At 41.0% G+C, this 72,089-nt stretch overlaps 1 protein-coding gene across 1 annotated transcript; it reads left to right on the top strand.

Moving 5' to 3' along the window:
* The first annotated feature begins 4,604 nt into the window (after positions 1 to 4,604).
* On the top strand, positions 4,605 to 58,484 carry cps1 (carbamoyl-phosphate synthase 1, mitochondrial). The gene is made up of 38 exons (XM_079664628.1): positions 4,605 to 4,925; positions 6,109 to 6,218; positions 6,472 to 6,616; positions 7,623 to 7,712; positions 7,799 to 7,855; positions 7,945 to 8,037; positions 8,194 to 8,283; positions 8,629 to 8,757; positions 9,194 to 9,300; positions 9,619 to 9,760; positions 9,980 to 10,057; positions 10,732 to 10,830; positions 11,085 to 11,180; positions 11,989 to 12,178; positions 12,461 to 12,618; positions 12,702 to 12,830; positions 14,033 to 14,177; positions 14,370 to 14,580; positions 16,463 to 16,661; positions 16,818 to 16,994; positions 18,753 to 18,871; positions 28,919 to 29,060; positions 29,708 to 29,773; positions 29,943 to 30,006; positions 30,125 to 30,306; positions 33,665 to 33,859; positions 36,486 to 36,553; positions 39,178 to 39,253; positions 42,384 to 42,461; positions 44,863 to 44,970; positions 45,187 to 45,276; positions 45,618 to 45,788; positions 50,876 to 50,950; positions 51,066 to 51,164; positions 55,326 to 55,385; positions 55,531 to 55,643; positions 57,167 to 57,296; positions 57,412 to 58,484. The coding sequence occupies exons 1-38, from the start codon at positions 4,800 to 4,802 to the stop codon at positions 57,523 to 57,525; spliced, it is 4,521 nt and encodes a 1,506-aa protein (XP_079520754.1). The 5' UTR covers positions 4,605 to 4,799; the 3' UTR covers positions 57,526 to 58,484.
* Positions 58,485 to 72,089: the final 13,605 nt, after the last annotated feature.

The following is a 72,089-nucleotide window of genomic DNA, read 5'->3' on the forward strand; positions in this document are numbered from 1 at the left end:
CAGTATTCCAGGCGTTGGTAAATGACGTGCTCCGAGACATGTTGGACCCACACGTGTTTGTTTACTTGGATGACATCCTGATCTTTTCCAAGACTCTGAAAGAACACGTGCATCACGTCCAGGCGGTTCTCAGGAGATCGCTGGAGAACTCGCTGTTTGTTAAAACGGAGAAGTGCGAGTTTCACACGTCCTCTGTCTCTTTTCTGGGATACATCGTGGGACAGGGGAGCATCGAGATGGATCCTTCCAAGGTTGATGCAGTCACTTCCTGGCCGGTTCCAGAATCCCGGAAGCGGCTACAACAGTTCCTCGGGTTCGCCAATTTCTACCGGAGGTTCATTCGTGGATACAGTACCTTGGCCGCTCCTCTCACAGCCCTGACCTCCTCTAAGGTTATGTTCCAGTGGTCCTCCTCGGTTGAGGAGGCGTTACAGAACCTTAAGGCCAGGTTCACCTCTGCCCCCATCCTCCGAGTACCCGATCCTGGAAGACAGTTTGTTTTGGAGGTGGATGCTTCTGATATAGGGGTGGGAGCCATCCTGTCCCAGCGAGCAATGAACAGCCAAAAACTTCAGCCCTGTGCTTTCTTTTCAAGGCGTTTGACTCCAGAGGAAAGAAATGATGATGTGGGAAACCGGGAGAATGCTAGCAGTGAAGTTGGTTCTGGAGGAGTGGCGTCACTGGCTCGAGGGGAGCAGTCAACCTTTCCTGGTGTGGACCGACCACAAGAATTTGGAGTACATCCGGTCGGCCCGCAGACTGAATTCCCGACAGGCTAGATGGGCCCTTTTCTTCACTCGGTTCAATTTCTCCCTCTCCTACCGCCCTGGTTCTCGGAACATTAAGGCTGACGCTCTTTCTCGCCAGTTTGGAGAGGGAGGTAACATTCCCAGGGGCTTGGACACCATCCTTCCGACTCCTCAGCTCGTCGCCACCCTCATCTGGAAGGTGGAGGAGAGGGTCAAGGCCGCCCAGCAGGACCAGCCGGGACCTAGTGCCTGTCCTCCGAACCGCCTGTTCATTCCGCGGACGTTGAGGTCTGATGTTATCCAGTGGGCTCATAACTCCAGACTCACCTGCCATCCTGGGATCCAACGTACATGGGAGGTAGTCCAGCAAAGGTTCTGGTGGGCAACATTTAAGGAGGACACCAGGGAATTTGTTAATGCCTGCCCTGTTTGCAATCAAAACAAGTCTTCTCACCAAGCTCCTGCTGGTCTCCTACGACCTCTGCCTATCCCTCATTGCCCCTGGTCTCACATTTCTCTGGACTTTGTTAGTGGTCTGCCACCATCCAACGGACACACTGCCATCTTGACGGTGGTAGACCGATTCAGTAAGATGGCTCATTTTGTGCCGATACCCAAGCTCCCCTCAGCTAAAGAGACGGCGGAGCTTGTCCTGCTCCATGTGTTCCGGCTCCATGGGCTGCCTTTTGATGTGGTTTCGGATCGTGGTCCTCAATTTACCTCTGTGTTCTGGAGGGAATTCTGCATGCTCCTTGGGACCAAGGAGGGACCGAGAGAGTGCCTTGGTTCCTGCGGTCCCTCCCCCACCACCCCCCCGGATTATTGACGGCGGGCCTACGTACACTCTCCGACAAAATCTTCGTTCCCGTCGCAGAGGAAGAGGAGTCCAGTACCTGGTGGACTGGGAGGGTTACGGCCCTGAGGAGAGGACTTGGGTTCCAGGTCGTCATGTGTTGGACCCCCGGCTCATCAGGGAGTTCCATCGGCGTAATCCCGAGCAACCGTCTAAAACTGTCACGTCGACGGGCAGAGACACAGGGAGAGTCTCTCCTCTTACCGTCAGCTCATCAGAGGAGGACAGCGAGGGGCCGGCTTCTGATGAGGACGCAGATTCCCACAGGTTGGCAGGAGAGGGAGGCCGAAATAACTTTTTCAGATGAGTATTAGTCCCACCTTCCACCCTCCTCTGTAGATTAGCATTTAGGGACGTCAGGAGCCGTCCATTAAGGGGGGGGTTCTGTCATAGTCTGCTCCATCATTCACCAGTAGTTTTCCATTCACCTGTTTTCCACACCCACTCGTTAGCTCACTCTCTTTCTCTTCTGCACCCATTAGCTTCTGCCAGTATTTAAACCTGCACCTTACACACACTCTTTGCCAGATTGTACTTTGCCTCATGCTTGTCTTTTCCGCGTCTGATACTAGATTTACTACCCGGTTCCGACCCTGCCTGTCCCCGATCTGCCTGCTCTGCCTGTTCCCTGATCCTGCCTGTCCCTCGATTATCCTGTCTGGCCTGTTATCTGACCCTGCCTGTATCTACACTAACCGCCTTGCTTACTCCCTGACTCTCTGCCTGTCCCTGACTCACTTTCTGCCGGCTATCCTCCGGTGCGTTAAACTGCTCGGTTGGTATTCCTCAGATCCAGTGGAATCGCCAATAACGTTTATTACCAATTCTCAATGGTTTCTCGAGTGCTGCATTTGGGTTCTCCTTAAGATTGTGACCAAGCGGCAAACTCTGGGGAAGAGCCGGGACGCTAATACGGAAGTGCCTCGAACTGCAGTTCATCTAGTGGCCAGTAGGAGCAGTCTGCAGAAGGGAGCAATTTCCATAGACCCCCATGTTAAAATGCCCAACTTTACAGCAGAAATAAACATGTTTATTACATCATGGTTCAAAAAAACATATTCTCTGTATAGTTAGATCCCCCCTTCATGAATATGGATTGTGGGGGTGAATTATTCCGTGAATTGTTGTTACGTAAACAGAGGAGTTTTAGGTTGCCATAAGGCTGTTGACGGTCTTATTATAGGCTACATCAATTGGTTGATTTTGTGGCACATTTGTAACGCTGTGCCAACATGGGCAAGCACCAGGCAAACTTGAGGAGCGCACACAGGGCGATGGAGAGAAAGGGAGAGAGAGAGACTGAGCGAGGCAGAAAGCGTGTGCACTGTGCAGCGGTCTGCTTGCGCACAGAGCAGTTTGTGAGAGAGCCGGCTTGAGTCAATTTCTCTTAAAAATATAATTGATTGCCAGCCTCCCTTGTCCCTGGCTGGCTTGCTAGCTCGTTGGTAACGTTGATTTCTTCTAATGTGCCTGCATCTGGCGCTGAGTTGCCATATTCCTTTCGTGAACCACTTCCTGATATCCATTGTTGCAGATAAATATAAATGATAATAGCCAAACTAACCTAGCAAGAGTAAACTGACAGGCTGCTGTGCCGCATCTCACTCAAAAACCCACACGACTCAACCCAGCGAAAAACCTGTCTCGCGCGCAGCCTTTCATTCAGAATTTCATAGCAAATACAAATAAAAAAATGACATTAAACCAATCTTTCAGCATAGTTTAAAACTAAAATAAATATTAGGACAAAGCCCTACAAATAACAACAATAAACATAATAATAAAACAATTAAAATGTTGTATTAATTCAGCCCTGATTAAAACAGCGGGCCCAAATCCTGGATGGGCGGGCCCGGCCCCATGGGACCCGCCCATGACGCCGGGTCTGCATACATATACATTTTAGTTTATGATTCAGCCTTGGGTAATACTTTTATAGTCTATGGCTATGACGCCCATAATGCAAAACGGGAGCAAATGTTAATAGGGGACCCAATTATCCCAGTGGTGGCCGCAGGGGGCTAGCTCCAGCCGGCGTCCCGGAGCTAGCCCACTGGGGCTCCGTTAGGTCAGGGCGGTGGAGTCCGTCTTTTCTTAACGTGTGAATGACAAGCATTAAGAATAACAAAATATAGCTAATTCTCTTGCAGATTGTCTCATTTGATTATGAATGTAACGTTTATATAGGGGAACTTATATAGGGGAACTACACTGTTAGCAGTAACTTGGTATGCATGTATTTCATGTTAGCTTAGCTTCTTAGCCTGAGCTAGCTCTGTTTACTTCCAGTTCGGAGGCAGCGGGTCCCGCCTCGGCTCCGCCTCTTTGCCCTTATTTGGAGCAGGCAAGCCGTTAGTGGCCGACTCCGCCTACTAAGGGTTTCTCGGCAACTCTGCAGAATCCTATGGGTGACGTCACGGACACTACGTTCATTTATATACAGTCTATGATTGTGACAGATAGAGCCTCACATACACACAACTTTTTGTTAGCAGGTGCATTCATTCTCATTCAGCTTGCAATTTTTGTGGTTCCTTTTCAATGACCTGAAATGAACCAAATGTAATCAATATGTCCCCTTGTGTAGGCCTTTTAGAAGTAGTTTTTCTTTTATGAAATCACTGTAAAAACATAATAATATACAGCAGTTTAAAATTAATGTGAATGAAACATATTTGTCAGAAAAGCTATTTGAAATTTTAGCTAGCCATATAGTGGTGCTCAAGCTAAATGCAAAATAACTTGAACCAGATATGTGTTAACTAATGCAGTTAAAAAGTATCTTTAAATATTTCAGATGTTAAAATGTTGGCCAACCAGAAGAAGTTTAACTTATTGGCCTTGTAGCATACATCCATGATCCTACTATCAGTGTGTTTCGGAATTTCAACAGATGTGAATGCTGGGTTCATCCATGTTTGAGAGAAAGTAGGGCGTTTTCCTGGAGACCAATCTAAACGCTGAGCGCTTCAAGCGGTGAGAAAAACAACTGTTCATCAACCAATCATGATAAACTTCAAGCTCGCAGTTGAACCTACACGAGGAAAATCCAAATCCCATTGAGCTAGTGTCTCCTAGAGTCAATTTACAATTCGTTGTAGACGTTGTTAGACAGTTTAAATAGTAAGTCATTTTTATATCGGAAAACTTTTCATTCACGACCGTGCCACTGTGCCTAAAGAGTAACGTAGGCTAACATGACAACTATCCTGTTAGCTCATAGCGTTGTTAAATCTCTGAGACAAGGATGCATTGTTGGCAGAAGAGTGGGAAACACTTCGGGATGGCTGAGACTTCAAACAGCTAAACTTTTTAGTGTGAAGGTAAGACTACGTGTGAGTTAAAGTGGTTGTTGTCAGGTGTAAATGCACGATACTAACTTTGGAAGTGCCTTCAATGTAGTGCGGACACGGTGTTCCTCTGGGCTTCAGGCCACATTCCGCTGACACATTTATTGTTTGTGATTCATTGGCGTTAAAACATACATTTTTAAAACATGTAAGAACTTGTTACATATTTTTCTTTTTAAATCAAGGACTACTTCTATTTTCGTCATACCTTCAACAGAAGAGAAAGCATTTCTTTTGACATTATTTTAACTTGGTATAGTTAACCAGCTCCATTCATCATAGTGCTCTTGCATTTAGAAACGAAGCTTTCTGAGCGACAGCAGCAGTAAATAGTTGAACAAGTATGAACTGTGTTGAAATAAATTGTTTCCAGTGGACGGTCAATACGCCGAATCCACAGGTGGGTTCATCTTAATAAAATACACAAGTGAAATACTTGCCTGAAGTATGTGCTAGTGCAGTTGACAAATACTGCAGTAAATTGCCCTATTTTGAATGCAGTTTGGTGCGGCGACACACTTAAAGTATTAACTCACAAAAAGTAAATAGTAAACCACAAAAGCATAATAGTCTTCATTATTATTTAACCTGATTTCCAGATTAGTTTTTCTTAGATAATGTGTATCATGCTGTAGCTGCTGGAATGCATCATGTGTGTTGCATCACTTTGCAGGTGCACCCGGATTGCAACTACCACACAATATTACTGAATAAGGCAAATTATACATCTATGGTGCTTTTGGAAATAGGAGTCTTTAGTAATACTATAAGAGACGGTGCCTACCTCGAGGTCATATTGGGACATGCATGAACACACACACACACACACACACACACACACACACACACACACACACACACACACACACACACACACACACACACACACACACACACACACACACACACACACACACACACACACACAGAGAGAGAACAGATTTGTCTGTCTCAGCATTCACAGCACAATTCACATTGTCCTGCAGTTTCAACATGAGTCTCACTTCATCCAGCCACCACTACTTAATTCATAAGCCTACAACACATCTATTTCAAACTTTTGCCTTTGGTCTCTCCAAACTCTTCATATAAAGGGAATGCATTATTCTTGGGGGAGATTTATCTTGCCATCTGCCTGCTCTCTTTTAAATCCCAGGCCCAGACAGCCCACCTGGTCTTGGAGGATGGCACCAGGATGAAAGGATTTTCCTTTGGGCATGATACCTCTGTAGCCGGGGAACTCGTCTTCAATACTGGCCTAGTGGGGTAAGAAGGAGATATGCTGACATAAGTCGATCTACATTAGATTCAAGAAAGATCTGTTTTAAATCAACAAAATAAATCAGATGGTAAATACTAAAATATGAACCTGGCTTTGAGCTTCACAACTTTGCATCCAGTTGTTACATTTTCCTCAAATTTCTTTACACAATGAAGTTACACTGCATTTTTTCACTTTATAGAGGATAATGAGACGATAGATGTGCGTTAAAATCACAATATCGTATCCTTTCTTTAGGTATCCTGAGGCCCTGACTGACCCCAGCTACAGAGGTCAGATCCTGACCCTCACCTACCCTATAGTGGGAAACTATGGGGTACCCAACAGCCAGGAACTGGACGAGCTTGGCCTGAGGAAACATTTGGAGTCAGAGCGCATCCAGGTATGAAACTCAGTGGGGGTTTGGGGGTGTCAGGATTGGTGGAGGCCTCGGTGCTGCAATTACCAACTCCTGCTTTGATCCTGTCAGTCTGTTGGAGAGTGCTCCACCTTGGTCCAGATTGACATTTTAACATGAATTGCTATTGCCATTTATAACCACATCCATCATACTCCCAACGACCTTTGTGATATTTGTTCCTTTTTTCTTTTCTTTTTTAAACTTCACCGCTGGGTTGACACTACATTCATCAACAACTATTAGCTGGATTCCCAATAAATCTGGTGCAGATATTCATTTCCCCCTAAGGGTGAATCATAATTAATTTGGTGACATATTGTGCATTTTCAGGTTCACCCTTTTATTCTGGGTTTCTTCTAAAACAAATCTTCTTATATTGTCTGAAGTAGGTATGTCATGATGCCAAACATGTCGTAGATGATACCGATAACAATGTAATCCCACGATTATTGATATCAATTCAAGCCAATATTAAAAAAACAAAACATATCACTGACTCCCATGTCCTTCAGCATGCATTTATTTACTCTATTATTTGCCTTATAGTTTTTGTTCGGGAATTAAATTGGTCATAATGTATACTAACCCTCCCAGCCATATCGATGTATGTTGAGAGTAATAGTAGAATATACATTTGATTTGAGCCTCCTATAATATTAAACCTTGTAACTTTTGGGGTAGGCTATCGGAATCGGAAATGTATTTGATCTGACTGGCCTTTTTAACTATATTCTGACATGTTATAGCCAAAAAAATGCATCACATAATAGTTAGTGGCATTTCTACACATAACAGCACAACAACAGTGCAGTATTTTACTGTTTAATAATTGAAAGACAACATGAACCATGCTCGAAGTATTCTTGACACCATTCACCTGCAAGAGCTGCAGTATTACACAAAACCTAGAAGTGATATTAAGCAATTATCGACAACAGCGGCTTTTTAGTTTGACCTTTTTTTTAAGGTTGTGCTTTGGCGTTTCTAGGTATCTGGTCTTCTTGTTCAAGACTACAGTTACGAGTACAGCCACTGGAACTCTGTCAAGTCTTTGGGACAATGGCTGCAAGAAGAGAAGGTATGGATTCAAAGTTTCCGATGTAATCTCAGAGAGGCAAGTCTGCTGCTGGTACATTTTAAAATGTGACTTTCCTCCCGTTGAAGGTCCCTGCACTGTTTGGAATAGACACCCGAATGCTGACCAAGATAATCAGAGATAAGGTACTGTAAATGTCCAGGTGTGAACTGCTTTTACAATTGATGAAGCAGTTGTTTGATGAACTGGTATTGTGCTTGTGATTTCTCCTCAGGGCACAGCTTTGGCGAAAATAGAATTTGATGGGCAGCCTGTGGAGATATCTGACCCCAACCAGAGGAACCTGGTAGCAGAAGTCTCAACCAAGGTAACAGCTGCTATAACAAAAAATATCCCAAAACACCTTTTCTTCCCATTGCACAATATGCCACGTACAATATGACCACTCAGATCATATTCTCTCTGTGGACAATTGCTGCTGATTAGTGATAACTTTTCTTTCCGGTGTCTTTTTACCCACTAGGAAACAAAGATCTTTGGAAAAGGAAACCCAATTAAAGTGGTGGCGGTTGATTGCGGTATTAAACATAACATCATTCGCCTGTTGGTCAAGGTAAGAGAAAAAAAAGCGGTGTAAAAAATAAATCCCTTTTCTTGTTGAGTGTGCATCCTTCTTAGTTTACAGACTTGGAGATGACGTTTTTATGACGTTGCCCCAAATGACCCTGTCTGCAGAAATATAAAAATCAAGTCAAGACGCGTCACATTTTCAACCTGACCTGACCTAGAAAATATGAGATGGTAATGTTAGATCTGACAAACTGTTCACAACCCGAGGCAGGAATTCTCAGCTGGTGCCAAATTAGTATACAACTATTAAGTTATTTAGGGTGAACTTACAGTACAATATCATGCCTTTATATCACAGAGTGTATGTTCTGTATGTCTGTGTGTGCAGAGGGGTGCAGAGGTCCACCTCGTCCCGTGGGATCAGGACTTGATGAGTCTGGACTACGACGGGCTTTTCATTTCCAATGGACCAGGAAATCCGTCGCTGGCCAACACACTCATTGACAACGTCCGCAAGGTACAACATAATGCTCTTTTAATATTTAAATGTTTTGTGTTTTATTCGAAGATTGCCCACAAAGTGTTGCTCTTTACAGTTTCACTTCTTTGTCAATTAAAAAGAGGCTTTAAGGAGGATGGAGATTGTTTGTAAAATGACATTCTAATTGTAACATAGTCTTTTAGACTTTGTCAAGTATTTGTCATATTTAGTGGATGTATGGAGATTTTAACTAGTCCATTTTTTACATTATTTTCCCTATTTTAATTTACGGTAATTAAAGTTTAGAGTCATATAATTAGGGGAACTTAATTCTCTCTTGAAGTTATAATATTGGCTTGAAAGTACAAAGCGGTCCACAAGATTATTTTCATCACATACTGTAGATTAAATATATATATCATGATCTGCATTTTCAATAAATGTAATTTGAATGTTCTTTTGCGCTGTGCAGGTGCTGGAGAGCGATCGTCCACAGCCAGTGTTCGGGATCTGTATGGGCAACCAGATCACAGCTCTGGCTGCCGGAGCTCAGTCATACAAGCTTCCAATGGGCAACAGGTAAAACTTGCAATGCATAAGCATAATTATAGCAAAGTGTACACTCACTTAGATAATCCTCAAACAAACAAAAGATAATTTTATATTTGGCCAAATCATATTGGGTGTTTCCATATTAAGCTTAACAAATGTATCTAATACACGCTCCTCTTATAACATCTGCAAAGTGGAAGCATTTGAAAACTGGCAGAGCATCATACATTGGTGTTCCTTCCACCAGTTGAATAGTGTGACATCATTGGTATGACTGTGTGTCCTCTCACTTGCATATAAACAGAAATAAAATATTGTGTTTTCTGCTTGTCTGCGTTCTCCCAGAGGCCAGAACCAGCCGGTGCTGAATGTGAGGACGGGTCAGGCCTTCATCACGGCGCAGAACCACGGCTACGGCATAGACAGCCACTCGCTGCCCCCAGGGTGGAGCCCGCTTTTTGTCAACGCCAATGATGGCACCAATGAGGTAGATTCCCCTCTGTGATAAACAACATGGCACTTTGAAAAAAAATGTCTAAAGAATTTGTATATAAAAACACAAATTTCTCTATAATACCAAAATGTCAAGCGACAATCACACCTGAAGTTATCAAAATAACACAATTTTACCAAAAATAAACTTGAATCCCTCTGTATTAAATGCATACTTTTTTGCTAATTTTCTCTTATATCAAATATTTTCCAGGGCATTATGCACAACACTAAGCCTGTTTTCACGGCCCAGTTTCATCCCGAGGCAAAAGGCGGTCCCACCGACACAGAGGTAAATAAAGACTTTGATAGTTATTCATAAAGTTCCTGTTATACAAAATGTTTCTTATCTGGCTGCTTCTCAAGTATAAGTTGACGTCTTCCATTGAAACAGGAATTGTGTGATTGTCAAAAGCAACTATCAGGTGGCTGGTGAAAATCATTTGTTTGTATGCATGGTATATTAATGGGACAAAATGCTTAATCAATCATATATAATAAATGTGCAGTTCCTACATCACCGGCAATGAAAGGTGTAATCATCTGTGGTGACTGATGTTCGACTGCCCCAGAGCCACAGGTGCCAATCCCTTTCTCCACAGTAAGGCGTGGGTGGCTCTGCACTCCTTTTCTACAACATGACAGGGGGGGGGCTGTAGTTGAATCCTGGGCCAAGCATGTTGTAACCTCTGTCATGTCAGGGCAGGATAATGAGACCTGTCCTCTCTACCAACATGCAGCTGAAGCTCTGCTGGAGAATCCTGGGTAACAATTCATATGAAGACCACATCTCAGGGGGGTTATTGAAGCATTCATTATGAATTAAAATGCTTCATGATGACTACACGCACTATAATAACATTCTTAAAATGAGTCGTAGTCAATAGTAGTATTAATTAGACTTACAAAAAGTGAATTACAAATTTAGAAAACTGGTTATATTGCCATTATTTCTTGTTTCTACAGTTCCTCTTTGATTCCTTCATCTCCCTGATCAAGAAAGGAAAAGATGCCACTGTAATGTCTGTCATGCCTGCGAAACCTTACACACCGCCCAGAGCTACGGTAAGGTTATGCACGCACAGGGATTAGGAACAGCATGTTCTTTTAGCTGTTGTTGTTTTAAGGTAATTAGTGAATGAGTCAAATAGTTAGAACGGTTATAAAGACAAGAATAACAAATAACAAATAGGAATCTGTATCTGGTGTGTGCTTTAGATACAGAAAAAAGGTTATGATATGACCTTAGAAGGATCCACCCAGGAACCTGAATGCCTGGTTTATATTTTGATAATGACTCTTCATGTTTGTACTTGCAGGTGTCAAAGGTGCTGATACTGGGCTCTGGTGGTCTGTCTATCGGTCAGGCTGGAGAGTTTGACTACTCTGGGTCTCAGGCCATCAAGGCCATGAAGGTAAGAGAGAAGTGTTGGGCTAAGCTGTGGCTAAACATATACATTATATTATTTACTGTTTACAAAACATTTGCTTCAAATGACAGTTCACAGCTCTCTGAGGCAATTACTGGGTAAAACATGTATAAGCATTTCAAAATAAAGCTATATGTGAAAATAAATGGGGTTAGTGCATTCATGTGACGCAGAGGGATGAGTTTGTCTGCTGAGCCAAGACTGAACATTTGTAGACGTTTACAAAACTTAAGAAAGTGTTCCTTTCCAGTCCTTGTAGAATTAATTGGCCATTTTGACAAGTCACAGTATGAAAAGCACACATTTTTAACAATAATATCAGGGAGGCTGAATTATTCTCTGCTGCTTCAGTTCTAATGTCCTGATATTGGGCAGGTGGGCTCAGAACAGTCATTGTTAATGTTATTAGTAACGCCTGAGGCTTCTTCATACTGACTAGTTAAAAGGTCAAAAAGTTGTATTACAACCCAAAGACCTGGCTGTAAAACCACAGTTGCACATTAAAAACTGGAAGTGTACACGGAGACCTACGCTAAGACCGCTTCTAAAATAGTTTATTGTCTTTAATTTCCTCTGTGCTCATGTTATTGACCTTATTCTTATTTAGTGACCCTTCTCTGGTTGCATTCCTTTTGTGAAACACTTACATCGTAAAGAAAAGTGCTGTATAAATACATTTGTTATCATTATTAAAAGATAAAAAATGATGTGTATTTCCCCGCTTATCAAATTGGCAAACATTCCATAGGCAATTCAAGTCATGAATGTTATAAACGTGACAATGTCGTTGCAGGAGGAAAACCTGAAGACGGTGCTCATGAACCCAAACATAGCCTCGGTCCAGACCAACGAAGTGGGCATCAAGCAGGCCGACTCAGTCTACTTCCTGCCCGTCACGCCACAGTTTGTAACTGAAGTCATCAAGGCCGAGCGTCCAGACGGCATCCTGCTCTCCATGGGGGGGCAGACTGCACTCAACTGTGGTGAGATGTGTGCAGCTGTTTGTGTCAATGTATCGGATTGCTGATCTGTGGTCCTGTTTCCCTGTGGGGCTTCAAGTAGTGGGACATAGTGACTGTCAGGGATAGGGTTTACATTCCTACTTTGCAAGGCACTTACAGGGTTAGAAATATAACTCTCAACAAGGATATGTGCACGTCTGTTGTTGGGATAGCATATAGAAACTGCCATATGCATGGTTTGGTGGGAATCTTTCCAACGACCACTGATTTATTTGTCTTGGTTGCCTGTGTGTTTGTGTTCAGGAGTTGAATTATTCCAGAGTGGTGTCCTGGAGAAGTACGGTGTGAAGGTCCTAGGAACCCCGGTGGAGTCCATCATGGCCACAGAGGACAGGCAGCTTTTCTCAGACAAACTGAAGGAGATTAATGAAAAGATTGCCCCCAGTTTCGCCGTGGAGTCGGTAAGTATCATCTTCTTTCCGTGAACTTTGAGACAAAGGATATATACATATTTAGTTTTCAAGTGTTTGTGTGCATCTTTCAGGTATCTGAAGCCTTGAAAGCAGCGGAGAAGATTGGCTACCCGGTGATGCTGCGATCGGCCTATGCCCTTGGGGGTCTGGGCTCTGGTCTGTGTGCCAACAAAGAGATGCTTGAGGAAACTGCCAACAAGGTCAGAATAAATGCCGCAGGGTAGGGACGGTGGAAGCATCTGTACCAAATTATGTTTGTTATTCTTTGTTATGCTTTCTTTTATCATGCAGATCAAATCAGCAATGAAGCATTCTACCTAAACGTTATAAAGTGTTATAACTTCATCCATGTTTGAAGCATTCACTTGTACAATGATAGAAGCTTTGAAATAGCTTAGTTATGTCTTTTTGGTGCTCTGCCAGGAAGGGAATAGTTTGCAGTTGCTTAGCAACATTCTTTTAGGCTCGTCCAGCACCACACTGTGTCTGACGGCAGTTATAATCTGTGATCACAGGCTGCCAAATGAACGGTGTGTGACAGACTGCTTTCAAATGTTGCATATTCTTCTAAGCCGTCCAGTAAGTGCTGATGATTTGCTGTTTTTCTCGTCTTGCATTCAAAATAGTTCATTTTTTGTTTCATTTGGATGTTTCAATGTGAGTCTTTGCTGGTTATGCTCAGCGGATGTTCCACAGTTTGGTATCAAGTGCAGAACAAATATATAATTCACAAGGTCCAATATTTGACAAAGAAAAAAAATGAAAACCCAAGGTAAACACTTATTCCTCTAACCCTATGTTCTCAGTGTTATCAAAAGAGTATCTACCCACTGGCACATGGCCTTTATGCAGGGTATCACATTTTGTTGCAAATATATTTGAATGATTTGAATCCCTAACTAATTAAAAACACAGTCTATGTAACGTTGAGGTTTTAGGGTTTGACGAGAAAGATGCTAATGATGGAGGCTGTAATTCATGCATAAATGCATCATATTGTTAAGTTATTGGTCTCTTGGTTGTTTTTACATACACAGCCATCTGTTTGTCTGTGCTTCTATGAAAATGTTCTCCCTTCCTTTGATGTCTGGTTTGTATTAAGGTCCATGGAGCTGTTATGCCACACATGGTGTCCTTCACTGGAAAATAAATTAAGTGCAAACAAATTGCACTGGTATGTTAAACCATTAAATCAAAAAGTGCAGGTTGATTATTATTCTTAATTATTTCCACTAAATAATGTCTGTTTTTAATGTTATTCTATTTGTAAAACCAATATGAATTGTGTTGTGTTTGAGAACATTCAGAAAGTATCTCACAATATGTAAATCTCTTTACCAGCTTCGTAAAGTTGTCACACATCATCTTATCTGATTTATAATCTGTGCGTATTGTGCTGTAGGCTCTGGCCATGAGCAGTCAGATCCTGGTGGAGAAGTCTCTGAGGGGCTGGAAGGAGGTGGAGTATGAGGTGGTGAGAGACGTGGCTGATAACTGCGTCACCGTCTGCAACATGGAGAACTTCGACCCGCTGGGCATCCACACAGGTGCTAAAAACTTCACTACATACTGATGTGTTCGTGTTCAGAGTATTGTGCTCTGTGTTGTATAATTAGTTGCAGTATTCTGTTCTCACTTTTGCTGTGTTTGATCGTGTTCTGTTTGCTATTCTGTTGTCCAAAAAAAGCACTCTGTCTTTGGAGGCTACTTGAGGATAAATGTGTCTTCTTCTTCTTCAGGTGACTCCATAGTAGTGGCACCGAGCCAGACACTATCCAACGAGGAGTACCACATGCTCCGTGAAACGGCCATTAAAGTCGTCCGTCACCTTGGTATTATCGGCGAGTGCAACATCCAGTACGCCCTCCACCCCTCCTCTCTGGAATACTGCATCATCGAGGTCAACGCCCGGCTCTCCAGGAGCTCTGCTTTGGCATCCAAAGCCACCGGGTGAGAGAATACATGAATACATATTTCACACTGCTGGTACGCTGGTGTTACAATATGTTGGACAATATTAAAATATATATATAGCTTACATTTAAATTAATTAAGTAATTAATTAAATTCTTAACAATCTAAAATATCTTTAAGTGAACACACATAATGCTTATTATTTGATGAATAATCTTCACATAATAGTGTAGGAGTTCTGCAACATTGGATAGCTCCATCCATCGATCCATCTTCTCCCGCTTATCCGTGGTCGGGTCGCGGGGGTAGCAGTTCCAGCAGAGAGCCCCAAACTTTCTTTTCCCTGGCCACATCAACCAGCTCTGACTGGGGGATCCCAAGGCGCTCCCAGGCCAGCGAAGAGATATAATCCCTCCACCTGGTCCTAGGTCTACCCCTTGGTCTCTTCCCAGCTGGACGTGCCTGGAACACCTCCCTAGGGAGACGCCCAGGTGGTATCCTAACTAGGTGCCCAAAACACCTCAACTGGCTCCTTTCGACGCGAAGGAGGAGCGGTTCAACTCCGAGTCCCTCCCGGATGACCAAACTTCTCACCTTATCCCTAAGGGAGACACCAGCCACCCTGCGGAGAAAACCCATCTCGGCCGCTTGTACCCGCGATCTCGTTCTTTCGGTCATGACCCATCCTTCATGACCATAGGTGAGGGTAGGAACGAAAATGGCGCGGTAGACAGAGAGCTTTGCCTTCTGGCTCAGCTCCCTTTTCGTCACAACGGTGTGGTAAAGCGACTGCAGTACCGCTCCCGCTGCTCCGATTCTCCGACCCATCTCACGCTCCATTGTTCCCTCACTCGAGAACAAGACCCAGAGATACTTGAACTCCTTCACTTGGGGTAAGGACTCATTCCCTACTTGGAGTGGACAGTCCATCGGTTTCCTGCTGAGAACCATGGCCTCAGATTTGGAGGTGCTGATCCTCATCCCAGCCGCTTCACACTCGGTTGCGAACCGATCCAGTGAGTGCTGAAGGTCGCAGACCGATGAAGCCATCAGAACCACATCATCTGCAAAAAGCAGTGGTGCAATCCTTAGTCCACCGAACTGCAGACCCCCTCCCCCACGACTACGCCTCGAAATCCGATCCATGTATATTACAAACAGGATTGGTGACAAAGCGCAGCCCTGGCGGAGGCCAACCCTCACCTGAAATGGGTCCGACTTACTGCCGAGGACCCGGACACAGCTCTCGCTTTGGGAGTACAGAGATTGGATGGCCCTGAGTAGAGACCCCCTCACCCCATACTCCCGCAGCACCTCCCACAGTAACTCCCCGGGAACCCGGTCATACGCCTTCTCCAAGTCTACAAAACACATGTAAACTGGATAAGCGTACTCCCAGGCCCCCTCCAGGATCCTTGCAAGAGTAAAAAGCTGATCCGTCGTTCCACGACCAGGACGGAATCATTGCATAGCTGAATGTTAAAAATAATCCGAGGATCATACTATGACTTTTTTTATGAAAAAACAAACCTTTATGCTATTTAATTGACATGCTCTACTATAAAAATGTTAAGGACATACTTTTTCATTATTCTTTTTTTTGTTTTTATGAAGTACTGTACTATTACTATATCCTTTTTTATTACTTTTCAATGACACACCTATTATCGACATGCTGCAACTCACTGGTGGGCTTTCACACTGCCATCTAGTGGGCAGCGAAAGTACTGCCACATAATTAGATAAAACATACATGAATGTGTTAATCTACAAAACGATGTATTACTTAAAGTAAAATTGTATTAAATATACATCTTGTTGTTCATTTATAAAGCCAGTTATGTATCCATATTTTCTAAAGAATTCACAAAACTAAAACGTAAAATCAAAATGCTTAACTTCAATGCCTGTTTCTCAGGTATCCCTTGGCATTTGTTGCTGCTAAGCTGGCTTTGGGTATCCCTCTACCGGAGATCAAGAACGCTGTATCGCAGACCACCACGGCGTGTTTTGAACCCAGTCTGGACTACATCGTCACCAAGATCCCCCGCTGGGACCTGGACCGCTTTCAGGGCATGTCTCATGAAATAGGCAGCGCCATGAAGAGTGTCGGAGAGGTGAGGCAGGATCCATGGATAAACACTCACTCACCAACTTTCTTCTTCTTTAAACTCACAAACCAATTTTATTGCCTGCCATGAAGGTCCTTTTTTTGGTTCAGTGTGTTTGTCAGCAAGACTTTTCTGTCAAGTTTCTCCATTTGCTGGATTCAGGTGATGGCGGTTGGCCGGACTTTTGAGGAGAGTATGCAGAAGGCCCTGAGGATGTGTCATCCATCAGTGGATGGCTTTGTGCCCCGACTCCCACACAAGAAAGCCTGGGCCGACAACCAGGACCTGCAGCAGGAACTGTCTGTGCCCTCCATCACCCGCATCTTCTCCCTCGCCAAGGTACACTTGTCTTTCACTTGTCTGTTAATAATGAATGACACCAAGTTTCTCATTCAAATGAAGTGTTCCAGAGAAATAATCATGAAAAAAACATGAAATGCAGAGAAAAATGTGTCCCTGAATGCGTAACTGTGAATGCATAATTGTATGCTTGTCTTTTATTTGAACCGTAACAAATGCACAGAAATGACATATTTCAACTGGAAAACACATACATTATAAAAAGTGATTTATTATTTAACTTATGGGGTGGGCGTTTGAAACGTTTACATTTTGCTTGTACAATGCAGTGACCTTTTCCCTTGCTTCCCCTCATAGAATTAGATCAAGGTTTAAACCTAAGGTTCATAAGCACATGGAGATACGGGGTCAAGCTCCTTAATTTAAACAGACGTCCAGCACTTCAACACGCTCTATAATCTGCTGAAAGAAGAGCTGACGAGGTCGTCTCAGTGTCAAAACCTCCAACTGTGTGAGCTTTGGTGTTCTAACAATGAAGATATACTTTCCACCTTTTTAATATGGATTGAGATCACTGAGGATGGCGACAGCATTAGGGATTAATGATCCACATCTTATCTCTGGCAATCAAATATCTTATGGTGGTCAGCACAGTCTCTCAGCTAACCTCTGTGTTTCCCACTGGATTAGTTTTGAAACCCACATTTCTTTGGTCACAACCACTCCAGACGATACTTAATACTGCGGTTTGGAAAGCATAATAAAAACCACAGCAAGTGCCATAAGCACTTGACAGTCCTTCACAGCTAGACAGCAGTACGCTTTGATAAGTAGCAAAGAAAGAAAATGCATTAGATGTAATTCTCTTATATATTGTTGGATATTATGTTCTCAGGTTTTGCACCTTGTTTTGTCTGCATTGTTAGCACTCAAAAACTCCAAACATATCCCTGTTTAGTTTTTCCTACATGTATATCTGTTTGGAAATGTTTGTTTCTGATATCACAAAATACATAAACACGCTCTTCTGAAAGATAAAATCACTTGGAGCTTGATTAAACACTCTTTATTCGCAGGGAAGGGTTCATTTCATTTTTAAGAAGAATCCTCCTGCTCCTAACCTGGAATGATTCCTCTGGTCAGCGATCTAATAAGAAAAGGATAAAACATATTTACAAGCTAATGTCAGGGTAGGACCTCTGTCATATTACAGGTTAATGTCACAGCCTGGCTTGATATGAGATTTTTCATAAAACCCCCAATATTGTCCAAGTAATATATTGTCCCTGTAATAGATGTTCTACTTGAAGGAGTCCTTGAAAAAGTAATGGATAAAAACGGATTATTTACAGTGACCATGCTGAATGACCACTCCTATCCAGTGACATGTCACTGAATGATTGGTAACATCTGTGACAACCCCCTAAAACTGAAACACCTCATTAAATAACGTTATTTACAAAACAAATAAATGAGAATGATCAATTGGTAGATTAGTGAAGTACACAAGTTCCAGGTTGAGCAGAAATTAGTGTTTAAAATAGTTTAATTCTAAAAGAAAAGACAAAACAAGGCATTGAAAACAGGAGCTCATGTGTGAGCTGAGAGAGAGTAAAGAAGACACTCATGAGGAGTCGTAACGCAATATTTAAATCACAAGCAATTTATTAATCTGGTGAAACTCAGGGAAACCGATTTAGAAATCTACTCGGAATGCTCCCATAAGGGGCAAGGAGGATGATGGACTTGTTGAATGATGAATGTAATGCTGAGTCTGGTTCATTGCTCTTCCTTTAGGCCCTCCACAGTGGTATGAGTGTTGATGAGATCCACCAGCTGACGGCCATAGACAAGTGGTTCCTCCACAAACTCTACCGGATCACACAGCTGGAGCAGCACCTGGCAAACTACAACAGGTTTGTTACTTTTGTATTTCTGTAAGGCGATGTGGAATTAATTCAATAAATATATTATAATTATTAGGTACACTATAATACACTGCAATGTAATGCACTTTGAACACTTGTTGTGCCCTCACCGGAAGTGACCCGTCGCCGCCTTTAGCTAGCTAGCAAGCAACATTATTTTCATTACAGACTTTTCGATTATCCTAATAAAATGAACAGTGGATTATTTTAGACACCAGTATAGTGGTACGTTTATTACAGGTCAGCTATCATGCAATATTTAGGCAATAGCATGGGTCTCAGATATATAAAAATTTATAAAAAACATGTCTATGAAGTGTTTTGCTCAAAATACCAAACAGATCACCCATTCTAGCCATGCCTCTATTTCACTTCCTGTTACTAAAGTGCTGATTCGGGGTACAAAGCCTTAAAAAGAAAAAGAGGGGGAAGAGCTTATGCCTGTTCATGCTGGACCCGGTGTCCGTACCATATGTGCTCGGGCTACCAGATCTACCCGGGGTCCGTCGCTTACCAATGACGTCACGCGTTGTGATTGGCTGTACGGTAATCGCATGCTGACTAGCGTGTACCGGGGGTCTGATCAAAGACGAATGAGTGTAGGTAGAGAGAGAGAGAGAGAGAAGGAGAAGAATAAGAGAAATCGGGGTTGTTAAAATGGTGACCGAGGCTTCTGCTAAGTACTCTCACAGGAAAAGAGGGATGGAGGAGGGATCAGAGCTCAGGAGACTAGCAGGAGACTGATGTCCAAGAATGAGTCAAAGCAGTACATGAGCAACCTGGCAAAGTTCAAGAAGTCAGAAGATTGCTCTTTGTAATCTTATCCAGATATATATATATGCATATATATATGTCATATATAATGTCTTAAATGTAATTTGGGTTAACTTCCTGTTTTATTTAGAATTATTATTACCTCTTGGGTTCCCGTACAGCCAATGCGTGACGTCATTGGTAAGCGTAACGGACCCCGAGCAGATCTGGTAGCCTGAGCACATATGGTACTGACACCGGCAGATATTGTCTAAAATAAATGCGGCGGTGATGAAACGCCAAAACGACATCAAGGGTTTTATTTTCTAACGCCTTGTGAGTTCCCTGACAAGCCGGGGACACATTTTAATTTATAAAAGACATCAAAAAGTGCATTTTGCATGTAAGTTTGAGAAACCGGTTCGAGATACACTTTTTGTTATACTCCATGGAATGCTCTTAACATCCCGATAGCAATGAATATCTTAAGTGCTTTGACAAAAAATCCAAATCCAAATCCAAAAATCATTTCATCTGTGGAAGCTGTAGTACTGTAAAAAGCACGACCAATCATTTTAGCCGGCCCGGCTAAAATAACTGGATGGCCTACCTGCCTGTCAGCCTTCCATTTGTGCACAAATTTATCTCGTGCCCTCATTGTTCATGTGTACGTTTGTGTGTGTTGGAGGAGGGGCTCTGCAAGGAAGTGGCAGATTTTTCCCAGCTGTGTATTTTCAAATTCTAGCGCACTGGAGCTGGTTTCTCCAAAATCACCTACCCCACATTTAAATATAGAAATGAAGCTAATGTATACATTTTATTTGTGTATTGCTCTGTTGACAAAAGTATCGCGGCTTTTCGTTCTACTTCCGTCAATTCGCGAAGATTGTGTCTTGAATATGAGAAGTGTCCAGTGTTCCACAACAACTTTTAACTGCATCTTCCGGCTAATAAATGTTTCCATGCATCGCAAAGGGCGCACACATGCACTCAAACTAGCACATGTATAGAAGTATGCAAATTGAAACCTGATTAAGATACAGAAACATCAGTTTCATGATGATGACATATATGTCTGTATCCTTATGTGACATTGTGTCCTCAAGAACTATACTACAAGTTACACTACATAGGGTAGGCTAGTATCTGTCTGACTCACTCTTCATGGATGGAAACATTTAGTTAAGAGGAAATATCCCCTCTAATTAGACCTTCATCAATCTGTTCATCCATCCGTAGAGTTGCAGGCTATTACAGCACAGGCAGATTATCATTTTATAGAATATATTGAAATTCCTTACCACAATCCCAAGAAGGATCAGTCCCTGGGTGTTTCTCAATCGCGAGTACGCTTGCTTGGTAGCACACGTCTGCCGAGCATCTTGCTTCAGAAGCGAGGCAAGAATACTTCCTGGCATTCGAAAAAAAAAGAGTGGAACAGGCTAGCAAGTGTGCAGGTGTGCTTCGAGAGGCCCCACCTTACATTTTCCGCCACAGATTTGGGGAAATTGGTCCGTTCGCAAAGCATTGTGGGGATTTTAAGACCGCGTAGTCTACACATGTGCAGCCTCAACATTTCTCCTAACGAAGTACGCCGGGCTCGGTAGATTTCCAAGTATGCTGGAGTTTGGAACAGTACTTCGGCGGCCCTCGATGACGTAGTATGCTTGAAATAGTGGCTCTGCAGCAGCTTTTATTCGCGATTGAGAAACAGCCATTGTCAGGCTCACCTCTTAGCGATATACATTCATGTGCTGCTTATCTGTCTCATTATTTCTGCACTAGACTTTGTTGGTTTGCTGGTTAATATTTGCCCTTTGCTTCAGATGATTAATGGAATTTTGTAAAACCTGCAGGGAAATCATACTCTTGGTTTTTGTTTTAAATTAATAAATTCAGTTTGATCATGCATTGCTCTGTTTATCAAATTAAAAGACAAAACACAACATTTCATCACATTATGATATTTTGCAGTGAGATTCTGACTTACCAACCCATCCAACAGCAATCCACTAATTTCATATTTGTATTATTAGAAAGTCCTGTCTACGTCTGCAGAAATTACTTAAATATTCTTCTGTAGGGAAAAGTCTTCCAAAATGAGCTGAACTCTAGTCTCTTCACGTCTGTTTCTCTCTGGTGATTCACCGTCTCTCAGTTGCCTCCGGGCTCTTACCTGGACAGCCGTTTTGAATTTTCATTGCTAAGCCACAGGTTACCTGCTGCTTCCTCCTGACTCTGCTGTTTAATAATGAATGGCTGGCCGTCTGGTGGGCAACATTCTGACTCATTGAGGGCTGTTGTAGTCTCCGCTGCCTCTGGAGCAGGGGACAGTGGGACGGACACACAACAATAGGCTGCTGCCGGACTGATGGAGCGTGGAGTTGAGTACAGCTCGGCTTCAGGCTCTGCTGGGCAGCACTCATAGTGTTGGAGCCTCTATTGCTGTAGTCAGTATAAGAAGATACTTATTGATAGAGATTAAATCCTTTAAATTAAAGTGACACCATTTTGTTAATATTTATTTAAAGTAATGTGTACTGTCAGTATTTCCTTTTATAGGGTTTATATTAGAAGTAAATAGTGACCACCAGTATTGATGGTCACTAATGGCAATTAATAGACACCAATATTTTTTCCCGCCATTTATGTCACACATGTCACACATTGTTAAACAATTTAATTATAAATATTGATATTCTCTCTGAAGAACCAGCACCTTACGTAGAGAGGTTTGTGTGCCCTAATGAACCTGGGGGCTGTGTTGTCTGGAACCTTGTGTTCCTGGTAGGGTCTCCCATGGCAAATTGGTCTCAGGCAAGGGGCCAGACTAATATTGCTTCAAAAGACCTCATGAAAGACAACACACGAAGTGAGGATACCCGGCCCGGAGGAAGCCCGGGGTCCCCTTCTGGAGCCAGGCCTAGAAGGAGGACTCGTCGGCGAGCGTCTGGTGGCCGGGCTTGCCATGGAGCCTGGCCGGGCACAGCCCGAAAAGGCAACGTGGGCAACACCTCCGCTTCTCCGTCCCGCGGGCCCACCACCTACGGGAAACAGCGATGGGGTCGGGTGCGCTGCCAGAAGGGTGGCAGTGAAAGCAGAGGGTCTCGACGGACCATACCCGGGCGACAGAAGCTGGCTTTGGGGACGTGGAACGTCACCTCTCTTGGGGGGAAGGAGTCGGAGCTTGTGCGGGAGGTGGAGCGTTACCAGTTGGATCTGGTTGGGCTCACCTCTACGCACAGCGTCGGCTCTGGAACTTTACTTCTGGATAGGGGTTGGACTCTATTCTTCTCCGGAGTTGCTCAAGGTGTAAGGCGCCGGGCGGGTGTGGGGATACTCACAAGTCCCCGGTTGGGTGCTTCGTTGTTGTAGTTTACCCCTGTGGACGAGAGGGTCGCCTTCCTACGCCTGCGGGTTATGGGGGGAAAACTCTGACTGTTGTGTGTGCTTATGCACCCAATAGCAGTTCAGAGTATACAGCCTTCTTGGAGACCCTGGAAAGAGTCCTGTATGGGGCTCCTGAAGGGGACTCTTTAATCTTGCAGGGAGACTTCAACGCACATGTGGGCGATGATGGAAACACTTGCAGGGGCGTGATTGGGAGGAAAGGCCCCCCTGATCTGAACCGGAGTGGTGGTTTGTTACTGGACTTCTGTGCTAGTGATGGATTGGCCATAACAAACACCATGTTCGAACATAAGGATGCTCATAAGTGTACGTGGTAACAGAGCACCCTAGGCAGAAGGTCCATGATCGATTTCGTTATCATATCATCGGAACCGAGGCCGTATGTTTTGGACACTGGGGTAAAGAGAGGGGCGGAGTTGTCAACTAATCACCATCTGGTGGTGAGTTGGGTCGAGTAGCGGGGGAAGCCTCTGGATAGACCTGGTAAGCCCAAACGTGTAGTTCGGGTGAACTGGGAACGTCTGGAGGAGGCCCAAGTTCAGGAGGCCTTCAACTCACACCTCCGGCGGAGCTTTTCGGGCATTCCTGTGGAGGTTGGGGACATTGAACCAGAGTGGTCGGTGTTCAAAGCCTTTATTTCCGAAGCCGCGGCGGGGAGCTGTGGTCTCAAGGTCTTAGGTGCCTCAAGGGGCGGTAACCCTCAAACCTCATGGTGGACACCGGTGGTCAGGCAAGCCGTCCGACTGAAGAAGGAGGCCTTCATGGATTTGTTATCCCGGGGGACTCCCGAGGCAGTTGCAAGGTACCGACGGGCCCAAAGGGCAGCAGCCTCAGCCGTGGCCGAGGCAAAGCAGCGGGTGTCAGAGAAGTTCGGAGGAGACATGGAAAAGGACTTTCGGGCGGCACCAAAGTTGCTCTGGAAAACTGTCCGACACCTCAGGAGGGGGAAGCAGGGAACCATCCAAGCTGTGTACAGTAAGGATGGGACGTTGTTGACCTCAACTGATGGAGTGTAAGGGCGTTGGAAGGAACACTTTGAGGAACTCCTGAACCCGAAAACTCCACCCTCTATGTTAGAGGCAGAGCTGAAGTATGACGGAGGATCAACACCTATCTCCCGGGGGGAGGTCACTGAGGTCGTCAAACAACTTCACAGTGGCAAAGCCTCGGGGGTGGATGACATCCGCCCAGAAATGCTGAAGGCTCTGGGTGTTGAGGGACTGTCATGGTTGACACGTCATCAATGTTGCGTGGAAGTCGGAAACGGTACCAAAGGAGTGGCAGACCGGATTGGTGGTTCCCCTTTTCAAAAAGGTTGATCAGAGGGTGTGTGCCAATTACAGAGTCATCACACTACTCAGCCTTTCCGGGAAAGTTTAATCTAAGGTACTCGAAAGGAGGGTCAGGGCGATTGTCGAACCTCAGATTGCGGAGGAACAATGCGGATGCCGTCCTGGTCGTGGAACGACTGATCAGCTTTTTACTCTTGCAAGGATCCTGGACAGGGCCTGGGAGTACGCTTATCCAGTCTACATGTGTTTTGTAAACTTGGAGAAGGCGGATGACCGAGTTCCCAGGGAGTTACATTGGGAGGTGCTGCGGGAGTATGGGGTGAGGGGGTCTCTACTCAGGGCCATCCAATCTCTGTACTCCCAAAGCGAGAGCTGTGTCCGGGTCCTCGGCAGTAAGTCTGACCCATTTCACGTGAGGGTTGGCCTCCGCCAGGGCTGCGCTTTGTCACCAATCCTGTTTGTAATATACATGGATCGGATTTCGAGGCGTAGTCATGGGGGAGGGGGTCTGCAGTTCGGTGGATTAAGGATTGCACCACTGCTTTTTGCAGATTATGTGGTTCTAATGGCTTCATCGGTCTGCGACCTTCAGCACTCACTGGATCGGTTCGCAACCGAGTGTGAAGCGGATGGGATGAGGATCAGCACCTCCAAATCTGAGGCCATGGTTCTCAGCAGGAAACCGATGGACTGTCCACTCCAAGTAGGGAATGAGTCCTTACCCCAAGTGAAGGAGTTCAAGTATCTCGGGGTCTTGTTCTTGAGTGAGGGAACAATGGAGCGTGAGATGGGTCGGAGAATCGGAGCAGCGGGAGCGGTACTGCAGTCTCTTTACCGCACCGTTGTGACGAAAAGGGAGCTGAGCCAGAAGGCAGAGCTCTCTGTCTACCGCGCCATTTTCGTTCCTACCCTCACCTATGGTCATGAAGGATGGGTCATGACCGAAAGAACGAGATCGCGGGTACAAGCGGCCGAGATGGGTTTTCTCCGCAGGGTGGCTGGTGTCTCCCTTAGAGATAAGGTGAGAAGTTCAGTCATCCGGGAGGGACTCGGAGTTGAACCGCTCCTCCTTCGCGTCGAAAGGAGCCAGTTGAGGTGGTTTGGGCCCCTAGTTAGGATGCCACCTGGGCACCTCCCTAGGGAGGTGTTCCAGGCACATCCAGCTGGGAAGAGACCAAGGGGTAGACCTAGGACCAGGTGGAGGGATTATATCTCTTCGCTGGCCTGGGAACGCCTTGGGATCCCCCAGTCAGAGCTGGTTGATGTGGCCAGGGAAAAGAAAGTTTGGGGCTCTCTGCTGGAACTGCTACCTCCCCGACCCGACCACGGATAAGTGGGAGAAGATGGATGGATGGATCGATATTTGTAACATTGGAAATGGAATTTGAAACATCTAAAACAAATTATAAATGTTGGTAGTAGAAAATATCAGTTTAGTAGACCTTGACATTATTTTGGAATACAATATATGTATGTTTTAAAGTGTTAAAAATGCAATTTGTATTAGGACTGCAACACTAACATTCCTAATTGATTATTATGTTTATCATTAACTCCTCTAAGCACATCAGAAGTAATAAAATATATAATAAAATAATAAAACAAACTACCATCAGTTTTTTGAAGATCAGGACCACTTCTACGGGGGTCCAAGACCAAAGATGTTCAATTTACATGCTACATGACCAATTCAAAGCTGCCGATCATCTCATTGCTGGAACAAGATGTTGGCCCTTTTAATCTGAAAATATGACTTTAACGATATATTGGTTATCAAAATAAACACTACACCAATATTATACCTGTACCATATTCTGCATTGAGGTTTAGTTTCAATTATCTAGTTTGATAGAACGCCTATAGACATGCACACAGATTTTTGTTACACCTGCATATGAGTACAAAGATAATGAGGTAGCTATATAAGCCTTGTGCATGATTTGAATGACAATTAGATGAACATACTCAGTGTGTAAGGACAGTAATTATGCAAAACACACAAGTGTCATTCTTATACCATTTTAATGGTTGAAACTTGGAATAAGAATACAATTAAATGTGTAGAAATCGAGAAAGTGCAATTATTTTAAAGTGTAAGTGAATGTGTTTTTAGTAAGCATGTGTGAGGATATCTCAGTCCCCAAATCGTCCCCAAATCGTTTATTTGGCAGGGACAATGCACAATAATGAACAATTAAAACATTCAAATGTGCGAAGCGTAACAGTGCCAGATTTAGCTTTGAGCTAATTTCCATCCGCAGTCCCTCACATAAAACATTAAAGAAGATTACATTTTACAAACATAGCAAAAACAAAATACATGATATGCAAAAAGTGCAAAAGAGCAAGAGCAGCATACACAAGTATTTATGACATGGTAATACAATATAACAGCAACGACATACTGTATAAAGTGCAAGAGAAGATACAAGAGCTACATAAAGTGCAAGCGGAGATACCCTTGTGTTAAGGGGGAATTTAGCGGTGATTGCACGGATGTTTGTTTCTCAACCATTCTTTGAGTCAACCTTTAAAACTATTGAGGGGACAATCCCGTATCTCAGGTTTGTGGCACAAGCAAACAACCAGTTTGTCAAACAGTATTCAATATGGGATAGAATCATACAGTGGAGGTATGACTTTGCAGCATTGACAGTTAAGAAAGGTCTAATTTGTTTAACATGTTGCAAGTTGAATTTAAAGGTATTGGATACTTTCTTCAAAGTCAAGTTTGAGTCCAGTATGACTCCAAGATACTTGAACTGGGAGACTAGTTCTATCTCTGCTCCGACATGTTGGATCCTTCGATTTTGACTGGTCGTTTACTGAACATCATGCATACTAACAATGTCTTAATGTATTTTTCATGTTTTTATTTGTGTGTGAGGGCGTCAGTACATAAGTTCATGACATGCCAAGGATTTCTCTCTGGCTTTAAACTGCTCTTCCACAGAGGATAATTGTTCACGGGACAACTGAGCCCTGAGTTCAAATCTTCTCTCTGACTCAGACGCTCTCCTTTCCTCGTTTCTTGGGTTGCCATTTCTCAGCCCGACTATGTGCAGTGGGAGTTAAAACACACTTGACATTTCCAATATTGTTTCGCTTAAAGTTCATAAATAATTCAGATAAGGAGGAGGGCGACCAAATTGTGGTTTACTAGAAATACGAATTCCCTCATTTTGTGTGTACATAGGATTAAAGGAATATGGTGACATTATAGAAGTGAAGTTTCTTAGGAGTTAAGATCAAAATCTATTTCATCATTCATTTGTTTTCACTTGGCAACTAAAGAAAAGGAAATAGAGACGGTTAGCTGTTATATTTAAACACTTTTATTATTTAATACGTTGAGAGAGAACTAAAACAACATTAACTGTGGTTTTATTAGCACATGTCTTATATACTTTAACTACTTTGTGTAACTGTAACTACACCAGCATCTCATGTCCTTACTGTGAAGTGTCTGGCTTTCACACCTAACTCTGAGCTTTTCCAAAAACATCAATGCAACATGTAACCTTTCAATTGTGCTAAGCTAGGATTAACATTTTCTGAACAACGATTTACTTGACACAGGTCAAACAAAAGATGTTTCAAAAAATGTATGTCTTCTTGCTTCAATAATGTAGAAAGGCAAAAAGTTAAAAGAAAAAGGTCAGTAGATTTACTCTGCTGCAATGTTGTATATCAACATAAAATATACTAAGGCTTAATTGTGTTGTCTAACTCATCATGAAAACAGACCACAATTTACACCAACCTGCTCAATGTGTTATTAGGTCCAACATTTAATTGTATGAATTTCCTTTAGCAATTGCTCCAATTCACAATCAACTCTTGATACCTAACTTTATTTCTACCACCATTTCCCTTAACCTCACAGCAAGCATTACAGTTTTATAGACTTAAAGTGTGTCTTAAATGGCTGCACTGGGCAACCTGGAACTTTGGCACCTCGGTGCCTTACCTTCGATGTGTTATTGATCTCTGAGGCAGGCTGCTCCTTGCTGTCCACATCACTGGCTAGGCGAGACAGTCATAACCCGCTGCCGGAATGACCCTCTTAGTTCAGTGAACTTGAAAAAACAAAGATATATGAGAGGGGCAACAGACGGAAAACATTCAATAATAAATTCCCCTGTCTCCCTTTTCATCTACCTCCTGCTTATTTTTCCTTCACTTCCAGATTCACATCAGGGATACTCTGTATTAAACATTTAAGGCTAGGAGATGATTGACAGACTGGTTACATCTACTTTGCAGTAGACAAAGTCTTGTATCAGAATAAGTCGATTTTACGAGGTTTTTTTTTTATTAAGGGAGATTTTGTTACTGCACAATATGACAAGAGCAATGCTGTTCCAATACAGATGGAGTGTAGTGCTTTAAGAAGTGATCATAATGCCTTAATAAGTCAAATTAAATCCTTAAAAAAATAAGCCTTCAAACTAACCCTCTTATTGAACTCCATTGAGAAACCTGACATCTCACTCAGTAAAAATCAACTAATTCAATTTGAAACTGTGGGGATTTGGAAGGTTTTTTAATTACCATCACTATATGACTTTCCCTACAGTGCGACAATATCCAAGGAGCTGCTGCTGAAGGCCAAACAGGACGGCTTCTCCGACCAGCAGCTCGGTCAGGCGCTGGGCTGCAGTGAGCGAGCAGCCCGGGAGCTGCGGCTGGCTCACAACATCCGACCCTGGGTCAAACAGGTGAGCTTCCCTGGGATCTTACTGCAGCTTCCACTTAGGCCAGATACACTCGGATAAGTGAATGATCAATACACACGCACACACATGCACTGACAAACTAGGCCACTAATGTAAATGAGGGTAGTCTAAAAATATCTAGGGGGCATAAAGGTGAGAGCTGTCTTTCTCCATTCATGCAGTATTGACATGTGTTTTGTTCAGAGTGTAATTCCCAATTTACAAGTCATAACATGAAAAACTAATTGGAACTAATACCAACAATGTATTAGTTCTGACATCCTTATTTCTCTGCCAGAAATATTTAGAGAGTTACTTCAATTTTAACATTTGCGTTGATTTATCTTTGTATTTTCCAGAATTCATTAGGTGACTAAATCCGGATTCTTTAAACATTTGTTCAAATTGTTTTTGACAATTATTTGGTGAGAACAGTATCAGGCTCTGGCTGCACAGGCAATACTCTTAACTAGCATCAGATCATTGTAGGTTTAGCTTTTTTCCTCGGATGTGTTTATGCGTTATATAAAAGTAGTCCTCAATCTTTCAAAATCTGCTGAACTGAAACTACAGAAAGTGTTTTTATTTGTATTTATTTGTATTTGTTTTACATTTTACCGACTTGTATTTCCTCTAATCCCTCTTCTTAGATTGACACCTTGGCTGCAGAGTATCCAGCCATGACCAACTACCTGTATTGTACCTACAATGGCCAGGTATGTGGGTTATACTTAAAGAAAAACACATTATACTAACATTATAATGTATGTATCCAATCAAACTAATAGAACAGGCAAATATAACAACTATTTAAACAGTTTTAAACAGAATAAATGACATAAGTGCTTCATCAACAATGGTTTCATCCATTCATCCAATCAACAGGAAAATGATCTGGACTTTAAAGACCAGGGAATCATGGTTCTTGGTTGTGGGCCCTATCACATTGGTGAGCTCAACTATAAGCTATCGCCATTTCCAAACAAAGTATTACTGGTTGTAGTTATATGCAGTTGATATTAGTTATGCTGAATTTTTTTAACTTACTCAAAGTGTTAATCCACCAGGGAGCAGTGTTGAGTTTGACTGGTGCGCGGTGTCCAGCATCAGAGCTCTGAGGGAGATGGGGAAGAAAACAGTGGTGGTCAACCACAACCCCGAGACGGTCAGCACCGACTTCGACGAGTGTGACCGCCTCTATTTTGAGGAGCTGAGCCTGGAACGCATCCTGGACATCACCGAACAGGAGGTTAGGACACACGCAGACCATAACATTTTTAAATTATTTATTTATTTATCAACGGTCCTTTACCCCTTACAGTGTCCTGTCCCGGGAGGCTGGGCCTTTGGGAGAGGGCACTCTAGGTCGCCTTCTCCCAAACAGATCGCCAATCAATCAAAGGGGTTATATCACTGCTGATAATTACTTACATCTGCATGTGTATTGAGTGGAATTTGGTTAAAATATTGCATTGCAATCAATTTAAGACTTCCCAGAGGCAGAGTTGTATTGATCCAATAGAAAGGGATTCGGTGAGCGCAAATCACTGCCAAGGCCAAATGCCCTATATCGCAGTGTTAACAAAAAAAAACTGTAATTTACTGTAGATCTGCATCACAATTTAAGGACTTTCTCTTTGGCCTATGTTTCACCCTTCCACCTGCCTTCATGAACATCGGGCCACTCATTTTTCTGTAATACTGCTAACAGGTATATACCTAAAACATAACCTCATTGTAGGAGGTATTAAACATTAAATAAAAAAAAGAATCCTGTCAATGTGGTCAGATCATTGTGGAAGGGAACAATAGTTAAAGTTAGAGACAATATCAGCCAAAGATTATTACAAATGTACTTGACTGGTACACAGCATGCGCATCACTTTCCTAACTAAATCTTTCTGACGTGGTTTTACTGGTCAAGAGTACGTTTTCTTTTTTTCTTTTTTTTAAGTAGAAACAAACCATTACCAGTATGACCAGGGCCAATTATCCTCCAGAGCCTTAAGGCCCTGACACACCTACCCGATTTTGGTATTCAGAGGCCGTCAGAGTCAGTCGGGCATTCGCAGCTCTACTCAGGTTGGTGTGTCCCGCACCGTCGTCTCTTTACGGTACATTTTCACCGCGGGAGGTGTGAACATTTGTAGAAAGTCGGCCAAAGAAATCACTCTGATTGGCTGTTCAATTTAGCGAATCAGTGCATGAGAAGCGGAAGTGAGGGACCAAAACAAATGATTAAGAAGGCACACACAGACGGCTAATCTTTTTCATTTTCATCTCACCCGGACGCAAGAGTTTCTTTTTTATCATGGCGGCCTGGAATGAAGAAAGTGAAGACCAACTAATCAGCTTGATCCAGAAGAGGCCACCTCTGTTCGCGACCCAGACGCTATTTGTTGTTTGTTTATATTCTTCTTCTCTTGGTGTATAATGCAGTCTGTCTTCCGGTTGTTGCCTCTTTTGAATGACGAATACACACTACCGCTGCCTGTTGCTAAGGACAGTCATTGCCACTGGTCGACTGAAGTCTTTGCGGTGTGTTCGTAGGTGGGCGGCGTAGCCAACGCAGGCGACGTAGCGGACGTAAAAGTCGTGACGCCTTCGGTACGCGTTCTTTGGTCTCAAGTTGGTGTGTAGCGGCATTAAAAGCAGCTGTCCAGCAGATGCAGATAGAAATAAATACAATACAATACATTCCCAGCTCGGAGTGGTATGAAATACACATAACCATTTATTTTTCCAAACCATAATGTGGATTTATATGCATGTATGCAAACTTATTTAGCATGCAGATTTTTCTGCCTTATCTCCAAGCACTGCAAACACTGGGAACACTCCTTATTGGGACACTTGTAATGCCTCTCTAACCCAAGATTTTAAGAGTTTTCTGTAGTAACAGGAGTGTGGGGTTCGTTATGCCTTTTCAATGTTTGCGGACCTCTCCAACACTCACAGTCCCTATGGTTGCTTGCAGAATAGCTGTAAGGGTAAATCAATTCATAGGTTGGAGTTTAAAATCACTGTGAGGCTTTGGCTTCCTTGCAGAAAGTTTATTTTATTTACAGAAATTGAAAAAAAATATCCTCCTGTATACTTTTCTGAAATGTACATTTTGCAGTTTGTAACACAAATTCTGAGGTATTTTATCTGTACGTAGCTAGTATCATGCAGACACTTTTTATACAGTCCCACCATTTTCAAATCAAAATAATGATAACAGAATGATTGTAGTAATACTGTAGTACCTTTTTGATTTGAGTAATACTATACCAACCAAACATTTGACTACCACAAGATACATTGAAACACATTTTTGTTTATGAAGATGTGTTTTCACATACAAGACATGATATATTATTATATGTATAAAAGGATACATTATTCCTGCCCAATGCTCCTCCATTGTGTGCTTGTAGCACGTCTGACCCCAAAGATTGAAAACATGCTCAAGGGCGTGAACAGCAGCCATTTCCCTGATGTTTTCGGTGTACATGTTTGTTGATATCAGTGTGTTTATGTTGTGTTTGTGCTCTAATGTAAATCCAGCTAAAGTCGCTGCGGGATCACAGTGTGATTAAGCGTTTGTTTTTTCAGGGTGATAGCATTACTATCAATCCCTCTCTCACAGCTACAGTCCCCTCTCTCTCACTGTGTGTGTGTGTGTGTGTGTGTGTGTGTGTGTGTGTGTGTGTGTGTGTGTGTGTGTGTGTGTGTGTGTGTGTGTGTGTGTGTGTGTGTGTGTGTGTGTGTGTGTGTGTGTGTGTGTGTGTGTGTGTGTGTGTGTGTGTGTGTGTGTGTGTGTGTGTGTGTGTGTGTGTGTGTGTGTGTGTGTGTGTGTGTGTGTGTGTGTGTGTGTGTGTGTGTGTGTGTGTGTGTGTGTGTGTGTGTGTGTGTGTGTGTGTGTGTGTGTGTGTGTGTGTGTGTGTGTGATAAATACGGCATTAGAGCTTAAAGATAAACCCTGGACAGGAGCAAGCGAGCAGGCCCATGAATAATGAGATACAACCTGGCATTGCCATAGTAACGGCATCCCCTCTGGATCAACTGGACAGGAAAAGCATGCAACAGGCTGTTAATAAAAGGAACACACCTATTGTTCTCCCACACACACATACCATGTATACATCACTTCAGGGGACATTACATTGACTTACATGCATTTCCTGGAGACTTATCCGAACCTTAACCATAACCAACACATGCCTAACCCTTACCCAAAACCTAACCAAGTCTTCACCCTAAAATTGATGGTTCCCATGGACCTCCAAGTCCCCATAAGGGAGGCAAGTCCCCACATGTGACTGTTTAAACAGATGTAGGTCCTCACAAGGATAGTAATGCTAGGTCACACACACACACACACACACACACACACACACACACACACACACACACACCTGTTACTAGTGATAACTGAACTGAAAGTGCACAGCCAAGATCAACTTTTCCTTATGTTTCATTTTATGGCATATGTGTTTTTAGATTTGGAAGATGCCAAAGACTTTACAATTGTATTCTATTATCCTTTCCTTTCTCCTCCCCCTTCTTATTACCTGCTGTTCTCCCCTCACATTCGTCTTCTCTCCCCCCCATCTCCTCTCCAGGGTTGCTCTGGCAGCATCGTGTCAGTCGGGGGCCAGATCCCCAACAACCTGGCCGTCCCGCTGCACCTCAGTGGGGTGAAGATCCTGGGGACAAGCCCCCTGCAGATCGACCGCGCCGAGGAACGCTCCGTCTTCTCCCAGATACTAGATGACCTCGAGGTGGCCCAAGCTCCATGGAGGGCCCTCAGCTCCCTGGTGAGAGGAAACTAATAAATAATGGATAGCGCAGGCGTTTTATTGATTGTGGCACGATGTTTTTTTATCTGTGTTGATGAGTTTGAGTTGTTTGACCGCTCATGTGTTTTTGCAGGCTATCTGTTAGCAAGAGTAATAAAGTAAAAGGATGATTTCCCTGGGTAACAGTGACGGTGTTTGCACCAGAAAAGGATATATACTCAGGGAGCTTTGAGAATGTTAGTTCAGGGAAATTAGGTTTGCTTTTAAAAGACAATCCCTTGTAGGTCATTTTTAATTTATAATTTAGATTCGTGTTAATTGAATGTACTTTGAAAAAGTCTAACATTTGCATAATACACAGAGCCTATCCTTGAGATCACAGTTTTCAGCACATTTTTTATATTTCTTCTGTTCTTGGCCAAATTTCAAAGACATTTTTGATCTTCACGAGACAAACCCTTTTAGATAATATAGGAAACATATTGTATAAAAACATTCTCCTAAATGTTTTGTGATATCAATAACCATTTGAAGTCTTTCCAAATAAATGTGGACAGTTTACTTGCCCAGATATTCGGGCTGAAAAGTAGCTTTTTTTCTAAAATGTATTTTACTGTGTTAACAAAGATGCATGCAACCCAGGCACTTCAACATGCAAGAACAAGTAGCAATGAATAAGGGTATGTCAAAAATATATATTATTGCAGTGACTAAATCCTCAATCACTTTATAGTGCCTTCATTTTCTTCTTGTATTTTCTCCATTTATCAAAGAGTACCTGACATATCTGCGTTTGAGTATCCAAAGGACCAGTTATCTGGTTTTTCCACACATAACTTTAAGTTTAGTTACAACGTCACACCTTTCCCTACAGACAAACGTGTCGCCTTAGTGTTAGAACTTTTTCTAGGAGCATTGAGCCACACCATTTACTGTATGTTTAGCTTTTATTTCTCTGTTTGGCCCTCTCACTTAGCTGGCGGCTACATCAGAACGAGGCGCTGTCAGACCCCTCTGTGGAACATGTGGAGCACTGAAATGTCCACAGCCAACACTGAAATATGTCTCCCCCATTAGCGTTGCTCCTGTATTCAGATACCGCTGAGGAGCGATTAGCCGTCACACACAGTTGTGCTCTTCTCCAGAGCCTACCTACATATTCTATTTCCCATCTTGAAGAAACAGTTTGTTTTTATTGGGCTGGAATAACTCTAGTAGAGCCGTGGGGAAAAGGTTCCTGCGTCTCTGGGAAGCTATTTTGTGTTTGGTAATGGCATCCCACCTGGCGAGGGAACAGTGGGTAATGATAGCGAGGGAGGCTCGACCTGCAGAGAGACGGAGAGGACAGAAAGAGCGATGATGATGATGATGATGATGATGAGGACAAACAGCCTTTTTTCTCTCCGCTACACTCCTTCCACGACGTGTACTCTTTCTTCTCTCATTCCTGTGAACTGAAAGGAAGTAAAGAAAATCAAAAGGGAGATGAATGGAAGCCACTCTTTCTGACTGTTGGAGCACTTATACTCTCCTTTTTGCTCTTTTGATAAGTCTTGTTTTTGGCAGACATTAGACTAAGCCTTTTATTCTTGAAGCCTTTAAAATGTCTGTAGTGTAATTGTAGGGAATGGGTAAAGTGGGCCTTGCTGTATACGAGGGTTTGTTATAGGGCACACCTGTGATATGATATTGATTCTTTGTTTTCTTTCTCAAGTGGCTGTAATTATACAGCGTTCAAACATTATATGACAAAAACACAGAGTTGCATATAGGTTGAAAGACTGGTGATGGATGATAAAGGTGATAATGATGATTGTAGGATTGTTTTTGCCTTACTTATTATTTGTATTATTATCTTGTATTTCTGTTTGCATCGCGTTTCATTCTTATTGTTTATCACTTCCGGCAATGGTCACGTGGGCGTGGTTTATTGGTATTTAGTCACCTGTTGGATGCCGGTTTGGAGGATATGATGTAGGAAGAGGGTGAATGGCGCTCTGATACTTTCTGTTGACCGCCAGGTCTGGAGTTGTATATTGTTTGTTTTCGTTTTATTAAACACCATGGAATATAAATGACTACGGACTCTTACATGGAACGCGTCACAACAAAGAGAACTTTTTAGCCTCTCAGCAGCTAACTCATAGGGAGTTATTGCCGCCACAATGATGATGATGAGGATGATGATGATGATGATGATGATGAAGCTTTCCTGGCCATGGAGCTACCACATTTCTGTCCTCTTTTTAAAAGCCATGTTTACAGTTTTTTTACTAAATGCTTTTGTTTTGTTCGACACAATGCTTTTATGTTTGCTAGAATTGGTTTCCCACTTCTGTCTGTACCTCTGTCAAAGTCGATTTTGAATTAAATGTGTTTACATTTCAAACTTTTTTCAATTGCTTAAGCTTGTTCAATAGTTGTCCTGCATTTAACTCAGTTTTTTTCCACATTTCGCTCCTTTTTTACATCAGTATGTGTCAAAGAGACAATTAGTTTAAAGCCAAGGTTTATATGCCACGTCATCAGAATTCAAATATGCAAATTCTGGAGGGTTTGTAACATCCCGCACATGCTCTATCTCAGTTCATTAGAATTATAAATACATTTCCAACATCTGCTTTGCTGTTCTCTCCCTTCCCAGGAAGATGCCCTTTCCTTCGCTGACCAGGTGGGCTATCCCTGTCTGCTGCGGCCCTCCTATGTTCTCAGGTAACTTTTACACCTAACCATAACCCTTAATCATGAATGTAGTGGCTGACTCAAACAATAACCAATAATACAATACCATTTAATATAAACTGTGAGGGCAGATAACTTTCATATCATTTGTTTTCTATTATTTATTTTTTTAGCCAGTAAGGGGTATTATGAAGTATGAACATAGTACAGTCCTTGTCGGCTGAGGCTTGAAAGAAAAATGTACTTTCTTAAAAACGAATTAACAGACTTATTGCTTACTGAGTAAAATACAATGTTAGTTATAGTGATTCATGAACTTCATTCATTTTATAGCTCGTTAACACTTGCAGTGACACTTTTGCCCAGCAGATGTCATGATGAGACCCATCATCATTCAGCAGAGTTTGGACTTCTTATGGGTTTAAATGCAAGCCTTGATGTTGTTATAAATATGAGTGTCATGCACTAGGTCTCATCAAACTACTGAAAATCAAAGTTATGTAATTCATGAAAGGAAAAATCTAGTCCTCCAGTATTAACGTATCCCACTTGATCTTAAAATAACCACAATTATGCCATTAACAATATAGTTTATTTATATTATAGTTTGTTATAATTTGCAATTTAAATTTCCACCACCTACTGTTTATTAACCTCTGTTGGATATTTTAATGAGGACGACTCCCCTCCCCCTCCCACATCTCTCCTCCTCAGCATACGGTGAACTCCCTCTGATCTTTTCCCCATCCCCAAAGCGTTTTCACTCTTCCCCTTTGACATAGTTGTTAATGGTTTTTGAATGTTCTCTTCAGCCTCGGTACATATGCACAAAAACACACATTTCCTCAGCGAACACTCTCTTCCTTGCCAGATTAAGGCGTCTTTTTTTTAACAGTTAAAAGCATAGACACACACCCACACCAAAACTCACGAAGTTTGAAGAATTTAGCCTTAAAATATATTCACGTCATGTATTATTTGCATCCCAAACTCTTTCATCATTCGAATATACAAGTATATTTTCTTTGACATTCTAACACCGCCAGATTCAGCTGTGTAATGATATGCACAAGCAATCAGTTGAAACTACTTTCTATTGGTGCCAAGCAACTTTTTTAACACACTGTCTAACCATAGCTTCAACATCTGAAAAGTTTCACATTTCTTCACTGTTTACAAGTGCTGAGTGAAATTAAAATGCATAGGTGTTCTGAGGAATTCCTATTGATGTCAAATCAAGCCTGTGTGGGTATGAAATAATAATCCTAAAAATCAAAATGACCTTGCTCACTTTTTGGGGGATTGGAAGATACAATGAAATCAGGATTTGATGGTGAAAATAAAGACTATTGGGCCCATATATATATATATATATATATATATATATATATATATATATATATATATATATATATAACTGTATAACATAATTCTTAAGAGACAAAACAAACCTGTCAAAGTGAAAAAACATTGTTGTTTGAAGACAAAGACAACAAAAAAAATCTCAACACATTAAAGATAAGAAAAACTAAACTAAAAGGGAAAATAAATCCCTTGTGTCTTTTAAAAAATCACTATATATGTCTTACACTGTTTCAAAGAAGAGCCCCATCATGTCTGCTATAAGCCCCTCTTCGCCCCCAAAAGACTCGATGTTACATAGAAGGTTATTCAACCCACAACATGGCCACAGAAAACCTCCGCCTACATAATTCATTCAAGACATTTATAAATAAACGCACACTAACCCTGGTGTTATTGTTATGCTGTGTATGGACCTTTGTTATCCTAGAATATATTGACAAGCATACCTGTTGTTGATATTTTACATGATGATTCAGATTCAGTCCGGCCCTTCTGAATCAATCATTGCCAACATGAATTTGCCGCAATGTAATCTAAAAAAACAAAACATGAATATAATTATGTTGTATCAAGTTTAGCTGTCAAAACACAGAACCAACCAGACATGCATGATCCCTGTTTCCTGACACTTTTACTTCTAATAACATAAAATACAGAATGACTCATCTCTCCTAAAGAGATTATTAATTTGGACAGTCATGCAGAAACGAGGTGGCATCCGAGTTAAAGATTTGCCTGAATATCATTTCATAAGAATCTTCTGTGGCTGGTGCTCAAAGGAAGGGTCAGTAGTATTCATTTTTGGGGGTTGTATATGTCTGCCTCTGACCCACACTCAGCTGAAGAGCAAAGATGTGACCCAAGCCGCTGGCCTTCCTCTGTCATCTTTCTCTCCTCCCCTCATTTTCAAACAGGAGGATAGCCCAGCGAGCAGACTCAAATCAAAAACAACAACAAGCACAACAAAACTAGCCTAAATCTGTTGTCTTTTAATGACTCAGTTCTGAAGTTGTTTTCAAGAGCCTGGAGTGCTTTTCGACCTAAATAGCTGTTCCTCTCTCTCTCTCTCTCTCTCCCCTCTCTCTCTCTCGCTGCTTATTTTTGACTGTTTCCAGACCTCGTTCCCGATGGTAATAGTGATGCAAGGCAGAGATAATGAGTGTTTCGAACGATCATTTGAAGCTTGTATGTTCTCCTGTTAGCTTGCTTCTCTTCCTCTCCTGTGGCCTTTTGTTTTCTCTCCCTCACTCTCTCTTCTCTCTCTCTCTCTCCTTCTCGCGTCTCACCAGCGGTTCGGCGATGAACGTTGTGTACGGAGAGGAGGAGATGAAACGCTTCTTGGAGGAAGCCACTCAGGTGTCCCAGGTGAGATCGGTATTAACTCATATTGCCTCCATAAGTCACAGCTTGGATCTTCATTTTTCACTTGCCTTGTAGTTTATTGCATTAGCTGTGAGGTTGAGTCATCACTCTCTCTGTCACACACACACACACACACACACACACACACACACACACACACACACACACACACACACACACACACACACACACACACACACACACACACACACACACACACACACACACACACACACACACACTCTCTCAGACTCATGTTTTCCTATTGTGTTCTCCCTCTGCTTTCAATTAACTGATGCTACCAGCTGTCATGGCTGTTGGCTAGTATTGTGTGTGTGTGTTCCTCTCTCCGTCACTGAAGCCCTTTGTTGCTTAGGGGCACCTGGCCCCTCCAAGGGCCCCTACCTGGGAATAGAAGCACACACACACACACACACACACACACACACACACACACACACACACACACACACACACACACACACACACACACATGCCTTTATGACCAAATGCTTTTAATGCACCAAAGCAAGAATATAATGGTGATTAAATTTTTTTTTACAAAGTTATATTAATATCATTGTGTCACATTCAACTCTTTCAACATATTCACAATGTGAAGGAAAATGGTTGGCTTATTATAACACGTAAAAGCATATAGTCTGTATACCCGAGTTATCAAAAGTTTTGACAAACAACAAAACAAAAAAACAAAAAAATAATGGGACCCTCTCACCCTGTCATCCACACACACCTCACGCAGGTGAACAGGTGATTATATTCACTTTGAGTGCCACCCTTAACCACGTGACCCAACTGATCCAACACATTATTGACCACAACAAAAATAATATATATATATATATATATATATATATATATATATATATATATATATATATATATATATATACAGTGGGGCAAAAAAGTATTTAGTCAGCCACCAATTGTGCAAGTTCTCCCACTTAAAAAGATGAGAGGCCTGTCATTTTCATCCTTGGTACACTTCAACTATGAGAGACAGAATGGCGGGAAAGAATCGAGGAAATCACATTTGTAGGATTTTTAATGAAATAATTGGTAAATTCCTCTGTAAAATAAGTATTTGGTCACCTACAAAAAAACAAGATTTCTGGCTCTCACAGACCTGTAACTTCTTCTTTAAGAGCCTCCTCTGTCCTCCACTTGTTAACTGTATTAATGGCACCTGTTTGAACTCGTTATCAGTATAAAAGACACCTGTCCACAACCTCAAACAGTCACACTCCAAACTCCACTATGGCCAAGACCAAAGAGCTGTCAAAGGACACCAGAAACAACATTGTAGACCTGCACCAGGCTGGGAAGACTGAATCTGCAATAGGTAAGCAGCTTGGTGTGAAGAAATCAACTGTGGGAGCAATTATTAGAAAATGGAAGACATACAAGACCACTGATAATCTCCCTCGATCTGGGGCTCCACGCCGTGGGGTCAAAATGATCACAAGAACGGTGAGCAAAAATCCCAGAACCACACGGGGGGACCTAGTCAATGACCTGCAGAGAGCTGGGACCAAAGTAACAAAGGCTTCCATCAGTAACACACTACGCCGCCAGGGACTCAAATCCTGCAGTGCCAGACGTGTCCCCCTGCTTAAGCCAGTACATGTCCAGGTCCGTCTGAAGTTTGCTAGAGAGCATTTAGATGATCCAGAAGAGGATTGGGAGAATGTCATATGGTCAGATGAAACCAAAATAGAACTTTTTGGTAAAAACTCAACTAGACGTGTTTGGAGGAGAAAGAATGCTGAGTTGCATCCAAAGAACACCATACCTACTGTGAAACATTGGGGTGGAAACATCATGCTTTGGGGCTGTTTTTCTGCAAAGGGACCAGGACGACTGATCCGTGTAAAGGAAAGAATGAATGGGGCCATGTATCGTGAGATTTTGAGTGACAACCTCCTTCCATCAGCAAGGGCATTGAAGATGAAACGTGGCTGGGTCTTTCAGCATGACAATGATCCCAAACACACCGCCCGGGCAACGAAGGAGTGGCTTCGTAAGAAGCATTTCAAGGTGCTGGAGTGGCCTAGCCAGTCTCCAGATCTCAACCCCATAGAAAATCTTTGGAGGGAGTTAAAGTCTTTGTTGCCCAGCGACAGCACCAAAACATCACTGCTCTAGAGGAGATCTGCATGGAGGAATGGGCCAAAATACCAGCAACAGTGTGTGAAAACCTTGTGAAGACTTACAGAAAACGTTTGACCTCTATCATTGCCAACAAAGGCTATATAACAAAGTATTGAGATCAACTTTTGTTATTGACCAAATACTTATTTTCCACCATAATTTACAAATAAATCTTTAAAAATCAGACAATGTGATTTTCTGGATTTTTTTCTTCTCATTTTGTCTCTCATAGTTGAGGTATAACTAGGATGAAAATTACAGGCCTCTCTGATCTTTTTAAGTGGGAGAACTTGCACAATTGGTGGCTGACTAAATACTTTTTTGCCCACTGTGTATATATATATATATATATATATATATATATATATATATATATGTAAAAAGACCAATACCAATACCAAAGTATAACAAATCAAAAATCGTATTAAATTAAACAATTTGGTTTTGGTTGTGTACTCCAGCACATCGGACCCAATGGGAATAAATGACCATCAAGTGAAGCTGATGCCTTTGGGCTTTCATTTAAGGCTGCTAATGTCCACGTCAGATTTGGCCATTTTAATACAAACTTGTAATTGAAGGGCATCAAATATAATTTTCTCAAATTGATATACAGTAGCTGTCATAATTAAAAATGTGTGTATCATCTCTCGCAGCAAATTAAATTAGTTTGAAATATATGACCCATTGAAATAAGAAAGCTTTCGTTAAGGTATTTCTTCTTCAAACAATTATTTTACCAATGGTTCAAAGCAAGGAATTGTATGGATTGGGGTCAGGTAACAATAATTTAATGATGGAATGCTAAAAAGAACCCCTCATTGATTGCTTCAGCTGAGCAACGCATACTTGTTCCTGTATTCATGCAAAAAGCTTCTAATAAAAGTTTACTTTACTTTTTCAAGAGTTATTTTTCCTCTTCATTCATTGATCACTAACCATCTTGTTGTCTTTCCTCTAGGAGCATCCAGTGGTCATCACCAAATTCATCTGTGGTGCCAGGGAGGTGGAGATGGACGCTGTGGCCAGGGACGGCAAGGTAACGCTTTGCTGTAGGATCTGTGTCGCCATAGGAGCTTTTGCCTGATTCTGCTTATTGGAGTGGTGCCATCCCATTCATGCAAGATGCTGTGCTAATGCAGGTTAAATATACAACATGCCCCAGACATATCATTATTGTCTGCCTGCAATAATTACTCCTGGCATCAAAAGATACGTATATAGGCGTGTGGTTTTATTTAGAATATGCTTGTTGGGAGAGTCTGCATCTTCTTTGTAAGTTAACATAATGCAAAGTGTAACGGCGTGGAAAACAACCTTATTTGTGGTCTGCTTTGATTCATATTGACACCGTGTTTAACCAAATTTTCGTTAACAACAGTATTGTTATTCATCTGTAGCCTTGCATTATTCAGTGCTCCATTATTTTTCAGTTTAAATGGAGAGGTATTGAGCCCAGAAGATGAATAAAGTGGAAGTAATTTAATTTATCTTCAGTGAAAAGACATTACAGCACAGACAGATAGGATTAGGAGAATGGAATACACTAAAAACAAAATGCTGGATAGTGGTGATACTCAATTAATTTTTCTTTTTAGATTAGATCAGTTTAAAGCATTTTGAAATGATTCTTGTTCAACAAACTGGTTTTATCTGATTGACATGCATCACAGGTTTGTCATTTTCTTTGTGTTTTTGCTCAAAGTATTATTCTGCTCTGCTCTAAACATGTACATATGCTACAATGTAGTTTCAGAATCATTAGAATATAAAAAAAATCAACATTGGGAACAGTCTTTTAAATTTCGTAACATTTGGAAATTGGTACATATATATATTTTTTTTATTTGATTTTTATTTATATCAGAAATCGCATTGAGACACAGGTCTCATTCTCAACAGATAGATGTTAGTATAGTTGAATATACTATACCATACTATCCATAGTATGTCCAACATTGGATGAGGAAGGAAGTGTCAAGAAGCTGGTTTTCAAACTCATCTGCGGATAGTGTTACGTTCTTCAGCCCTAAACTTTAACACATACATGTTTGAGCATGAATGTCTGAGTATGCACCTCTTACACATGTGTGATGTTGAAACGTGAGAACAAAAACTGAAAGGACACTTTTCAGTAGTATGAGAATTATTTTTGGCCAATGAGGGAGTAGGAGTGGGTGCATATTAGGCAGTTTTTAAAAGGTAACTGACTTTTTGTGTGAAACTTATATCGAACAAAGGTTATGACTTAAAGCACTGTATTTGTATACGTCTCATGTCTGGAGGCGATCCTCATTATTCTGCAGCTTACTAAATACTCAAGTTATTTATAAATATGCAAACATGCTGTTTCTCTTATTCTGCCTGAAGTCTGAAAGACAGGCAGAAATGTATCTAGGAAGGATATAGAAAACTGAAAGGGCCAAATAAGATTTGAACACGACACATGGATCCTCACATTCAGATGTATTATATTCAACAAAGTTTCAGTCCCTTCACAGTGAGTCAGTATTGGAAACTTCTACAACTGTATAATTGTTAGCATTATTAGTTCCATTAGGCGACAGAACCACCTAGGCCCTGAACGCCCCGTCTGTTTTTTCTATTGTCTGGGCTGTGGGAGTCATTTCAAGGGTGTCATTTGGAACGTGGGCAATCCAGTTGTATGGTGGATTTTCTCTCTCTACATTCCCTGAATGCTGCCCCCTTTCTTTATCTTCAGTATCACATTAACAAGCTGTCCATTCATTGAATACCAAACAGGCCTCATTATTCCCGGCCAGACTATGTGTGACTGTAAGTGTGTGTTCGAGTATGTGTGGGAGAGTGGAAAAGTCTGAGATAATACGTATTAATTACAAGGTCTATCTGAAGAGGGCTAATGAATGCTGTGGTTAGCAGCAGTTTAAATGAGCTAATGACACGGCAGCTCATTCTCACACACACACACACACACACACACACACACACACACACACACACACACACACACACACACACACACACACACACACACATATATACATACTCTAACACACACACGGTGATACAAATCTTCTTTCCTGTAGGTGAAATGTTAAATTATCTTTCACTCTGCATATCTGCGTACATTGTTTCTGAAGTAGTCCATTAACAAATGAGCTCATCTGACTTGAATTAATTTATTAATTTCCTCAAAGTCATAACTCAACACTGGCTGTTTTTGAACTGGCTTACAATATGTTGACACAGCATTTCCGTAAACTAGTTTGCATTGTGACATTCTGTAGGGATAAACACATCAAGCCTGGAAGCCATCTGCCTCTTAAGTCTGAAAAACATTCTCATTAGATAACAGACCACGCTGTTCAAAAGTTGGCTAGCCTCGAGTAGGGATTGCTGTTGATCTGCATGCAAATGCTTTAAGTGTGTCATAGCTGCGTGTCTGTGACTGCATCCAGGTTCTGGTCCATGCCATAACAGAGCATGTGGAGGATGCGGGGGTGCACTCAGGAGATGCTACTCTGATGCTACCAACTCAGACTGTTAGCCAGGGGGCACTAGAAAAGGTAAAGTCCCTCTTAGTATCCACATTCAAACTGTATAAATCATACCATTATTTTTCAATGACCATATTGATATTCGTTTGGAAACCAGCAGTTTCACTCATATGCTGTGTGCATTAAAAAGACTATCTACACGATTGTAGGTATTAATGGGAGAAAAAGCTCAATTTAGCGTCATTAATATTGTGTTTGTGTGTGTTATTTCTTCATTGCTCTCAGGTTAAGTTTGCTACCCAGAAAATTGCGCAAGCATTTGAAATTTCGGGCCCCTTCAACACTCAGTTTCTGGTGAAAGGCAATGATGTCATGGTAGGTTATATTTCTCGGATGTATGACTGAATGATAGATCGACATTTTCACACTTGGTTGCAGCGAATGCAATTTACTCACTTACTCAAATCACCTTGTGCTTCAAATTATTTGCAAAGTTGGATGGATTTAATGATTAATGGCGTTGCATTCAGTTTTGATGCTCTAGCTACAGCACACATACACAGGAAATGTGCAAGTATATAAGCTGGCTCTTTTTCCAGTATGTTTGTATTTGACATATCTGCCTTGAGTGTTTGTTTTTTTAAAGCCCTAGCCGATGTGTTTCTTTGCATGGGTGTCTTTTTGAATTGACAGTGTTTGTTTTGTACCTTTTTTAGGTGATAGAGTGTAATCTGCGGGCGTCGCGCTCTTTCCCTTTTGTATCAAAAACAATCGGCGTGGACTTTATCAATGTGGCAACCAAAGTGATGGTGGGAGAGCCTTTAGATGAGGCCAGCTTGCCCTCGCTGGAGAGACCCATCATCCCCCTAGACTATGTTGGCATCAAGGTGAGTAGGGAAACTGAAATAACTGTTGCAATCTGGGAACTGGCTGTTTTTTTCTCTTGTCAAACTACGGTACTCTCTCTGCTACATTTATCACCCAGAAGTAAGAGGGAATCAACACTATTTGAAAGAGGGCAGAACAGTTACTATCAGGATAAGCTTATGTGTCTGTCTTAAGGTAAAAACAATTGCTTCAGGCTGCAAGAATGGACATGGAGCATTAAGGTAACCGCCATTTTTAGGTAGTTTTGTACTTGCTTTTTGATACAGCACCTTTTGCACCTCACCAAACATAAGGATTCTGAACTCTGGGAAAACAGCCTCATGTCCAAAAAGAACAGGCCAAAGTGTAACTCTAAAACATACGTAGAATATAAGATTCAAAATAAACCACTGTGCATTTAGACACAAGCATAAGCCTAGCAGTATACTGTTCTTGAACATTAACATACTTTCAGATCAAAGGTCAAAAGTAGATGCAAGATACATTGCAAACATTTCCCATTGCTGCCTAGCCTTGTCTTAAACAAGTCTTGAATGAAGAAAGTAACACTTTATCGCTCCAGGGAATGGTTCATAGTTTGGATAATGGTCCAACAGGGTTTACAGAAAAAAACCTCCTTTAACAATTATATTCAAAGGTAATGACTACCTGTTGCATAAAAGCAACTTTTAAATGTTTCTCTTCAAGTCTTGAGAACCATGTCTGTGAAGTTCATACAGCCTGTTCCTATTTAAAGATCCACCTACATGTATGATGTCACAATAGATACTTCAGGTTGTGCTAGTACAGCTTCCACTGGATCGCATAACAAAGACGGCAATTACTGCTCCATCTCCTTGCCTGGCATGATGGCGGGAGGGTAGTAGGTGCTTTCTCATAGCGGCTGGGAGGCTTACTTTTTAGATTGGGTACGAGAGAGTTAACGTGTCGCCAGCTGTTCCAAAGTAATTTCTCCCTCTAATTACAACAGAGCTGCTCTAACAATGGCTGTAGTTTGGAGCCATTCAAGCAGGTATAATCCCCCACTCTTCCCCACCACCTAAAGTTTTCAATTTCTAGTCTGCACAGTGGTGAGGAATGTTAATCGGAGCTCTGAATACTCCTGGTGACAGGCTTAAAAGACTTCCACAGTTAACTTAGAGTCTATGATACAGAGTCCATACTCCCTGACTGATACGGGCCTTCCTGGAAACCCCACCAAAAGACACGACAATTGTTTAACCAAGAAGTGATAGTTTATTTCTTCCCGTTAACACCTTACTACTGCCTCAACATCAAGCCCCCCCGTAAACACACAGGGACCTCTGAAACCATTATCTAGCCTTTGTAGCCTGAAGTGAGCGTCATCAAGACATACTCGTTCAGCCTTCATCCCCAATCCTCACTATATCAGAACAAGTCTTTGCCATCCAGAGAGACTGTCTTCATTTATCTGTCTCATCCTTAATCTGTAGCTCTTGCTGTCTCTCTTCTCTCTCTGACAGTTCCCCATTTGAGGCCATGTTGTTTTCTGTTCACTAACAAGTCCCCATTGTGTGATTTCTGTCTATGTACAAACTCACTGGAACAATAACATATCTGTATTTATTATACTGAGAGAGGGAGAGGACCATTAAAACAGCTTTGGTGAAGGAGGAAGCGTCAGTTCCCAGTGTATATTTATTCAGCGATAAAAAAACAACTTCCAATTGTTGCTTGTTTGTCCCCTTGACCATGGCATGTTGGACATTATGGGGACTTCTGAGACACATTCTCGTGAGCCCAATTACCTGAGAAGAAGATCCATCTTTTGCCATCAAGTCTTTTCTTGAACAAAATCCTGTTGGGAGAGAAATGTTTGCTAGTTAATGTGTTCATTCAATTATTGTAATGGTTAATGCATATCTCCTCATCAACAAGTTAAGTTTACTTGCTGATCAGTATCAATATTACCATATCTCACAAAGCATTCCCAGCACAATTTCTCCCAAAACGTTCTGCCACATAGGTGTGTGAAATATTGATAAATATTGCTCACTGAGATGTGTGCTTTGACTTTTAGTTGCAATCTATCATACAGTTCTACAAAACGTGCTATAATGCCCCTCTTCTCCATAGAAAATACATGGCAACATTTGACAGAATAACTTTATTCTACTTTTAAATTGATTTTCTTTATTATTCTTAATCCATTTTGACATTTTAAGCTTTTTGAGGTATTTGTTAAAGGTTTATTTTTTTGTCTGAGACAATTCGATTTTAAATGCCATTTTCTTAATGTCTTTCATTTTTTGTAAAGCACTTTGAATTGCCTTGTGTTGAAAGGTGCTATCTAAACTTGCCATGCCTTGCCTTGCATTGAGACATTCTTTTCATTTTTTTTACAAAATGGAAACATTAAAACACTAGAGTTACAACTACTACGAATTCTAACGCTAGAATCATTACTACTTCTTTGAAACACCATAGCAACCAATTATAAACATCATAGCAACAACACTCAACATTAGCACAACTTATGCTAATTCTACCACCCTAAGTAACCCAGTACCCACTTTCGACATCCCGACAATGCCAAAAGATCTGATCTTAAGCCCCCTAGCCCTTATGTATCAGAATCCGAATAAGAAGCAGTAACCAAGCCTAATAGAGCTTTGTATTGTTGCTGAACAAATTGATTCACACATACAATTCACAAGGCTACGAATAGGTTCAACCGATTAGATTGGGAACAATACAGTTACCGTAGGCTACCAGTACTGCTTGGATATAAAATAGATTCTTAGTGAGCAAATGTTGTTTGGAACTGTCAAACCTGGTGCATCATTAGAGAATTGAACCCTCAAAAGTTACATTAATGTATTGTGTATATAGATTAAGGGCACATACTACTTGGACCCCATTCTATACTCCCTAGTCTAGCAATGCACACAAGAGTTATTATAGTAATTGTGAAGTAGGTATGGTAGTAACCTATGCCCTTAAATGAAGTCCAGGAAAACTATAGCAACCACCTTTCAATATCATTTATCTCGTAATTTGACTGTAACCACCCAACTATGTCTTAGTGAGGAACAACGAAAGCCCTACCAAACATATGTAAAAAGTATCTGTATCAGTACTAGATCCGTAAAAAAAGATGTGGAAATCGTCATTGAAAACAAGTTTTAAACTAGCTGTTCATTTTGATTCAGCTGCGGAGATAAAGACATTTACACAGGAGTCACTTCCGCCTCTAACAAGGCCCATAGCCAGCGACAATGTTATGTGGAAATGTCTTACTTCATTCACTCCCTTCTGTGTAGCTCAGCTGGTACCCCAAGATAATATTGTTCATGTTGTGGAGCCTCTCAGGAGTGGGCGGTTGGGGTGGGATAGCGAGATGGGGAAATGGTGTGTGTGTGTGTTGGGATGTTGTGGTTACATAGCCTTGGTTATTGTGTGAAAGCCGCACACACTCATTCTGTCCCAGAGACACACCATTGCAATTGAACAACAAACCATTATAACGGAGACTCCCGAGGTTTACATAATTATATTTATGGAGGCTTGTGTAAAGTTTCTCATTTCCAGACCATTTATATCTCCATGGTGTTAGTGATGCCATTTTTCTAACAGCTCTTGTTTATATTTCCATATCTTGCTTCATAGTTTTAAGTGTTTGCTGCAGTTTTGGTTTTAAAGTGGGGATAGTGGATAAAATAGGGATCCACTTTTTATTTGAATTATGCACAATACAACTATTCTGGATTTACAGATACCCACCAGCACAGTCTTTGTGGTACTTATGTGCTGCTTTTCACAAAATCCACTATTTATTTTACTTTCTTCTTTCATAGCACTATTAGAAGTTGCCCCTCTCTGTATGTGTTCCCCTTTCGCCATTTCATTTTCTTTCTTGATCACATTCCGCCATATTATCTATGCATACTTCTCCATCTTTCTCTGACTCTTTGAACAAAGCCACGATAAGCGATGCAGGTTCCCCGTCTGCATTCTCTTCTCTTGGTCCCTTCTTACATTAGTATGCTAACATTACGTTCAGCTGATTAGATAGCCTGCTTCAAGGATGAATCCCCCCCTAGTGGCCCTGCCCCTACGTGTGTGTCTGTGCTTCTCCACGAACCACACAACACCGCACCACCTCTCTGTCTTTTCAAGGTAACGGGGGTTGTCTGCTTTAAAATATATGAATGGCTTCTCACAACACTTAATTTGTATTTAATAAAATGAGGACAAAGCTTCGGTCTTCTGCCCTTGTTCCTACCGTTCCTTTCAATCTTTCTCTCCTCTCTTTAAAATAAACAAAACAATATTTTATCTTTTCTTCTCACCCATTTAATTTGATTGTATATCCGACATTCCATTATTTGAATCTCAATTAAATGGTCACGTTTATTTCTCCTGTCTTAATTGAAAGAAAATGTTGTTCCTTCCTTATACAGTATGTCATCCCTTCTTCTCTCAAGTTCTCTCCATTACTATCTCCTCTAACGTCATTTAATTGTTCTGGCCTTACTGGTATCTACTTCTCCACACCTCTCCCTCTTTTCTATTATCTGCCCCTTATATATCAGTGTTTAAGTGGAAATAGTGGATTGCATTAGCAAAATGAAATAACACGTAGTATTGTGGGAAAGCACCCTTTTTCTTAGTTTGTATAAATAGTTTGTATTGATCATTAAACAGTAATTGCCACTTGACCTGCTCCTCTTTAAGGGAAGCTGGAAGCTTTGTCTGTCCTCTAGGTGGCAGCAGTGTCATGAAGTCCCTGAAACCTTTCCAATGGACTGGAACCATTTAAGTGTGAAATTATTCTCCATTGATTGCCACTTTTTTTTGCAGTAGTTTATAATGGCTCCACTGTTGTTGGTACACAGACGTGTTTCATGGTTAATCAACAGGATTTCTTGTAAAAACAAAAATGATGGCCAATTGTTAACGGTCATGAGAACTGACTCAAATGGCTTTGTGCCTTGTAGCAACTACTACAGCTGAACACGGATTTTCAAAAGTAATTATGTAGTTGGCTCATTACCATCTCAAGAGGTAATGTTATTTTATTCAAGCATGTTGAAATAAATCCACTCTTCCCTTTTCTCACCAGGCACCCATGTTCTCCTGGCCGCGGCTGAGGGAGGCAGACCCAGTGCTTCGCTGTGAGATGGCCTCCACTGGAGAAGTAAGACCCTCAGTCACACAACAACATATTTTGGTTCATTAATGTGAAGTGTACTTTTCTTTATCGGAAATGGGTGATTCAGTGTTAGCAGTTACTCATGTGTGATTTGTTGCAGGTTGCTTGTTTTGGATCAAACATTTATTCAGCCTTCCTGAAGGCTATGCTCTCAACAGGATTCAAGCTTCCGCAGAAGGGCATCCTGCTTGGGATTCAGGTAAGACTACAGCCATCTGGAGGTCCACTTGCCTCCTGTTGGTGTTTCCTTTTGGTGCCTCCTGCCCGCAAGACAGCAAATACACAGGGCCATCAGAACAGGTGGTATACATCTTTCAGGCTATCAGCCTCTTAGTGTGCCAGCCCGACACTTCTCAGTTTGTTTGACGCAAATCATAACTTGATTCTTGTAACGCTAGCAACCCTCATGATGTGAGAGACATTGAGTAAATGACTCAGAGAGGTTACCTATTAGTAAGACTTGATCAAAACTTCCCAAAACAACCCTAAAACAAAAACATGTTTTGGAGGGACATTGTCTAAAAGCAACGGATAGTCAGCCATTTTGAATTCAGTGGGATTTTTGGCCGTATTGTGCTCATTTTCAGGCTCAGTACCAACTATTTTGTCTTCGTAAGAGCTTGAGGATTAGTAAGTAGAACAGGGAAGACGAAGGATACGAAGATTAATCCTGATGCTTTTATACCCAAAAGATTAAGAGGAACTACAAAAACGTAAAAGTCAAAGTATTTAAACTATAATCTTTCTTAAACAAAATCCAAAGTTGGAGAATAACTGCTCACAAAAAATGACAGGTTAAGTTCTGCACAAAAACTATTTTCTCATCAACCAAGCGCTCTGTCCAAAATCTTTAATGGACATTGCTCGATAAAGTTGCTGTAAAAACATCTCTCAATCCTTTACAAATCCTTAGCTGTAGAACACAAACTGTGAGCGTGAGCACTGTACTTTTTTTAATGACACTATCTTACATGAGTTTTGGTAATTACGTTTTGCTTCCACCCTTGGTTGCCAAACTGGAAGTTTGAGTAATGCAGCGTCAACAAAGCACTCACAACACTCGCTGTATAATTGGTGCTCTTGGGGAACAGGTCCACTTCAAGGCAAGTACCTGGGGTTAGATATGCACCGTAACGAGGCTGACAAGCAGCAACACTTCCAGCAGACGGATCGAGAACAAACAGCAACATAGATGTGATTTACCAGTGGTTTTGAGAAAGTTTGTGGTAGGAGGGTTAAAACGTTTTTTGGCGGTCTATTGAAAAAGACTGTGGCCTTCAGATTAAGGGCGGTTCATTTTACCGTTCGAAAAAGTGATGATCAAATGTTGTATTTGGATGGGGTTAGTGGCTGTTATATTACCAATAAATTAGATGCCAACGTGAAATAGTTCCCACATAGTTAGGAACCCTCAGAGAAATATTATCCGACTAGCCCTCACATCAACAGGCTTTTTTGTTGTTGTCTTCCAGCCCATTGTTTTGGTTCAGTCTCACTACTCTCAACAACCTCAATTCCACCAGCAGAAAGCTGTTTTAAAAAAAACAACCTCAAAACCAACTGAACGATACCTGCGCTGGGACAAAGTGCAGAGTTTAGTTAGCAACTTGCCAGGGCACATGGTGGAGCATTTAGCAGCAGAAGAGCCGGATATCTATCCAGGAGATTGTGTAAAGCTTATATTAGATTTCAACCTGTAGGTAGCCTGACTCAAAATGAATGCTATTGTTGAAAATAAACAAATGTTGCTGACAACGTTACCATATGAACTAGTTATAACAAGTCAGCTTTGTTTTTTGCTGGCTTTTTTCTGCGGTGTTAGCTCAGGTTAGCAGTTAGCACAACATATCTGTTCATGTAGGCTTTTTCATATTGATGGCTCGTAGCACACACTTCTTACAGACATCATTCACATGGATAGTAGTAAAAAAAATGCTACTGCAGGAAGTGAAAGTCACACCATTTTAAGTTAAAGTTATTACACATCAACCTTAGAAAATAGTCATGGGGAATGAAACTACATTGTCTTTGTCTTTCATACTCTCCAATCCTCACTGTTTGCCTTTTTTGTACCAGTACAGGCAGTCTGTCAAAATTGCAAGCTAAATTAGAAACTGGTATATCATGGAAACTCGGTAATGTAGGCCGCAGAATCTTCAAAGAATATCAAATCATATTACAATGCTTTTGTGAGACGGCTGTAATTGTAGCAAGCTTATGGTTTATTAAACTGAAGGGCATCGAGCGTAAACACTTGCAAATAAACAGCAACAACTCACACAAGAGTTCTCAGCACTTTGAAATGTTCTTGATGGAATACATTAGGTGGGTACTTAGAAGCTGATGTCCAACATAAATACATTTCTACATGATTTGTTTATTTTTCTTTTACATCCTGTGATAACGGTAATGTATCAAACTGGAATTATGGTTATAATGATTTTATTTGTAAAACTGCAGTCTTCGTTTTTGAAAGCTGCAACTATAAATATCTAGGTCCAAGTTGTTATCACCACAGCAAAAAAAGAAATAATGCTTCAATAACATTGCCATCTTTAAGATTAAAAGAACATAAACAAACTTGATTGTCCTAACAAACTCCATAAACTATAGCTAGCACGTAATACTGTTTTTTGAAGCAAATGCTAAAACTCTATTTTGTATTGTATTATACAGTACATAAAACATTAACACTTGGAGGCATTATGAAGAAGTGTGCAATAGGTGTTCCAATCATTTAGGAAACAGTCTGTTTGTTGTGAGGGTGAACACATCTGAGGCCTGTACGACGAACCTGGATATGTTTGAGTTAGCCGGTTAGCCTAATCCAAAACATACGCGCTCTCGCTAAGCGGTCCTAAGACGCGGGTTATCAAGTGGATCGCTCAAGCCAGCCGTGTCCTATCTAGTTAGGTGCGCGTTCACATGAAAGGGGTGGTATTTGGAGCATTCGACCAATCACAAACATGGACAAGCGTAACTCACTATAATATTAGACAAAATATGAAGAAGTTAAACTTTAAATATCCATGACTTAAACACTTTATCCAGGATCAAAGCCACATAGCTGCACCTGCAAGGTGAATACAGCTGGTGACAGAAAAAGTGTTTGAATGCGTACATTAACAGGTTTATGATATCACTGCCCCGTCTAAGACACGAGTGGATCTGACTTTAATTACATTTGTCTCTAGTGTTTCGTCAACTTAATGTGTTGCTTAAAATAATACTTCTGCATACAGTATGTGACACTGAGTGTTGCACGGCCAGATACGGCTCAGCTGACTCAGATAAAGAAATATATGATACATTATGATGTGATATGAATGATAATGGGACACATCGACGTCTGCACTCAGTGTCGCAGACTGTACGTAATGTTACTCTGATCCAGTTACTTATGTTGTGGCAGATTTTTAATTAAGCTTTCTTAACGCTAATGTTGTAATGGGAGGTGATATTCTATTAATGTTCACGTTCACACAGTCGGTGATTTTTCACGGCCGTCTTTTCTGCAACGGCAGATTAAACTGTATTTCCCTTCTCCTGTAATATGACTTGATTGCTTTAAACTCCGCACACTGAGCTCCGATTGGTCAGCAGGCGGTGCTTTCACTGACTTGATCTCTTAGCCTGGAACATATCCTGCTTCGGAGCACAGACTACAGTAGGTTCCAGGATAAGTCACCATGGAGATCTAGCCCGCTAAAAAGTGAACTAGCTTCGTAGTACCGGAAATCCCAGAAGTTATTTTGCTAAACAAAAATCCTGCTTCGTAGTATACCCCCCTGGTTAGCCGCTCAACATAAGTTACCATGGAGATCTAGCCCGCTAAAAAGAGAACCAGCGTCGTAGGACCGGAAACTCCGAGTTTTCCCTGAAGTTAGCCCGCTAAGCGAAGATCCGGCTTCGTAGTACAGGCCTCAGATAACTTTAGGCTGATTGTGACCAAAAGAGAGACTGCAAAACCATCACATCAGAGTGAAAGAGAGAAAATAGCCTCCCTTAAAAAGCTGCTCCATAGCACTCCACATCACTTATACTCTCTACTAAATATACAGGATGTACTGCAATCCATCTTTTGCCCTTCAATGACTGTCATCACGTTGTGTATCATAAAGTACCATACTCTAATATATTATCAAATGTAACATCATGATAGGAAACAGTGAGATTATTGTACAGGAAAACTACAGATTTGAGCAAGAACGTCAAACATCAACTGCACCTGATGGACTTTTTCTACTACAACTACTTTGGATCTTCTTTAATGAATAAAGAAATCAACATGAACACTTATGTATCTGTATTTATAATGCTAATAATTTTGTTTCTTCATTTCTGATTTCCTCCCATCCAGTATTCGTTCCGACCTAATTTCCTGGCTACAGCGCACCAGTTGAAAGAATATGGATTCAAGGCGAGTATTGAAAGCTTGAAATCACTCAAAGAGACCTGTCGTTGAACATCAGACATATTATCAACAAGTGTTACAAATCCAGGAGGATATTAAGCTTTGTATGTTTCTCTATATGTTTTAACGTTGCCTTATTTCTGTCCTCTAGCTCTATGCGACTGAAGCTACCGCCGCCTGGCTGTGTGCCAACGATGTGCCGGCCAAGCCCGTCGCCTGGCCCTCTGAGGAGGGAGGAGACAAAAGTTTGCCCAGTATTAAGAGGTTGGGAAATCATTCTTTTGACATATTCAACCAAACATGGTAAACAAAGCCAGCTAATGTTAAACTGTGAGGCTGAATTAGGCCTCTGGTTTCCTGAGGCAGCAGTTAAGTAATACATCAATTGTGGTTCCATTTAAACTAGGCATATCTAATATCTAATGAGATCCTGCCTTTAGATCAAAGGGCATAGCTTTATTAATTATCTTTGTGATATGCTGATAAGATCAAAGAAGATGTAGCAGACTTAGAAGTCCACATTTGTTGCATTAGCCAGCATTAGGGCTTGAAATAGTAAGGATGAGGAAATCTGGACAGGTCAATGTCAAAGGGGAAAGAAAATGAAAGGGGCTAACGCACAATATGGTTGAACTTTTCCTATGGCCGTCAAAAATGAAACCAGAAATATAACGTGTATATTTTTAAGGTAGATGTAATTGATATTTTAATTTACCTCAAAGAGAAGCTGGCTGCATCTCTTCCATGTATACCAGTTTTCGAAGACTCAAGCAACATAGGATAAGTGTAGCACGCTGTTTTACTGCATTTCTAAGGCAATGATTCCATAAACAAGTCATGATTATGCTACAATAAAGCCATCTGGAGCTTATGTTTGGAGGAGAGCAGGTAAAGAAGAGCACGTCATGTAAAGAGGATCAACAGACCCAGAACAAACCCACAGGTACACACTGCGGATGGCCAGCAGGCATCAGCTGTGCGGCGCTGCAGAGAGGCTCTTTAAAGAGAAGAACATGACCTTTCTTGTAACGGCTCTCCATCCTCCATATTTTCTTTTGGAATCCGGTCCTAATTCAATGCTGTCTGTCAAAGTCCTTCATATGAATGTGAGAGTGTGTTTGAGGGAAAAACAGAAACACATAGATATGCTATAAGCTTTTATTTAAGAGGTACACTTAATTAATTCAAACACTTCTACAGCTGGTAGTAGTATTAGAAAATCATTTATTTATGCAACGGCTTAATATTATTTTTGACAACAAAAAAAAAGTCTTATAAACAGGCAATCTTCTAATGAACTAAACCCTGTTTTTACCCTATAAAGAAACCTCAATCATTCAAGGAACTGGATTTCTTCTAATCCTTTAAATGACTTTGTTATGACAGAGTAACCAACTGCCCTACTGGCCTAAGAAAGAGACCGAGGCCGTAAAATATCTCGGTCCATTTTGCTTGCCATATATTGAGATGATTTAATTAAAAATGTTGACTTTCGCTTTTGGTGAGATTAGGACCTTCCTGGCCAAAGTCTGCTCTACCAGATTTAGAACGACCCCTTCAATACTCTTGTTTTAGCGAGAATCATTAGCACTTTTTTTTGTTGTTGCGTTGACTGCAAAACCAAATTGATGGGCTTAGCTGCAGTTATGGGTTGATTCTTAAGTGGGATCAAAAATACAAATAACTATAACCACAGGAAACCACTTGATTCACTTATATACTGTAAACACAAAAATAGCATATTTATTTATTGATGATGTTATATCTGACACTGTTTGTTTTTACAGTCTCATCAGCGAGGGTCTTATTGATCTGGTGGTCAACCTGCCCAACAACAACACTCGCCTCGTGAAGGACAACTTTGTCATCCGCAGAATGGCCATCGACCACGGTGTCCCGCTCATCACCAATTATCAGGTCGGTAAATGTCCCGCTCAAGGTGACCAGGGAAAACATACATTTGCATCCATACTGTACGTCTGTCCCGTCACTCAATAGGGTTCAACGTATTGTTTGTTTCTGTGTGTTTAAGGTGGCGAAGCTGTTCGCAGAGTCCATCCGTTATGCGGGCCAGCTGGACAGCAACAGCCTCTTCCACTACCGGCAGAAAGAAAGCCAACAGAGAGTGGCTAACAAGCTAGGCTAACTCTTCCTTCTATTCCCGTTGGTTTGTAAAACAGAAGTCTTGTTGAGGAGCAGATGCTCATGAACCTGTTTCTTTAATTCCTTCTCTTTTACCATCCGATGGTAGCAAGAAAGAGTAGGTTTGGTTTTTTCCTTCCCATCAACGATTGAGTTTACTAATGCTTTACAGGTCAGTTCTTCATTATAAACAAAGACTTCCTGGTTGCAAGGTTGTGAACTATCTTGTTGTGTCTCTATCCTCATGCAGGATACTTATTTATATTAATAACTTCTAACAGTAATTCAAATATGGTATTGTAAATATGAATAAACTGTTAAAAGGGACCAGATGCTCTGCAGATCTTCCCAGGCGGTCAGAGTTCGACATCATTTAACTTACTGAACTAAAAGGGAAAAAAAGAGAGGAGGATTAGCTCCCTGCTAAGACATCACAGCCTGACAATCTTATGTATGATAAGTGAGCTTTAAAGCATTGAAGAATTCATTATTATTGATCAAACATAACCCCTGAACTATTATTCAATCGTACCGGGGACCGTATTGACATTCCTTTTTTTCTTTTTATGTTTTGATGCAATACATTTTTTCTCACTTAACTGTTTGCAAGACTTGATGAATGCAATGTATTACATGTATGTAGTAAAGATGTACTATATGCATAACCTTCAATAGATAAAGGAGTTTCAATGAAGGTCATTTCTGATAAGAAAGAACGTTTATCTTTTACATTTCTCGGGCCTCAAAGCCTTTAAAGTTTTAAGTTAATGACAACTGATCCGTTTATATATTTGGAATTATTTGTGTGCATTCTTGAAGCTGTGTATGTTTTAACCTGCTCTATATTTTAAAACGTCATATCAATGCGTTTAACTTAAGCGATAATCCCCTATTGTTACATGTTTTTGTTCATGTATGTGTTGTATAAGAATCCACTGAAACACAATGAAGTCTTATCTCTAATGAGGTCTCCCGTTTGTTTGTACTGTGCAAATGATTATGTTTTCCCTCATCAGAGCTGTTTATCACACACACACACACACACACACACACACACACACACACACACACACACACACACACACACACACACACACACACACACACACACACACACACACACACAGACCTCTATTGAAACAGAAAATGGTGTGCTGAAGTCACAGAACACTGGAAGAAGACTTTAATAAAAGAAAACACGCTGAGAAAGTTCATTGTAGATCAATCACCATTTTGTTAGGGTTTATATCAGTATGCAAAGCAAAGAGATGCATTAATGGAAACAATTTCAACAAAAGCACAAGGCTCTAAAACAGCTACATCTGAGAGAAATATGGAGTACCTTAAATCAGGCTATTCTTCAGTTAAGCTATCTTCTACTGGTGCCTCTCTGTATATGCCTGCAATGCAGTAAATCATGAATCAGATTTAAGTCCATTCTTTCTTATAAAGTGCATATCGTTCTATAGGTTAAAAAATCAAGAGGTACATGTTGTCATATCAAATCAGATCAAAAGCTGTGCCAATATTTCCATGACAAAATAGCCAGTAAACGTGACAAGTGAACCATCATCTGCATAGACACGTTACACCCTTTAAAGAAACCCTGTTCAAATCCTATAATAATCATTCATATCAAGGGCATCCTCATGGAGTCGGGGGAAATGATAGAACAGGGTTAAACAGGAATGAACAACAAATCGTTTTCAATACACTATCCACCTAACACAAGGCCAATGCTATTGTAAGGTTGTACAGTAAGTCTAAGTGATGTTCCACCCTGCTAGCGTGACTGCTTCAGGTTCCATTTACAGACAGCATCACTCTCCCAAGACTTGTTGTATTGATCTTCCTGCAAAGCCTCAGAAAGCTTCCTCGAGCTGTTTGACACAAGCTGGTCAGCCTGAGGATATTAAGATACACCCACTGCATCTACCTATAGCACTGTGAGCTCTACAAATAGCACATCCCACTCTGGCCTGGAGTGTGATGTAAAGTACATTACAGCGCTAAAGGGGAGCGTTCCTATCTCCACGGTAAACATCGTTCCTCCCCAGAGGACAAGAACACTTTTCTCATCTTAGGATTCAGTGGACTAACTCTGCCCTTTACCGCTACGTATTGGTTTTCTATTACACTTTACATCATTACCACTAAGTATTTTAGTTATTAATTAGAGACAAGTTTACATTTGTGTCATGGCTTTCTTCGGATCTGCCAAAGTCAGGATTGAAGTTTAAAACATTCTCTCAGTGACCATGCCAGGTGTGTGCACTATAGTCTGTGAATGTAATAAACCTCGATTTGGTTGCCAACATATTTAGTGTGGAAGAGAGGACTGCATGAATCAAAGTAGACTTTCATTGGATCATTCCCCTCATGAAAGAATAAACTCAGCTACAGTATACAAGGGTCAAACTGATCTGCGTCACTTTGTGGAGAGAAATAGTTACTCCAGCCAAAGATGTAACATTTAAAGTTATGTTTGTTTGGAGGAATAAGGAAAACTTAAAACTTGGTGAATGGGTGTAACATGGGCCAAGAAAGAATCTATACATTTTTGAAGTGGCTCCACATCACAGGGTTAAAACGTGCAGATATTTATACTTAAAGGTCCCATGGCATGGCCATTTCTACTGATCATAATCCAAATGGACCAATCCGCGGAGCTCCTCACACACTCAGCCAGCCTTATTTTTCTCAGCTGCAGCTCCTCGGATTTCTCAGCCTGGACCATAGGCCTGGACACGGCACCCAGACCCCACGCAGCATTCTCATCTGTTTGTCATTGCTGGTGTCATTTTTTGGTTGCTAACACCATTGTAACACATAATCACTGATGTCCCGCTGTAACGGTGTTAGACTCATCAGAACAGAGTGGGCGAGCTGACCAATCCGAGCACACTGGGCTCACAGGCAGGGGGGGGGCAGGAGCTCCAACAAGCAGTTTAGGACAGAGAGTTGTGGGGGAAACTCCTGAAGCAATAGGAGTCAGGACTCAGAGAGACACAAGGAGAGCTGGAGCTTTGATGGCAAACACTGACGGTTTATTTGGAGCTTCGGCCGGAGAATTCACAAGACATGTCACGGGCCACGATTTGGCTATACGGTTAAGATGCCAAAATCAATTCTGAAGAACCCTCCTGTAGCTCGAGGTTTGAACTAGTTCAGAGTGTAATAATCAACATTCTTCAATAGATAAACTTAACAGCTGAGGACACTGAATCACAGTTGTTGTGGCTTATGGCTCGGGGTCATCTACACCCCGAGGAGGATGTGTTCCAGGTGTCCCACAACAATAACTATCTCTGACAGAGAGTTGCCCGGTCATAAACTGGTGACATCAACAATATGCTAGGGCAGCCCCTCCTTAAGGGAGATAACGGCTGCTCAAGGTTGGTCAGCTGGTCAGAGGGCGAAGGAGAACATGCAGGGCGAATTATTCCCCAACAGTTGAATACACATGCTATACAGAGATGCTGTATGAGAAACCAATGTGAGTTTGGAAAATTGCACAGTATAAATCTATTCTAGTAGACCTGAACAATGGAATTATGATCAGTAGAAATGGCCATGAGATGGGACCTTAAAAAGGAACGTAATTGGTGGAGGTCTTTGTTGTCCTTCTAGTTCTTCAGCTACAAAGCAAGATCATAACTGACAGTGTATTTTGCCATTTACTAATATGCTAAGAGTTTACCCCTATAGTGGACACTTGAATATGTTTTAGTTTAAAGGTCCCCTTTTATACTGTTTTTCATCTATATATTATAGGTCTCAGATATATACAAAACATGTCTCTGAAGTGTTTGGCTCGAAATACCAAACAGGTCATGCATTGTAGCGTCCCATAATCCCCTGTCTTTTACTTTAGATGAAAATAAAGAGCCACTCCCCCACGCCCCTCAGAGATATTTGGTTAACAATAACACAAAGGTGCTCTAGGAGAAGATTCAGGTGATAAGGTGGGGGGGGTGTTACCTTGGTTACACAACCCAAAAAAATCGTTATGACATCAAGTGGCCAAAAAGTGAACAAATCTTTTTAACTGAAACTTTCAGACTCTCTTTACACAGAGGGGACACATGTTTATTTATACAATACATGAAAAAGTCGATTTTACCTAATAGGTGACCTTTAACATACTGTAATTGGTATGGTATATTTGCAGAAATGAAAAATTCTGTTTTTTTTACCTTCCTTACGACTGACTCTCACAGACAGAAAAGTCTCAAATCCTGTTCAGTTGAGATATTTTTCCACGAGCAGCCCAAGGACACCAGAATCACAATTCTCTGCAGGCACAGTAACCAAGCAACAGGGTGTCTTGTGGTGTTCACTGCTTACAATAACTCCCAGGTAGACCCCTATGTCTGCAAATCCCTCTTTGATTAAAGTGCAGTGTTGTTCACTTGAGCCCTCTCTGAAGAGCTGTTCATCTGTGTTGGGCCTGCTGGCCTTCGATACTGTAGAAACAGTCAGAGGTCTGTATGAGCTTCTTGTGCCGAAAAAATGAACTGCAAACTAACAACAACAAAAAAACACATCTCTAATTTTGGCACGGTTTAGCTAAGTTCCAAGTTTAGCAAACGTTTTGAAATCATTAAAGCTTCGGTCCATAAACTCCCAGAGACAGAAATAAAAGAGAAGATCTGGTGGGAAATATACATTTGTTCTTCTAAACTGTACCACACGCATACAAAGAGTAACCTTATCAAGTGGTCAAATAAAAAAATGAGTGATATAATATATTATAATTCAAGGAAGCTCCAATATGATGAAGCCAGTGTTTAGGACAGGATCTTCTAGAAAAGGGTTAATACCATTATTAACCTTTAGGGGGTTACTGCTCCATACGACAAATCATAAAGGTCACTCAATTAACCCTATAATATTAACCTTGGCATTATTATGACCCAAGTAGACAGGGATGTTACTGAAAGTGGAAAAATAACCCATATAGAACTGTATTATTAAGACGCATCTTTAACCCTGCAGGCACAACGCTACTGTTAATTAGAAGCCTCAAAGTCCACTGGGATTTTTAAGCCTGTCATCTTTCTCTTTTTATAAGGGAAAGGTCCTGGTATAGTTTGTCATACTGGATTGTGTCACACTATGTACTACAGTTTCCAATTATATTGCTTTTGAATGCATTTCCTATTAAAAAATAAAAAATGATAAAAGTAAATCTGTTGACTCATGGAGGTATATTTAGTGTCACGGTAAAGGGGGAAATAAAAGCCCACTCTTTCATTTACTACATTCAGAAGAATAATGTTGATGGATAGAACATGAGGGCCTGTAGAGGAGTAATGGAAACTAAAGCCAATCACAGCAGGCAAACTTAGTATCCATCCCGACCGATTACAAGAAAAGAAATGCCTGCTCAAGTCAAACAGAATAATTCACACAGTCAGACTGTGTTCCAGCTTTTAAAAAGAAAAAGAAGAATGAGGCCATGTAGTCTGAGCAGCCGTGTCCAGAAACGCTAAATAATGTATCCTTTCACTACATTCCTCTAGCTGGCATGAAGACAAACCTGCTGTTTTTGCATTAGAGGAAAAAATAAACCTGGCTAATTGTGTCATGCTGTGCTAAATGAATTATTTATGGAGGTGAGGAGCAGGCAGGGCTTAGAAGACAGCGCTTCCTTTAGGATGAGTCACACAGTGGTTGGATGTGTGCTGCCATGTTTGTAGAGCAGGTTGTTAAATACCTTTCAACCATCAACATAACATATATATTCAAATTCATATTTAAAGAGCTTTATTTCTTAAAACATATGTTTAAGAAGTGTTTTATACATATTGTATTACACAGCTGTATATACTGTATATACAGTATACACACACACACACACACACACACACACACACACACACACACACACACACACACACACACACACACACACACACACACACACACACACACACACACACACACACACACACACACACACACACACACACACACACACACACACACACACACACACACACACACACACACACACTTTAAATCCTTGCACAACACTATCAACTCAGCTGTTTCAGAGTGTGGTAAATACTATTCTTACAGCAGGACACCGACCCATTAGCTGTAGTAATATCTCACTCCGGTAGTGATTGTGCAGCTTAATTGTTTCCCGGGCCATCAAACGCTTTGAGTTGCCATCTGTCAGGAAGACATTGCCATACAGTAATGAATGTCCATGCTGCTACAACACACTCACCTAATGCTCGTTCACATCTTGCTTTCAGAATAATTTTTTGTTATCACGTCTCTAAAAGCAGAGAGTCACAATGTCTTTGTCTGAAGAAGCAGGACACATTTCACAGCTCAGGTGCATATTTTCAGTATGATAGTAACATTACTCAATATTATATTATACTTTTTTAAATAAAAACACATGTAAACAATGAATGAATGTAACCACTTCAGACATGTACAGTTTATCACAGTTTGACCACTGTCCACTTGCTTTAAAGGAATGTAGGAGTTCAGGGTCTGTTCACTATGAATGACTCTTGAATCTTGATAATCAGGAGTTGGCTTGTTTAAAAGTTAGGATATATGTTTATGTATTAACAACGACGAATCTGAGCCATATCTACCTAACCCCTGAATCACACTAAATCTCCATATATATAAGATTGATTGACGATTCCACTTAAAGTGGACCTATCATTCTATATTTGAAACATATATTGTAGGGCCATACCTATATAAAGTATATAAATATATATATTTTTTCAAAATACCAAACAGATCCTGCATTTTAGCCATGCCTCATTTCGCTCTATTTGCTCTTTCCAGCCCTGTTTTTGCAGGGGGCTGATTCTGTGAGCTGCAACTGACCACGCCCCCCTGCAGGAGAGGGGAGTTGGCAGTTACTTTGGCATTAGGGCATGGATATCTAGATACTTTCCAAGGTTTGACATAATGAATTTTGCTACTTTTAAAGCAAGCAACAATGTTTTCAAATCTGTAATCAAAAAGCTCCTCAAAAACACTATTGAAGCAGTTCCTGCCGTCCAAAAACTGACTATTTTCTTAGCGGATGCATGTCAATTTAAATCAATACATACAACACTTTTTTAAATCAATAAAATCATTTTCGAAATCCATAAAAGTATTTCAATTAATATTGGGAGTCATGTCGTTACTTTGTTGAGAATGTGGCCATATAATAAGCAGGATAATGTGCAGCAACGCGGTCATTATGAGGAAAATAACACTGATAGGCTGATCAGGAGCCCGACGCGAAGCGGAGGGATCTTGATCAGCATGAAAGTGTTATTTTCGCTGCACATTATCCCTTACATATGATTATATAGAGTCATTATTCATTTGTTTTAAGGCAGGAGGCGCAAACGCTTGCCTCGGGGAGGGAGAAAAAGAGCCACAGCGGAGAATAAACAGAAGGGCAACCATGGCAACCATGCGCGGGAAGTCTTCTTCGCTGCTTTTGTGGCAGACTGCAGCGCCACTTACAGGCCTGGCATATGTACTACAGCGTCTCCAGCGCTTTCGAGCAGCAATGGCCGGCCGTGGCCCAACCTCTCATTCCCCTGATAGGTGGAGAATTGACCAATAGCCCTGGAACACCGGGGACACATATTCATGTATAAAAGACGTACAAAAGTGCATTTTGCATGATAGGTCACCTTTAAGAAAACTGGCTTTCGGAGTATACTTTTATATCAGAATAAAACATGTTCAATATAGGCTCAATCATACCCCTTGTAAGTTGGCAATTCAATGCTTTGTGGACTGCCGTTAGTATTAAGAAGAGGATGGTATTTCCCAGTTCGATCCACAAAGGTTGTAACTCAGGCTTGGCCTTGAAAACAAAATAAAGAGTGTCCCGCAGCACAAACACTCACAAAACTCCACTTTAAAAAAACCTGCCTAGTCTGCTAAAACCTTGCAGCTAAGCTTTAAAACACTCACCAGGGAAAGTCTTAATCACAGTATTTTAGACTATCTAACCAATCACTTTGACTTCATCAGTACATTTAGCTATTAGAGTAGAATGTGATCAACAGCATCACAGAGCTTGGGGGGAAGTTCTATAAATCGAGAGTGACAGTGCTTTGTTAGACCTCTTTTGAAATGAATAGCTGTATAGTTACCATCATTGTTTGGATGAACTTTGCCTTCTCTAGCATTTTTTGGGAGGCTACATTTTCCTTTCAATCGCTTGTATCTGTTCTAACAGCACACAGAGTTCACTCTGAGGCTGCTTTAGCCATTGTTTAAGGGGTTTACAGATAAAACAGATACTGGGTAAATGGACTGCATTTATATAGTGTTATTTATATCTTTGTAACCACTCACAAAGCTTATTCAACACAAGTCAGCATGCAGCCAATCACCCTTACATTCATACACTGGGGGCAGAGGCTGCCATCAAAAGTCCCACCTACTCATTAGCTGCAATAAACATTCATATGAACTCTCACATAGTTGGCCCTGCCATCAAGGGCCTTTTATTGTTCTGTTTCTTGCCATAGACACTTTGACATGTTGACCTAAGGGGCCGAAGATCCACTGACCTTTACACTCCGAGCCACATCCAACCCTGCACAGACAACACAAGATGTCCTACAAACATCTGAGCAGGTATGGTGAAAAAAACGAATGTGATTTTCCACTGGGCCCAAAAAATGTAATGATCACCAAAAAAACAAATGTTCCAGTCGTCCATTGCTAGCCATTTTCTTTCAAGAAATAGGAACTGTTATAGGCTAAACATTGTGCTAACCTGAGGAGGTGAGAGGCTGGTTGAGGAGCATTATTAGTTCAAATATAACCTGTAGCTTTACCTTGCTAACAACACTCAGGCTAATCCTAACCCCCACTCAAAGAAAATAATCAGAGTTGAAACAAAACCATTCTTTTTGGATTTATTCAATGATTACATATAATGAGTATCATGGATACCCAGGAGGGATTATGCTTGCTATTGCATTAACAACTCTCGCTGCTCCTTAAGGCGTGGTATTTATATTCTGGTCTGAAACTGTCTGCAGTCAGTGCATCTACGCCTTGGCCCGTCTTCTGGTATCTCGTTGTATTTCAGTGCTGACCTAGTTACCTCAGCATTCGAGGATACACCCAGTTTGGTTTTTGGCTGCCTGAACACGGCTTGCCTTTATCATGGCTGTATTATTCTTAGTTATTACAAATGATTCTGCATCACCAGAATCTCACTTAGGTTGGATTGAATTAATCATGACTTCACCATGGACCATCACATGTTTTGTTTAACTAACAATAAACTTGGGCTGATGTCCCGCCCATCTTTGTGGACATCAGAAAGAAAGAGTGCTCTTAATTTGCAAATCATCCTCTCAGAAATTGGGATAATCTTAAGTAGTTTAATAACATTATCACATGCAAAAACCCATAACTTACTGTAGATACTTCCATTTTCTAGAAGTTTGAGAAATCCTAAGGTCTCATTCTTAATTATCCCTAATATCATAGTGTCATAAAAAGTAAACAATATAAAAAAGTACATTTTGAGTTACTTTACTTAACTTTTCCCAGTGACAAATTACAATAACTATTTTCTCAAGTTCATTTATTTGACTGCAATAGTTACTATAAACAGTACTTGCTAGTGAGACAACCCCTTTGACAACATTTGGATCACAAATTAGACCTTAAAAATCACAAATGTTTCCAAATAATATTATATGTTGAGGGGGGAACTCCGCAAAGATGTATTTGAAAACTAGCATTTCTATAATATTGATTTAAGTGGACGATTGTTGATGTTTGTGAGTAAAGTCCAACTCTGATCAAAAGCCAGAACAAAAGCACACTTTACAGGGTCCAATCATTTAATCGACGTTTCCTTAGGAACCTCAGAGTTTCATTAGTCTCATGGAAACCCATATTCTGACACTTTTCCTTTAGTGACACAGACACATGGCTGAGGGGGAAACAAATCTTAAAAACAGAATCTAAAAAGCCTTTGATGAAAATGACAACTTTTGTTGGATTATTAGGCTCATCAGAATTCTCCCACCAAGCAATGGTTTATTTTTACAACCCTGGGGTATAGATCTGCACAGATGAGTGCTGAGTGGGCTCCTTAAAGTGTACGACTTGAAGACAGGCTACATTAAAATATCTGGCACACTTGCAGCTAATTAGAGATGTTTAGAAACAGCGCTGCTCTAACAAAAACTGCACCCACCAAAAATAGGTCTGATGGACATATGAAGTTATCAATTAAATGTAGGAGTCCAACAACATTTTCATAATAGCAACAACATTGTATAACATTCAAAGTCAATGAGCATATGACATACTATTTTAAGCCTGAGCCCCCATGACATGATTCTGAAATTGACTCGGTCTGTTTGAATTCAGAGGGAAACTAGGAGAGGTTTGCATAAGAAGTACGCTTAAAGATCTCATTCTAAACTCTGCCAGAGCTTTGTATGACAGTAGCCAGATTAACTCATTCAAAGATGAGTGTATGTCCCTCCAGTGTGTTCTCAACAACACAACATTAAACATTAAACATTGGCTCCATTGCATAACTGGGTTTCTTTAAGCTCATTAGATATGAATCTAGGCCAAGTAAATATTTCACCATAGGCTACTGTTAAGTCTGATCCCTAGCCTCAACTCTGTTTTTGAGTCACATTGAAACTATCCCTCTACCGCTGTTGGTTTGCACTGTACAACTAAATATATAAAAACCCAAGACCCACTGCCATTTTTAATCCAATAGTTTTTATTGCTGATTTATGACATCACCGGATTGTTGTTATTGTTGGAAAGAATCCTTTCTCTGCTTTCCAGTGTATAACACCTGATTATAAAAGCCTTTGGGCTGAACAGTGAGAAAAGTAGTGTGTTCTTTGTTGCCAGACAGCTTGTGTCAGCCGTTTTTAATCCAACAGTCCCTGGCAAAGGGGAACAATAACATGTCATATATGATATCTAATGCAAAGGGGCAAAGAAAGCAATGCAGATCATAAGCACAATTAAGGATCACATATTGTAAGGGTCAGTTGGTCAGTGATTACCACAGAATTTTAACAGAATTTTTTTTGTGATATTCACTTACAATTAAGAATGATTTCTGGTTCCCTTTAGAAACTAAGTTTGAATCACATCTTGCAATAGACTGTGGTGGAGTTTATCTTGCAAAATCACTATTTAATAACTCAGATTCGGTCACTAGGTATTGATTATCCAGGTTGTGCTAATGGGTCGCTCTGCAGCTTTATCCTCTCGACCTTGAACCTCTTACATTTCTGAGAGGATTCTTTGTCAGCAAAGAGGATGAGGGGTCAATGACAGAATTGATGACCCTTTATAACATTTTTGACATCTCACGGTTTTGTGTGATGAAAAGATCTTCAATGGGTTAGTTTCATGGACATTTTCACAAGGTCAGTTAGCCTTTAAGAGCATCATGTCGTTTTGTAATGGTTCCACTTCGGCTCAGCTTGCCTACATTCTCTTTTTGGAGCTTTTACTGTGTCTCAACAGTATTTTCTAAAAGTGCTTGAAACCCGCTCTGTCAGACTATAAATGAGACCAATGAGAAGGCTTGTTTAAGAGCAGAAGGTCAAATATGAAAGAAAGCAGGTAAATATGTTTTAGTCTGTGCTTATGCGCATAGTTTACACATTATACACATTATACAGTATTTTAAGTTTAACTTTTCTACACTTCTGTCTTTTTTTACGCGCACAAAAGGTCAGATAATAAGAATAAATCAAATAAAAATCAATTGTGATATATTATCAGCAGTTCTGTGTTTAAAAGTCAACATGTTTTGCCAGAAATCTGAAAGAAAGTCATATATTCCTGGGGTGTAATCATTTAAAATGACAGAATACCCTTGACTTTGCTGCAAACTTTTAGATTTAATATTATTTTCTGTATTTGCTGTCATTTAAATAGTTTAATATGAGTTGTTTTCTTGAGGCATAATATTATTGTCTTCCTAATAAATGTGGTCTTAGGGCAGGATGATTAAAAGAAACACAGCTTGACATTATTGGCATTACCAAACAACAGAAGGACCGAGGAACACAAGGTACACACCAACATTATTTTGCCTTTTTTGTATACCCTTTTAGTCTTTGCATGTAAGTTAAGTAAGTTGCTGGTTTATTGACTTTGTATGTACCTATATACATATACATATACATATATATATATATATATATACATATACATATATATACATATATATATATATATACATATATATATACATATACATATATATACATATATATATATATATACATATATATATACATATACATACATATATATATATATATATATATATATATATATATATATATATATATGTATGCTAGAGAACACCTGTTTTATTTTACTCAATCGAACCAAAATTCACAAATGCACGACAAACCAACAAGCAATGGCAAAATGACTTACCATAAATTATGTTTGTAGTCTCTCCCCCTTTCCATGCCCCCTGTGAATATGCTCCCCCCCTCCGCTGTCCCCCCTTGCAGAGAAGGCCTGTTTGCTCTTAATGAGTGTGGACATCTCTCCAGAGCAGAACTGTGCAGAGCCAACCTTCTTCCACCGCTGCTGGTTCCCACATATGGAGAGTCTCTGCATTGACTCTCAGCAGCCACCAGTAACATTAATGCCAAGGTCACCTGGAAAATAAGTCATACGAGAATGTATAGTGTCCAACACAGGGGAAGAGCATCTGCAATACTGTACATGAGGTTTGTTCAGGAGTATTACAACTAAAACTAACTTTTACTAATTCAAAGCTACTAATTTAAACGTCATTTGAAGGTCTTTCTTCATTGTTTGGAGGTCATGCTTTAAATCAGTTTCCCAGGAACATTATGAAAGCTACAGTAAAGGATGCTCCTTTGCAGAGTTTTCAATGTCACAATACATTTCAAGAGGTGAAGAGCTCTGAAACAGAAAGAGAAATTATGAAGCTTCTGCCATTGAAATCAGAGACCATTGGATATAAACTGAGTTTATTCAAGAGAAGATCGACCAATTTCTTGAGTACAGGCCATTATAAACACAAAATAACTTAGTGGTGGAAAGTATCTTCTTAGAAAGCTTCTTAAAAGCGGAGAAGAAACAAGGCTACAGGGTCTCGCAATGACATATGCTGCAATTTTGGTTGAGAGGAAAGTCTGAGAGGCTGCAGGCTTCAGTTTCCTCCGTTGTTTTAAACCACTTAGAGATGCAGAGACACAGGAAGGCTGAGTGCCGGCTGCAACATCTAACATCTCAGAAACTCCGATCCTTCTGGAGCCTCAGAAGTGAACTTTAGCGAAGCAGATAAAAAAGACCTGGATAGTAGAAATGAACATTTCCTGGTCTGCAACTAATTTGATGGTACGTACATGCTTCTTGAAAGGATTAATTGAGAGCTGTACAGTTTCTAAAGCAATGTGTTACTTTGTACTGTTCAATCTTATCTCCATTAAAACATTTTTAAAGAAATGGATGTTCTCAGATTCTCAATAAGAAAACCAGAGTACATTTATTTTACTCCAATACATAAAAGGTAACTGAGAAAATAAAAAAATATGAGTGTGTGAAACAGTTTAAAATGTAACAAATAACCTGTAACTGATTATTATACATATTTCTGAAAATCTCTGATGCTGAGAGACTAAAATCCAGACAAAAGAGGTGTGTCCTACTCGTGCAGTGTATATTACGATGCTGCATTCTGCCAAGGTAAAGGGCACATGAGAAAGGTGATATTTAAATGCAGTCCACAAAATATTTTAGGCACCATTTTAGAATTCTATGAACTTCTCCTTAGAACATCAAAATATACAAAATGAAGTTCATGTTTGTGACGAAGATGGCACATGTATTGCACATGTGGTTTGGTTTGGGGGTCTTCCCCAAACCCGTTTTGTCTGTTGCTCCTGATTGTGTTCACCTGTGCCGTCTCCTCCCCCTCCTCACCTGTGTCTTGTTAATTGATTAGTGTGAGTGTATTTAGGCTCTGTTTTCCCTGTCAGTGGACAGGTAGTGTGTGTGAGATCCTTGTAGCTGGTGACTGTGCTCACGTGACAGCGAGATTGAGGCAGTGTCATGTGCCTGTGAGTAATAAATGCCCACACCGGGTTGTATTTTGGAAGTTCTGCCTCTGCCTCCTTGCTTGGTCGGGCCGCTCAACGGTCAGCTTCACAATGTTACATTGTACCCCAGTGAAAGATACTGTACCTTTGCAGGTTTTAACCAAACACACATTGAATGAGCTGCATTTTAAGGCAGTTCTAAATGTATCTAACCGATCACAAATCCTCCATTAGGGTGGTCTGGATTTTGAATAAAAGAGTAATTCATTGTGTTCCTCATTAAATTGTTGAAATTACAGCTTAATGTGTTTAGGTCCATGCCACACACTCCAGCTATCATTTAAAATGAGTGCTCAGGCACAGGCTCGTTGTTTATGGTTTTGTATATCCCTCTAAAAGCTAGTCAAGCACAGCTAAAGGTGGGCCCATACTCCATATTTATGAAATTGGCTCTGTGTGAAATTGGTTTTTGCCT

The sequence above is a fragment of the Notothenia rossii genome (assembly GCF_949606895.1).
Source record: "Notothenia rossii genome assembly, chromosome: 2".
Lineage (NCBI taxonomy): Eukaryota > Metazoa > Chordata > Actinopteri > Perciformes > Nototheniidae > Notothenia > Notothenia rossii.

Coding starts and splice junctions, on each gene's coding strand:
- cps1 (XM_079664628.1), top strand. CDS start 4,800: ATGACAACTATCCTGTTAGCTCATAGCGTTGTTAAATCTCTGAGACAA. Junction 14,581..16,462: donor TTGGCATCCAAAGCCACCGG/GTGAGAGAATAC, acceptor CCTGTTTCTCAG/GTATCCCTTGGCATTTGTTG. Junction 30,007..30,124: donor TTGTGGGCCCTATCACATTG/GTGAGCTCAACT, acceptor TTAATCCACCAG/GGAGCAGTGTTGAGTTTGAC.